The sequence below is a fragment of the Vitis vinifera genome, chromosome 8, assembly GCF_030704535.1.
Source record: "Vitis vinifera cultivar Pinot Noir 40024 chromosome 8, ASM3070453v1".
In the NCBI taxonomy this organism is placed as follows: Eukaryota; Viridiplantae; Streptophyta; class Magnoliopsida; order Vitales; family Vitaceae; genus Vitis; species Vitis vinifera.
In genome coordinates, this window is record NC_081812.1 from 207,501 (window position 1) to 260,900 (window position 53,400).

The following is a 53,400-nucleotide window of genomic DNA, read 5'->3' on the forward strand; positions in this document are numbered from 1 at the left end:
ACATTGCCCATAATCCTGTGCAGCATGACAGAACCAAACATGTTGAGATTGACAGACACTTCATAAAAGAGAAATTGGAGGCTAGTATTATTTGTATGCCGTTTATTCCAACGACACAACAAATAGCTGACATTCTTACAAAAGGATTGTTCAGATCAAGCTTTGAGTTTCTCATCAGCAAGTTGGGCATGATAGATATCTATGCTCCAACTTGAGGGGGAGTGTTGAAGATTAGGATAATTAGTTTTTGTTTCTAATAAATTCAAATTAAGATTTGAATTAGTTTGTTAAGGGAGTCAGTCTATTAGTTGTTCCTATTTTTTTGCATTTGATATTTTTATGTAATCTGGTGGCTTAGGATAGACTTTTACCATAACCACTTTGGATATAAATACCTATTGTAACTTCTATTAATTTTAAATGAAAAGAAAGATAAGTTTTTCTTCTTCTCAAAAACTTTCACTGTTTTTATAACATAGTTAAGTTTCTATGTAGTCTTCTCTTTGTGCTGTTTGCTTAAGAAATGAATACCTGTGATGCTCTTACCTATTATTGTGTTGCCTTGCCTATTGTAATGCTGTAGATGAGTAAACCCAGAGACAGACATAGAGAAATTAAAAGCAAGATGATATGGTAATTGTAAAAGGAAAGAAGAAAAGGACAAGGACAACAACAAGAACAAGAAAAGGATGATGATGATGATGATGATGAAGAGGATAACACAAAGCATGACAGTGATGTGGCAGAAGGGATTAAAGAAGAGCATGCCATCAACATCGAGAGCTGTAAATACTTTGAAGCATAACCATTGCTATCAAATTAGAAAGTCTCCTCCTCTTGTCTCCCTTGACTTCCCTGACATCTGGACCCCTAATTCCCTGGACTATGATTGTTCTCCAATCCAGAAAGGCTGTAAGTAATTGTATCACCATTCCCCTTTTTTTATAGCTTAATTATGTTTGTTTTTAAATCAATTAATTCAAACTGGAAGCAGCTTTGGTCTTTTGGCCTTGGTGGGTATTTTAGTTATTAGTCTCTCTCAATTCTGTCCTAACATAAGTTATTTTCTTTTTATAGATATTAAGGGGAAATAGCTTGTGGGCCTGCATACTAATCACTTACCCTAACTTCATCCAATTAAATTTCTTCACCTGTTTATCATTTTAAACAATCAGAAGCAATTGGACATACATCTGGAAACCTCTTCAATGTGATGGTTTCTCCATCTATAAGCTTTTGATTTAGGGAGGTGCTCTTAATGCACATTGTGCCTCTCTTGTCTGATATGGTTATCCATGTGAGTTGTACTATTATCTTTGTAAGCAAAAACTGTGTTTAATTCTCTTCTAAAACCAACATGCATGGATAGTGCTTTATAAGGTGAAAAGATTCTTATTTTACTTTAAGAGGGAAGAAAATAATTTTAGAGTGAATGTCATTAAAATTCTCATTTTTCAGTTTGCTTGTAGTTGGCTAATTTGTCTTCTAAACTTAACCAACTCTTAAATTTTGCATTGAATTTAGATTGACTCATTTAAACTGTTCTATGAAGTTCTGTCCTAAAGAATTAGGAATTTAGAATTGATGAAAAGCTTTTATATAAGATATGGCTTTGAACCGTTTCCAATTCTAGGATCAGTAAAAGAGTATCTTCATATTGCTGAATTTTGATTATTTTCTTTCCCTGATTTTAATTGTGTTCACCCTGAGTTCTTTACCTTTTCTGTTTGCTTAGTGTGGTTGATATTTGACGTTCACCACAGCCAATGAGCAGACCGCTGCTGTAATTGATGGGAAGTCAATTTCTGAGGAAATCATATCAGGAATAGCTAGTGAAGTGAGCAGGATGAAGGAGTCTATTGGAAAGGTTCCTGGCTTGGCTGTGATCTTGGTTGGTCAAAGAAGGGACTCTCAAACTTATGTCCGGAACAAAATAAAAGCTTGCGAAGAAGCCGGAATCAAGTCTCTGATGGCTGAACTGCCTGAGGATTGTACAGAAGATGAAATTCTCAGTGCTTTGTCAAGCTTTAATGAGAATCCATCAATTCATGGTATTCTTGTGCAGCTTCCTCTTCCAAAAGTAATTTCTAAGAACTGTGCTACAGCTCCCGTTACTTTTATTACTATCTGCTGATCTGGAAGTACTGAATGTGAATATTTTGAATCCATGCAATTTATCAACTAGATTGAGTCAAAACTTTCTGAAATTTAGTTTCATAGAATTCCATACTGCAGTTCTGCTTTTTCTTCCTGGCCAACCAATCTGAAGTAGGTCATACCCATAAAGATATGATAGTTATAATTATCCAATTCTCCTTGAAGATTTGTATACATCTTCCAATCTTTTTAAGAAATCTAATCAGATATATAAGACACACATCCTAGCCTGATGAAATAATTATATTTGGTAGATCCACTTGTTTATGCCTACTTTCTGGTGAATTGTGAAACCTCTTAGTTGCACATGTGGATTAGTTTGAGGTTTTGATGCAAGAAAATGAAACATGTTTCTGACATATCACATGGATGACTTTGCTAAAAATATGGGAACAGCATTTAGATGAGGAAAAGATTTTGAACATGGTGAGCCTAGAAAAAGATGTGGATGGCTTCAATCCACTGAATATGGGAAATCTTGCCATGCGCGGAAGGGAGCCACTGTTCATCCCCTGCACTGCAAAGGGTTGCATTGAGTTATTGCTCAGGTCTGGTGTGGAAATCATGGGGAAGAAAGCTGTGGTGATTGGAAGAAGCAACATTGCCGGATTGCCCACATCATTGCTGTTGCAGGTAACTGTTTTATTTATTTATTGCTTAATTTTTTTTCATTTAGCATCTTTTACTGCAGCAGATTCTTCTTTATTAGAAAAACATGTCAAACTTTGTTTGTATCGTTTCGCAGAGGCACCATGCAACAGTCAGCATCCTACACGCATTGTCAAAGAACCCAGATCAGATCACCCGCCAAGCTGACATTGTGGTTACAGCTGTGGGAGTGCCTAATCTTGTCCGTGGCCATTGGCTAAAGCCTGGTGCAGTTGTCATTGATGTGGGAACATACCCGGTTGAGGTAAATATTAGGCTCATTGTTTTGGATATGGCAAAGTGAAACTGCATTTAAGACTACTAGAATTTTAAGTTACAATTTGACTGGTATGCACGTTATCATGGTATGTGGGCATGCAACTGAATATTGGTTGGTGAGGCATTTTTCTCTGATTATAGATTAAATTAATGGATCCACAGGACCCCAGCTCCGAGTTTGGTTATCACCTCGTTGGAGATGTGTGCTATGAGGAAGCACTAGGGGTAGCATCTGCCGTTACACCTGTACCAGGAGGTGTTGGACCCATGACAATCGCCATGCTCCTCTCCAACACTCTGGACTCTGCCAAGCGTGCTTATGACATTACTTGATCGGCCTTCAATTTATTATGACTTGGCTATTTGATGTTACATCCATTCAGACTTTCTTTGCATGAATACACCTGTACATTCCATTTTTTTGCTGCAACTACATGTAATAATTATTTACTTTAATGGGTGAGATTGATTAGAGGCTGGTCTTCTTTGGCTGTCACAAATGAGTTCTAATTAGTGTGCTCCGGTATGTGTCCTCAATGGTTTCTTTCCATTACCCAATTTGAGAATGTAGAGTGCATTTCTTCCACAATCTTGTGAGGCATCGGTACCTAGATCTAGTAAACACCACTCCCTCTGTTGATATGCAATTCTGTCTTTTAGAATTCAATGATAAGAAATGGAAAGCGATTTCAAGTCTTTCTTCTATTCGTATTTTCTGGAATTATTAGAGGCCGGAGAAAATATGGTTGAAATATTTTTAAGGCATGTTAAACCTGATTGTAAAAGGACGATATTACACTTGACAGTAGAAATGTTAGTAGGAAACTTTAGCATAATTGTAGGGTAAGCTGGTTTTGACGTTTTTTGGTATTCAATTTAATTATAAAAAGAAAAAGTGATTGATCGGGCAAATTTGTCATTGAAAACTCTTGGTTTCAATCCCAAATAATTCCTTCTTTGAAATTAAAAGAAACATAAAGACTAGTATGGTTGTTAGGTCAACTTCACAGGGATTTCCATCAGATTATGAATGATAATTGAATGAGGTTAAATAGGGATTATTTAAGATACCATGCAAACAAATTGATCAATTATGACAACTGCATATGGAACAATGATATTATACACCTCATTTTAGCTACAGATCACTTGCTCTCTTCAAGGTTATGCTCTTCGACGACTATACAAGTGTCTTTGGGTGATTTCTCAATGAAAATCCTCAGTTTGCGCCTCATATCCATAGCCCCAGTTGTCGTTTCTCCTTCTCACCTTCATTTTCCTCTTACCACGATGACTATCTGCTTTCCCTATGGCATGTTAATGAGTGTCTTTCTCAATGAAAAGCCATATTCGACACCCAGAGCTTTGCTACGGCTAAGGAGTACTAGTGGTATCACCATATCTTCTCCACCCGAAAGGTGGTTCTAGGTAGAGATATAGATCTTGTGCAGCTAAGGTACTTCCATTTTAAGAAGCTGCTTACCTAGATGGGTTGCCTATCAGCTATGACATGTTCGGAGCTTGTATGCTCGACCTTAGTCCACAATTTTCTACTCTAATATGTGATATGAGTTGGGAAGCTCGATCACTTCGGTTGTGAGAAGAGTTACTATTGAGCTTCACGGACATGACATTTGTCGCATATTAGACATTACTTCCAGTGGATTGTGTCTCTTCGAGACCAAAGGTTAGTCAAGTATTGATGATTTCAAAATTGGGCAGGCTATCTAGAGACCATGTGGTTTGCTCAGTGACACTATGACCACCAAGTCGTCTACCCATGGTCTTACTGTTATCAGTCGGGTCCTCCACCACATGATTAGCCATATCTTGATTCCTCGAAGAGGACATGGGGATCAAGTCTCGTATGATGAGGCTTTTTTTATTGATTCCATTCTAACTGGTAGGAGAACCAACTAGGTTTCATCATTTTGCAACACATGATGGCTTGTTGTGAGAGCAAGTCCAAGGTTCTACCATATGGCCATTTCCTTACGAGGATTTTTAAGAAATTTGGAGTTGCTTTGATGGGAGAGAAGGATATTCAAATGGTCTATGATACGTATAATTCCAAGTCTATGGATATGATGCATTTTGATAGGCTTCCAGATGGATTGTGGGTACAGAAGAGGATTGGTCAAGTGCCTCCACCTAAGGTTGAGGAAGAAGATGAGATTTGAGAGATAGAGGAAGGAGATATTCCTTAGGGTCATGAGACTATAAGACAATGCAAATAAAGGAGTTCCTCCGCACTGAATATCCTAACATACCATTCTCGACCTCTCAGCCTCAGCAAACCATCCTGCCTAAAGGCACTTTCTTCTCTAAGCCCACTGTTACTGAGGTTTCTCCACCTCCGACTATAGAGTTCACTACTCCCCATGACCCACATAGAGTAGAGTGTCAACATTGAATGGACCTATCTACACAAATTAGTTTGCTTAAGACTTGAATTAAGGAGCTTTCACTGGTTACTGACCGTCATTATTATCTGATTGAGAATTGCATAGATTAGTATTAAATCAGCTTCACTACTCAGTATGAGAGCCTTGTCTCCAAACTCAATTAGTATCAAGCTACTTACATTGCCTAGTGTGAGGAAACGATGGCATATCTTCGTTTAGTATTTCTACCTCCTCCCAGCCTTAAGCACAGTACTTTTGATGTTGCCAAAGGGGGAGATACATTTATAGACATATCTAGGGAGTTAGGAGCATTTTGGACATGCATTTTGAATATTTTGGGTATGGTTATCTTTGATATAGGATATTTTGTGATATTTTTTTAGATGGTTATCCTTGGGATGCTATTTTGCTAGCTTGCTATGTAATTTTGATGGAGATACATATATATATATATACTTTATCTTACCATGGATTTTATGGATATCATGATCAAATTATAGTTGTTCATATCCTTGGTACTTACTTTTATTTGATTAGATAATTTTTGAATGGATGATGTTGAGCACTTAGTATGTTAACTTGTTCTTTTCAATAATCTTCTATCTATCCTTACTTGTTGAGCTTTACTCCACTTGAATTTTGTTTTATGCATATGTTAAGGGGGATTATCTTCCCTAGATAACCTAGTTTTGTCATCATCAAATGGGGGAAGATTATTAGCCTAAGGGTCCTAATCAAGTTTTGATGATTAGAAAATAAGGCTAAGTTCACTAATGATTTTAAATCAAGTGTCCAAGCCTGAATAAAAAATTAAAAAAAAAAAAACTCAAACAACCTTGAAAGGAAATCAAAGGACATGAAGATGTGGATCCCTTGAAGACTTTAAGTGTCTAGGAAATCTGTTTGATGGTATTCTTTGGTGCACTGAGGTCTAAAATCTTTTTCATACACTTCAAAGTTGTTTTCTTCATTCTTACTCAAGCTTAAAAATGAAATTTTATTATGAAAGTGGATGAATATGCGTTTTAATTCAAAACCTTAAGTCTAATTCTTTCTAAACTGACTTAAAAAGGCTTTTAAAGAAGCTACACAAGTTACTAGAAGCTTAGAACCAAAATCCAAAAGCTTTTCTACCCTTTTAGGTGCAACTAGCTTAAGGTGTCCTAAACCAATCAAACTAGTTAGAAAAGTAACTCAATCGCTTGGGCTCACCCAATTAAGGACCAATTAAGGGTGCACAATTTTTTTCTACTTTCTTCCAATAACTGGTATGTTGTTGGTTGAGGTTTTTGCTCACCCACTCAATGGTTCGTTGAACCTAAAAAACAGTAACAATTATTTGTAATGCATTAAATGTACCAACAGTTAGTTAATCAGTAGAACCAAAGGTTAACCAATCGAGACCACTTTTTGTGGTTTCTGGTGTCTGAGGCTATTTTCTATAACTTGAAGAGCCCTACTTTCTCATTTATTAAGAGGATAACACCTACATTGAATTGAAAAACTTCTACTTTCTCACTTTAAAGATTTTCATTAAAGTGCATTGAATTCCAATTTGCTTATTACTTTAGTGCATCACAAAATCCATGCTAGTTTATCCTATATTGCGAGCCAAATTCCTTTTAGGATTGGTAGCATTGAATTCTTCTCTCATCTATTCTTGAAGTGTGTGTAAACTTAAAGATAGTGTGAAGGTCCATTAGAACCTAGGAATCCAAGTGTAAGAAGGTTAAAGACTCCAGTCTTAAAGTCTTGGAGATAAGGTAACCTTCACTTAATTAAGAGCTTGAGGAGAGTAAACATAGGCAGATTACCGAACTACTATAAAAGATTTTGTATCTTCTATCTCTCTCCCTCTCTCTTAATTTTTCCATTATCTTACTTAACTCTACTTGTTTCTTTCTTTTTTCTTAAACATATTTGAAAATTTTAAACACCTAGTTTAACCTCCTCCCCTCCCTTGGGTGATTTACCTAATTTAATTAGCTATCTTTCACAAAGTTTAACTCATTCCTTTAAAGAACCTTATATATGGGTTTTATCAAAGTGTAAATAGTTTTCTCATACGAGTCCATCTGTGTAAGTTAACTCATTTTTTAATGTCCTTCTTTAGTTAGATTCTAGAGATTATTGCAATATTTATCTTTTTTCTTGTCACAATAGGAACCATATATGGGATATCTTTCTCTAAGATGGCTAGTATTTGTAGGAAAGGAATGGATACCACTTTACCCTTTATTATGAAGTCTAACGAAGCACTATCTAGTTGTCATACCTACGAACAATGATCATATTAACCTTCTTACTCCATTATTCGATGTGTAACTCTACCCTTCAAACTATAAGGGTGTTTTTCCTCTTAGTTAACAACCTTGAGCCATCTAGTTTTCTATTCATCTTTAGCCTTAATTGTTTTGCCCTTCTATTGAAACCAAGTTGTGAGTAGAATGTTCATTATGGCACCCATGGCTTATCATTGATGACCGTCCCCTCAAACATCAACCTTTTGTTCTAAGGTATCTTAGGAACTCCTTTCACCTTACGAAGTTCAAATGGTTAAAGATATTCTACTTGTACTTCCTATTTTTTTACACTATTAAGGTAGGACCTTTCTTTTAGGACATTCCCTACCCTAATAAGGACCATCACATGGTCAGTGTTTATCCTTGTGCATGGACTTTACATTTTTGTCTCTACCTTTGCCCTACTTGTTCATAAGGATTTTATTAGTGCCTTCTTTGGGGTTTTAAGGCTTTTTTTCTTATTTCTTCGTTCTCTCTTCCCTTACCTATATCACAACCATCATTATCTTTAACTTTGGAGATTCACCTCTCTTATAGTTTACTAAGAATTCAACCGCCATGTTATCACAACTCTTACTTTGCAAGTTATCCATGAAGTCAAAGTAAAGTTCTTTCTTTGTCGTATTTAGGCTCTCTAATATGAAGATGGAAAACTCTTTCACATAACCATGAACATACCTAGTATGCTTCAATCTTTACATGCATTTTGAGCTAAATAGTTCGACCCCATTCTCTAGATAGAATTACTTCTTGATTTGTCTTTTGAAATCATCTAAAGTGTCTATGATGCACATACCTCTATGCCACCATATAGTAATTTTTTTATTCTTGGGAAAATTCATTCAATCCCCATATCTCAAATAGGTGCTTGCATCTAATATCAAAGGCACAATAAGAACTAATGTGTCTTTTAAAACTTATTCTAAAGTGAGAAACACATAAAAATCATACCTCAAATTTGGATATTCTTAAATGTTTTTCCCAGTCAATGAATAACAATCTTGAAAACCTAGAGATCTTCAACCTGATAGTTATTCCTTATATCTTAGCAATAGAGAAAGGTGGATTTCTCTCCAGAGAGATGAAGGTTAGAGTTTTCTCTATGTGTGTGTGGAAAACAATAGTGAGTCATAGTGACTAACCGTAATCCATAAGAGGGTTTTATAAACCTCCTTATGGGCTCAAGTGACTAGAGCTCATCTTCTGCTTAGGTCACTTAATTTAGTCCATTAGATTCTAATTAATTAATTAACCTTATTGGGCTCCAACTAATTAATTAGTTCAATCCAAAAAGACAATTCATAAGTTCTTATGTAATTTTGCATTTTAATCAAACACTTTTATGCACACATGTGAATAAAACCCAAATATCCCTTAAAATAACATACCACCAAGGAGAGTAAGCTCTAGTAAGTACTACTAAGACCTATAGGAAATACTAGCCCTCTTAGAATATAATTATGAAGTTTACTCATTATCTCACTACAAAGAGTCAACTATATTCTAGCATCTTATGAAATTAAATTGAGAAATGAATTGATTAAATTCAATAAATTTCTTAAGTTTGTGACCTATCAACCATTGCATGCAAAATCTTCATGAACTAGTGTTTGTAATCTAACAAGATGGAATTTATTAACCTCTTAAGATCAATGTTTTAAAAACCGGACCAGTCATTGAACTGGAAAAGTTACCAGTTCACAGTTCACTGGTCGAACCGATGGTAGAACCGGTTGAACCGGTGACGTCATAAATATATATTTTTATATATTATTAAAATTTTAAAAAAAAAGTTATAATATTATTTTTTATATTTTTATTAATCAATTAAATATAATTTAAAATAAAATAATTAAAATTAGATTTTTTTTTTAATGATGAACCTTAACAAATTCAAAGAGTATCATAGTCTAAGGTAGCATACATTCAACTCAAGCCACGGTTTTGATTTAATAAAAATTATGATGAATTATTAATAATTAATCATTATTTATATGGAGGAATTCTCTCGCTCGAGGCATCAAGAAGCCCTTTTCTATTTTCTGAAGTTGCTCTCCCCTCCAGGCGACACAATCCCTAAAAGGTAAAAAAGCCCTACTTTCCTCTGCCACTCTCAATCCTCGCGGTTACTAATCTAATCATGTTTTTGTTTTTTTTCTTTGCAACCCCTGTTTGATTCCCAAGAAAATCCATCCCCCATTTGATTTCCGGAAAATTCATCCTCGTTTGATTTCCAAGAAAATCCATGCAAAACCCCCAAGGAAAACTAACAAAATTGCTTTTTTTTTTTGCTCCCTATGTTTTCTGGATCTGTTCTAGGGGTCTCTTTGCTTTTATGCGAATGGATTTCAATTTCACAAACCCTAACTCCACGATTTTTGAGAAATATCGCCAAAATTTTTCGATATTTCAAACACTGCCGACAACAATGGGAACAACCGCGGGGGATGGAGGGTTGAGTGATCGGCGACGGGGCTTTGCAGCATTTTGGGGAAGGGCTTTCCAACGCGTGGGGGCTGCTACTAGCGGGATGACACTCCAGTGACCAGCGACAATGGGAACAGCTGCGCAGATGCTGGGAGGAAAAAAAAAAAAAAGAAAAAAAAAATTTGAGCTGGACGGTTCAGCGGTTCGATCACCGGTTCGTCCGGTTTGATTCCGGCTCAACCTCTTTACGGGCCAAATGGTCGAACCGAATCGGAATGGTGACCGGCCGGTCTGGTCCAATTTTTAAAACTTTGCTTAAGATTAACTCTATTATCTATGAGTCTCAAATGCTCTTATTATGTGACCAATTGACCTACTCTTATTCATTAAGAGTATAAGTCAAATTTCACTAAAGAAATTACTATGATATCATAGATTTCATAATTTCAAACCCTTAGGATCACCCAAGGGGACACATTATCTCAATTCCATGAGATATCATGGTGCTTATACTGATAATATTTATTGTTACTGTTAGAAAAATTAGGCTAATCTAACCTAAGGTAATCACCCTAGAAGGGGGGGTGAATATGGTAATGGTCTCTTTTTGCAAATTTAAAATATGTAAATACAAGAGACAATTATATATAAATAAATAATAAATAATATAAAAATAATTGCATATAAAGTAAGTAAGAAAGGAAGAGATGATGCAAACACAAGATTTTTATAGTGGTTCGGCGCAACCCGGCCTATGTCCACTCTCCTCTAATTTTAATCTTAAACTTGAGGTTTCACTAATTCAAGTCTTCTAACCTAAGCCTTCAAGAAATACAATTGGATTATGGTTCCAATCAACCCTCTTAGACTTTTAGCTCTAAGCACCATTTACAATCTCCAAGAGATACCTTACTCTTGAACAACCCCTCAAGTGATACCCCACACTTGAAACTCCCTAAGTGATACCTCACACTGAGATTTTTCTTCTCAAAGATTTATAAATGAAGATAGGAAATATTTTCAGAAAATCTTAGTACAAAACTTTGGGCTCAAATGTACAAGAAAAACTATGATTGAATGGTGCACTAAAGATATGTAAGTTTTAGAACAATGGTGCACTCAAAAACACTCTCCCAAGGCTAAAATATATTCAAGAAATGTTTAGAAAGGTTAAACTCGTGAAACAATGAAGATTGATACATTTTTATAGAGGAAAAATGTCAAATTAGCTATTGGGGGTTCAATCGGTTGAGCTGGGGGTTGACCGGTTGACTAGCCATTAACATTTAATACTTGATAGGTGATCGTTGGACCTCAACTGCTCCTTGACCAGACCTTAACCAATTGAGGTTCAACCTTGATTGATTGAACAAGCGTTCTACAAGACAGAGAGTTTTTGCACCATTCAACCGGTTGAGCTGAACTGGTCAACCGGTTCCTCATCCAGTTCAACCAATTGAACCGTTTTTTGCTCAACAACCATTCTTTTCAACTTAAAACCTTTTAAACAAGTTTGAAAAACATTTGACAAAAGGTTTTAGTTGAAACATGAAATCATCCAATTTTAAAGGATTCAAAACAAAATTACTTTTGGATGATTTTGGTACATAAATTAATAATGTAATGCATGAAAAACCTAGTGCACCAACAATCTTACAAAGAGATCTTATGAAGCTTAGGTCTTGAAAAACACTTTTCTTTGAGGTCTTCTTATTCTTATTAATTTCTCTTTGGCTTGATTTTGTCTTTGTGATTGTCACTTTGGAAATCGTCTTGTCTAATCACACTTGAAATACAATCATTAGCTCCAAACCTTATTTTGTTATCATCAAATCTAAGATTAACCAAACTTTGGTTTCATAATCTCTTTTTTTTTTTTTTTATGATGACAAAACTAAGGTTGCTAAAAAAACTCCCCCTCAATATATGCTCATTTGAATTTAAAAAATATTCAAGTTTAGAAACTTCAAAGAGTATATTAAGGATACTCAAAATGATATAATCAAATATAAATAACATAAAGAGCAATTTAGCAACTGGCAAGATATTATTATTAAATATGATACAAGAAATTATGACCAATAATGCACATAACATCAATATGGATAGGATTGCTAAAACAATATTAACATTTCTTCTCAAGTTAGCAACCTATCATTACTTCTCCCCCTTTTTGTCATCAATAAAAAGTTTCAATAAATTATATAAAGCGAATCACATAATATCAAAAGTTTAAAATAAACAATAAGCATAATACAATTTCTCATGGAAATGAATCTCTCCCTTTTTCATTTGAAAACATTTTCCAAATAAAAGATTGTTCAAGCTTAGAGTATTCCCCATTTAAAGCATGATTTGGAAATATATATGGAAGAACATATGCATTTAAAAGGAGATATAACATCCATTGAATAACACTATTAGAGCATATGATCATATGATTATTCGATTTTTCCTAGGTATATTTAAAAAAATCTTCTTTTTTAATCCAAACCTTGGTTTAACAAATCATAGCAGTTTTATCAATGTGATACCAAATGTTATATTATTAAAAAAAAAATTATACCAAATGTTAGCAAAATGATATTGTAAATTAAGCTTCAGAAGAGATACCATTACCAATATTATCAATGCATCATTTCCAAGGTAAACATATCTTTCTTCTTCTTGCATGGATTCTTACAAAACAAATTAAGTAACCTTTGGTACTCATATCTTTGTGGGTCTTAGAGGGTTCGTCTTTCTTTTATTTGGAATCCAAAATAATTTAGGGTTTTGAAGAACATAAGGAGATTTTCTTAAGAGACAATTATCACTAATGTGACCTCATTTTCCACAAAGATTGCAAATAGTTCAAGGTGAAAAAACTAGTGGCTTCCTTTACAAAATAATTCTTAAAATATTTTTAATTTTCAAAAGGTTTGTAAGCTAGCCCATTTTTATCAAAAATGCACTTTTGACTTACCAAAATCATATCAAGAGTTTTTTTAACCATTTGAGAACTTTTGTAGAGAGGGTATTAACCATTCAATTTTCTTTTTCAACTCCTCATTTTCCTTTTCAAAAAAAAAATATCTTCTCAATATTTTCAAATTTTTCCTTAAGCTCATTGAATTCATTTTGAAGACAAGAAATCTTTTTCTTTAAGAGAGACTTTTGAACCTAAGATTTTCAAAATCAAAATATAATTCTTGAAATGAATCTTGAAACTCATTATAGTTAGAATTGGAATTTACTTAATCTTCATGTTCCTCCAAAGCCATGAAGCACATGTTGGCATCCTCATTTGTGCATTCTTCTTCCATGGAGTCTTCATCACTTTTACTTTCACTCCATGTTTCCACCATGGCTTTCTTATTCTTTTTGGAACTTGAAGATTCTTCTCTTGAATGAGATTTTTTTTTTCCTTGATCTTCTCAAGCTTGATGGACTTTATGAATTTCTTAGTAATGAATGAGATCAAGGTCTTCATTTTCACTTTCTTCCTCTTCATCATCATTTGTTAAGGCCTTAAATGTTATACTTTTCTCATTTTATTCAACTATTTGATGATTGTTCAATTTTATCTCATGAGTCATGAGTGACCCAATGAGTTCTTCAAGAGAGAGTTTGGTGAGATCATTTGCTTCTTAAATAGTCGTCACTTTTGTTTCTCATTTATTTGGTAGAGACCTTAAGATTTTCATGACTTTCTCTACTCCGGTGTGGGTCTTTCCCAAGGCTTCAAGTTCATTCACAATCACCATGAACCTAGAAAACATCTCTACAATAGATTCAAAATCCTTCATATAAAATAATTCATAATCATGCACAAGGATGTTGATTCTAGACACTTTAACTTGGTTGGTTCTTTCATGAGTGATTTCTAATAGTCTCCAAAAAATTTTAGCCAACTTACATTGTCAAACATAATTAAATTCATTTTTATCAATAGTACAATGTAAGATATAAACGACTTTGGCATTGAATTGAACTTTCTTTTTATCAAGTTCATCTCATTCTTGCTTATGTTTTGGAACCATGACTCCATTTTCTAATTTTGAAGAAATGTGAAGACCATCTTTAATGACATCCCATAGATCAAGATTAGTATATTTTAAAAACTAAGTCATTTTTGTTTTCTAATAGGAATAATTGGTTCCCATAAAAAAATGGAGGTCTATTGGTTGCAAAACTTTCAATATGAGATGAGCTTAATGGATTAGTCATTTTCTCTTAGATGGATAAGTCTTAAAAAAGAGATCTAACTTTGATACCAATTGTTAGAAAAATTAGGTTAATCCAACCTAAGGTAATCACCCTAAAGAGAGGGGAATGGAGTGAATAGGGTGATGTTCTCTTTTTGCAAATTTAAATTTTGTGAATGCAAGAGACAATTATATGCAAATATATAATAAAACAATATAAAAATAATTGCATATAAAGTAAGAAAGTAAGGAAGAGATAATGCAAACACAAGATTTTTATAGTGGTTCGGTGCAACCCGACCTACGTCTACTCTCCTTTAGCTTCAATCCTAAACTTGAGGTTCCACTAATTAAAGTCTTCCAACCCAAGCCTTCAAGAAATACAATTGGATTATAGCTCAAATAATCTCTCTTTGACTTGTGGCTCTAAACACCCTTTATAATCTCTAAGAGATACCTCACACTTGAACAACCTCTCAAGTGATACCCCACACTTGAGACTCCCTAAGTGATACCTCACACTTAGAATATTCTTCTCAAAGATTTACAAATGAAGATATGAAATATTCTCAGAAAATCCTAGTACAAAACTTTAAGCTCAAATGTATAAGAAAAACTATGATTGAATAGCATATTAAAGATAAGTAAGTTTTAGAACAATGGTGCACTAAAAAACACTCTCTCAATGCTCAAATATATTCAAGAAACATTTAGGAAGGTTAAACTCTTGAAACAATGAAGATTGAAGCTTTTTTATAAATGAAAAATGTCAAACTAGTCGTCGGGGGTTCGATCGATTGAGCTAAGGGTTGACCGGGTGACTAACCATTAGCATTTAATACTTGGTAGGTGACCGTTGGACCTTGACTACCTCTTGACTAAACCTTGACTGGTTGAGGTTCAACCTTGACCAATTGAACAAGCATTTTGAAAGAGAAAGAAATTTGCACCTTTTGATTGGTTGAGCTTAACTAGTCGACCAGTTCCTCATCTGGTTCAACCAGTTGAGCCGTTTTTGGCTCAACAAACATCATTTTCAACTTAAAACCTTTTAAACAAGTTTGGAAAACATTGATACAAGGTTTTAGTTGAAAACATTGACACAAGGTTTTAGTTGAAAACATTAAATCATCCAATTTTAAATGATTCAAAACAAAATTACTTTTGGATGATTTGGGTGCATAAATTAATAATGTAATGCATGAAAAACCTAGTGCACCAATAACCTTACAAAGAGATCCTATGAAGCTTAGGTCTTGAAAAATACTTCTCTTTAAAGTCTTCTTCTTATTGATTTCTCTTTGACTTGATTTTGTCTTTGTGATTGCCACTTTGGAAATCATCTTGCCTAATCACGGTTGAAATATAATCATTAGTTTCAAACCTTATTTTGTTATCATCAAAACCAAGATTAACCAAACCTTGGTTTCATAGTTACTTACCTTAATTAACAATGACTTAATCCATAAGGAATATATGACATGTTGGGATAAAGCTCTTCAAATCAAAACATGATGTAACAAATGAGATTTTATTTTCCACAATAATAATCCATGTTTATACTTATTTGGACATTCAAGCTTGCATCAATTACATTGTACATAACTTTGGTGCATCAAGAGTTGCACAAAGGATTTAAGTCATGTCTTGTAAGATGATAAGTTGTTTACAACGGGTTTGTGGACTTGGGTAATCCATCTAAGGCTATGGGGCATTACCTCATAATTGGAGGGATTACTTGTCTTGGTTACTAGGATAGGTTTCTCATAGTGAATACACCAGTGTGTATGGATACATTAAAAAACACTTACAATAAATCATGACAGTGGTTATTGAGTAGTCATAATTTCACCATGCTACTATGCTACATGAACTCTTAACTTAAGAAAATATTGAGCTAGTATTGAGGTTTTCATTAGTTTTAACCTATGGGTGAGACCCTAAGATGATTATTTATTTTCTATGGATTAGGTCTCTATTAATTAAGGCGAGTGACAACATGTATTTTCAATATAGGCACCATAATATCTTTTAGGATTAAGACAGTATGTTCCCTTGGATGATCTTAAGGACTTGTGATCATGACATCTATGATGTCGTAATAATTTCTTAAATGGGATTTAATAGATGTCTTTTATGGATTAAAGTGTGTCAGTTGATAATAAAATAAGAGAATTTAAGACTTAAGGATTATAGAGGTAATCTTAGAAGGTTGATAATTTGTACCTCATTACATTACAGAGATAAGTTCATAGGGAGCCTACCTATAATGGATAATAGGTTACATATCTAAAAATTGATTAAATCGGATTTAATCAATTTTCGTCTCAATGTAATTTCATAGGGTACTAGAATTCAGTTAACTATTTTTAATGAAGTATTAAGTTAACTTTAAAATTAGGTTATAGGAGAGTCAATATTTTCCTTTGGGTCCCAATGATCCCTACTTGACCTTACAATCTTTGTTATCACAAAGATTTGAGGTAAATCGAAGATGTAATCATACACATGCATAAGGGTATGATGGTAAAAGTGCAAGGTTGCATAAGAACTTATGATTATTTATTTTAAGGTTCTATGGAAAATTAATCATTTATGTGCATAAAAGCATTTTGGTAAAAACATAAAGTTGCACAAGAATTAATGATTAATTGTTGTGGGTTTGTTATGAATTGAACTATAATTAAGACCTAGTAGGTTCATTTAAATGACTCAAGCCAAAGTCGGGGCAAAGTCATTTAAGTCCACAAGAGAAGCTATATAAACCCCATTAGGGTTTAGGATTAGTCAATTCATTCATTTCATTCTTCCGAAAAGAAAGTCTTAACCTCTATCTCTCTCCTTCCCAAGTGTGCGAGTCACTTTACACATGTGCTAAGGGTTGAAAAGCCGTTAGGTGAAAGATTTATGGGTTTTTAAGATAATTGCATCAAATTGGTTGGGATTTTGGATCAACATCCAAATCCAAAGTTACGTTTTTTGTAGCACCTAGATCTAAGGTTTTTCATAGTAAAAGCTTTTATTATGCTTAGATCATGCACCCTTGTGATCCAAGGCCTTGAATAGAGGTATGCCCTGAGTAGTTGTGAATCTCCTTGGCATCTCTTCTACCACTAAAGAAATGCGGGTTAAGTACCTCACACGTCAAAATTTGGCCTAACTTCAACAATGCTCGTTGGTCTCCAAAATAGTTCAAACAAGCCCGTCAAACACTGCTGAGTTGCTGTGAGGACATCAAGAGCCTTCAAGCCGCTTCAAGGACCTCTAAACCCGTTAAAAGTTGTTCCATGCTCCTCCAAGCACCTTAGAGTTGCTACAAGTTCCTTAAGTACCTCAGAAGTTGATCCATTCACCTCAACATTCAGGAACATTTCCGAGCTACCAAAGACCATTTTTTCCGAAGGTACATGCCCCTCTAGCCAAAAATTAGATCGTTTATTTTTTAATTTATTCTATCATGTCTGTGGCGTGTACAATAATTTTGGATGAGTTTGAGAGAGAATTCTAAAAATAAATGGAGACTGCTACGATGATGAGATTTTTACAAAGGTGAAGAGTCTTGAACGCAATTAAAAGAGATCCCGAAAACAAATAGATTTTTGCTACAATAATGGAGACTGCTGAAAACTTGCTCTTTTGCATTGTCAAGTATTCCTGCTGCTAGAATACCGAGTCCCTAAGCGAGACTATTAATAGGGCGGCCCCAAAAGGACAAAGAATATAGCATACAATTCAGAGAAAGCTTCAATTTTTAGCCTCTATTTTTCCCGAAAGGCCCAATTGCTGCGTTCAGATATCAATAGTAATGGCATTACAAGTTCCTGTTGAAAGTGGCTCCAGATTAATACAGTAAAAAATTGAAAAAAAAAAAAGTCTAAAATCCAAATCAATTAAAAGGAGAACCAGAAAAGGGGGCCAAAAAAAAAAAAAAAGAATAATAAACTTATTCTAATGGCGCATCACATCAGACGAATCCAAGGATCATTTACATCATCAGGAATGGCAATTGGACCTCCTTGAAACAAATACTCAATCAATACCTTTTCCGTGTACACAAAACATTTGCTACGGTTCCCACTGGGCTCTCATGCACTTTTTACCAAAACTAAGAAGTGAAGCAAGTGCGATTGACCTTTTCCCTCTCATTATCTTGTTTCAGATTGCATTTCAAACCCCTTTTCAAGTCCTTGACATATAGGAACTCACCCTTCCGCTTTTAGCCAGAAGGTAGACATGATTTTCTACACCCTTTTTTATTTACCAAAAAAATTATAAGTACTCGTTTGTCAAATTCATCACAGCAATCACGTACCAGCTTTTCACCACCCATTACCCTTTGGAAACCTAGCTCAAAGAAATTCTCACTCAAAAATGGACATCCTCTCATTTATGCTTCTTGAACCTTATATTTCCCAGAAATTCCTGCAGCAAACCAGGATTTGATCACCTTATCATGGATTTACATTGCATTCCGTCAAGTACTGTTCATCTAGGTTCAGAAACTTTCTCCAATAATTCCTATACTTAGGAATTCCCAACTCAAGCCAAGGTTTCATGTTCCCATTATAATGCAAAACTGCAGCCCTTTTTATGGCTTGGGTGTCAAGATGGTAGTTATGACCCAATCCTGAAAAAACCCAAGTATCATCAAGAGCATAAACTAGGTCCTGAAAGGAGAGTAAGCTTGCCCGCAATGCAACATGTCCAAGTGATTCCTCCCCCATGCTCAGCTTCTGTACATGTCAGAAAATGAATGCAAAATGTCAGAAATTTTAATTTCCTTACATCCTTCCCACTACTGTTAAAATGGAAATAGAATGAATACACTCTTGAGAACCAAAATTGATCAGTAAGGGAGAAGCACAAAATCTGAAATGAGAATGAAAACAATGCCCTACATATCTTCATCAATTATTATATTCAGCATAGCCCTATAGACAAACTGACACAGGCCCACAAATTCACCAAAAAATAAACAGGAAAAATAAAATGCCACTTACCTCTTGTACCAACCTTCTGTACAATCCTGTAACGTCTTGTTCCCTCCACCTGACCAGATCAATGATATTCAATCCAGACATCCAAGCACAAGAATGTTCATCAACACCTTTTTCACCCAGATAACTCTTCAGCTCACCCAACCTCACCCTACAGAATTCCACGGCACCATTTACTTTCCCTTCCATGTTGATGCTCCATAAGGCTGATAAGTCTTGCTGGACAACAATATCATCATCTAGAATCACAACTTTTTTCAAATTCTGGAATATTTCGGGGAGAAGATAATGTGAATGAGAAAAAATAGACAAGTATTCTGTTCGCATTGATGATGTAGGCAGATTATTAGCACTGCCATAAGAAATACGAAACTCCTGAGGCAATGACAGATCCAATAGAGTTGCCTCATCATGGTGATCCAGATTAAGATCTTCAATGTTCAACACTTGAACCATGGCTTGCCTAAATGTGTTTCTGCTGAACCATAGTTTCATGGCAAAGTAATTCTGCCCATCAGTCACAACATGAAAAACCTGATTTCCACTTTCCTGAAAAATTGTAGCAAAATTTATCAGTGTTATTACCGGAACTGATTCAAATTTAACAGTTAAAAGCATGTTCATGAGAGGATTTACAAATCGTACTTCTGTATGCATTACAGTTGAGTTGATGACCACTGTTGATGCAAGTACATTCTTTGAGAATATAACATAATGCTGCGATGCTGGATTCATATATTTCTCATCCTGCTGCACCTCCATATCAAGTGGAGGAGATTTGAAATATTCTACAGTTAGTCTCATAGACAGACAGTGATGACTCTTCGGTGTGGTATGGATGGCCAGTTGGTAGAGGAAAGCACTCTGCTTCATGTGAAAGTCAGCTTCATCCTCAGTCATATCAAGGATTTGTCTTAATTTCTTGTCAACATTATTACAATCCACAGTGATTGATTTAGCTCTGGTTATTGCAACTTCCATTCTTGTTAACTTCTTCCCAATCCTGATGGAACAGGAAAAAATTTCTCAGTGTTCTTGGGCTGATAGAAGAAGAATCTTTCATAAAAGAACCCATAGCACATTGAAACAAACAATGTGTAGTGAAAGCTTTGAGCACTCATAAAAAAAGCATGAAGCATGAAACATGAAGGACACTTCACAAGCAACAGCCTCTCCATAAATTTGCCATGCCAACTCATATTATATGCAATGGACTAAGACCAAAAAACAGCATATTGTTTTCATTAACTCTCTAAATTGGAGACAAGTATTCCATTTGGATGAGTGAAAAGGTGCCTTTGTAAATTATCATGTTTAATCAAAGGATATCATTGATGATGATGCTCACAGCAGCAGCTTGATCAAGGAAATCATTACTAAAAACCAGAATGAGCCAAAAATATACTTCTCCAATATGCCGAAAAAGGTAGTAAAACATTGACTCATTGCTAATTATAGAAAGAGAGCTAGATCAAGTTCGAGGAAGGATAGCGGTCTGAAAAAGGCTAACCTCCTTGGTGAATTATGAGGTTATAAGAGTAGAAACAGAAGAATCTCAACAAAAGGAGAATTCCTTCTCTTTTATTAAGTTTAGAATCATATCTTCGGCAAGATCAAAATTGATGGGGTGTGATTCCACAAGGAGAATGAGATCAAGGAAGGGGTAGTAGCTCAAACCTTCCACTTTGTTATCTGATCTGGGGGATTGGAGACCTAGCATCAATGGGATGTCATTCAAATCCTTATGCAATTAGAGGTTGAAGGTTTAGAGGTGCCTTTCACTAAGGAGCTGTTCAGTGCCTTCGCGGATTTGAATGGGGGATAAAGCTCCAAGCCCTTGTGGTTTCTCTTTGGCCCTCTAGCATTCTATTAGGATTTTGTGAAAGATGAAGTGTTAGGCCATTGTATGGAGTTTTATGACCAGAAGAGGTATGTAAAAAGTCAGAATGCTACATTTTGTGTTAATTCCAAAGAAAGGAGGTACCAAGGACTTGAAAGATTTTAGGCCAACAAGCCTGGTGGGTAGGCTATATAAGCTTCTAGCTCAGGTATTGGCCAATAGGCCAAGGAGACCCTCTCTCTCCTAATTTATTTGTGTTGGCAATTGATGCAATTAGCTGTCTTTTGGAGAGAGCCAAGAAGAGTTGTTTTTTCTTCAGATTCAAGTGAGGCTTCAAAAGCAAAGAACTCAGGTTTGAAAATAAACCTTGTAAAAAGTGAATTAAATCCCAATTGGTATGTAGGGTGGGGGACCTTCCATCTACTTACTTGAGTCTCCCTTTGGGAGCCCCATTCAAGAAAAAAAAATGGTGTGGAATAGGATAAAGGAGAGGTTTCAATGAAGGCCATCAACATGGAGAAGATAATATATTTTGAAAGGGGGAAGGCTTACTTTGTTCTTTCTTCAATCAGAGAAACTCTTTTAAATTGCCATAACTCCTTTGTAGGAAGAAAACTCAAAAAGGTCTAGAGAGTTGCCTCTTTATGCATTTTTTGGACAATTTGGAAGGCAGGGAGCCAAAAAACATTCGAAAATGCGAAGCAGCCAATTCGATTGTTGAAGAGCACCTTCATTAGGAGCTTGTTGTCATCCTTTAATCGATTTTCTAAATTGGGTGGGATCTAGATGAGGAAGGGAGTAGTTTTTTGTGCTTTGCCTCAAAATGAAAGGGGCAAAAGAGCATTTGAAAATGCGGAGTAGCTAGTTCAATCGTTGAAGGGCTCCTTCACTAGAAGTTTTTGTCATGGGTTAGGATATACATAACAGGAGGATCAACACCTTTTTGTACATTGTTTGGGATCTAGATGAGTAAGAGAGTAGTTTTTTGTGTTTTTCCTCCAAGCTATGCCTTTTGTTGTCCTTTGTACATAAGTTGTGCACCTTAGTGTATAGTTTTTAAAATCTTCAATATATTCTCTTTGCATATTTATCAAAAAAGAAAAATGTCATAGAACATGCAGGCCTTAATGATGGACATTAAGATGTTAATAGTTAAATCCTACGAAAGAAATGGTGGACTGATCTAGTTGACATTCCGCAAACAAAATCAGCAGCTTAACTTAGCTTTGATTAGATATATTAATGAGGGTAGGTTTGTTCATTGGACCTTCTTGAAAGCAATCAGAGATGAAAGGATAATCTTTTAGGCAAAGGGTTGCTACAGAAAATTGAATTGGCTCTGGGAGCTCTCACTATTTCTTGTCATTTTCAAAATCAGGATGGCTTTATTTCTCTGTTTTCAGGGATTATGGTTCATTTTTAAGTAGTAAAAGAGACGGCTTATGGAAGAAACTGTGAGCAGTTTAGGGTCATTGGGGAGTGATTTCAATATAATCCATTTCCCCTTGGAAAAACATAATTATGCTTGAAACTAAGCAGACACGAATAGATTCTCCAATTTGATTTTAGAGTTCGAGTTGTTGGATTTTCCATTAGGTCATGGGTAAAATTCACTTAGCTAGATAGGCAGGACAATTAATGTCTAGAATGTTGTTCTCTGGTTCTCCACTGATGGGAGAACCATTTTTTAAATGTTAACCATAGTTCTTTCGCAAACTAGTCTCTGATCATTTACTATTATCATTTGATTGTGGTGGCTTCAGTTCTTATAAGAGTAAAAGTTCAGTGTGATAATTATGCTTTATTTGGAAACCCTCCTTTCCAATTGGTAAAGAAAATAAAAGGAGAAAGAAGATCTTACAAAGGTGCAATAGGGTGGATGAAGCAAACTGAGGCTTGGGATATGGTGAAGGGCCATGTGACTGAAAGAAGGCAATCATAATAAAAGGTTTTTTCCATCTTGTAATCAATGCTCTATAGATGAGGAAATCATGCATCAGGAAAGAGGAGACAAGTGAGGATCTCTCGCTTCTACCACAGATTTTGGAGAATAATATTTCACAGTTCAAATTTTAGTTACATGGAATAATAGAAATGCAAGATTGGATGGAGAGATGAGTGGGAAAGAAGAGATCCTGTCATCCTTTAAGGATCTTTGTGGTGATAAAGAGTCGGGTCCATACCCAATTAAACATGACCTTTTGAAACAAAATTGGGAGACCATAACGAGGAATAACAGGGGTTTCTTAAATCCTTCAGTTAATCAGGTACATTTCAGACAAGAAAATTAGATGGACCACTTCAAAAGACTAGAGGGAGTGCAAAAGACTTGAGACCTTAGATGAATCACTTCAGTGGGGAGGCATGTACAAGTTGTTTGCAAAAGTTTTAGCCCCAATGTTAAAATAAATATTAAAAGTGCTGTCAAACTGGATATTCAAAAAGTTTATGATCACATGAATTCCAACCTTTTATCATACCTTCTCAACCTGATGGATTTTGGGGACATTTAGATTGGTTCACTGAGGTCTTGTCTCTCCATTGTTAGAATCTTTTTCAAAGCAGTGCAATGCAAGAGGATCCCCATTTCTTCTTATTGATCATTGTCATGGAAATTCAGAGCAGAATAGCCAATGTGGATATAGGAGGGGATCACTGAGGTCTTGTCTCCCACATTCTTTATCCTGATGATATACTGGTACTTTGTAAGATAGATCCAGATAACTGTGATATTACCATTATGTTCTCCATTGCTTTGATATCATTTCCAGTTCAACAGTGAACCTGGACAGAACTGGGTTAATTCCAGTTGGCCAGGTGGGGATTTAGATTCTCTGCTAGTGTTAGGTTGCAAAAGAGGTAAATTCCCTTCATCTTATTTGTGCCTTACATTGGGAGCTAAGTTTAAAGCCAAGGCAGTTTGGAACCTAGAATTGAGAGGCTAACAGCAGAATGGTAACCTGGAAAGAGACTGTACTAAAATGTGGTGGATTATCTATCTTGAAGAGCAGATTGTGGAGTCTTCAAGTTTTTTATATGTCCTTTTTCACCATCCCATCATCAGTCAAAGATTGGTTCAAGTAACTTCAGAAGGAACTTTTATAAGGAGACCCAGAGGGGGTTAAGGAGATGCGCTTAGTTTGTCAGGAATCAATTTGTTCCGCTATGTCAATTGTGGGAAAGGAGGGAGGTTTAGGAGCAATGATCTTATCACTGCTTTGTAAGGCCTATTAGAGAAATGATTATGAAGATTTGTAATGGAAAGGGAAAATTTATGGAAGAAAATGGCAGTAAGAAAGTATGGATTGAAGGACGGTGATTGGAGTACTAAGCATGGATTGAAAAATCGGAAAATGTCGCCGATATTTCATCGAAATATCGGTTATCGGGCGGCATGGAAACGATAAACGGCACCGATTATCGATCGACGGAAAAATCGGCCAAAAATCGACAAAATCGCCGATATATCGGCGAAATATCGGTGAAGCACCGAAAAATCGGAGAAAAATCGCGATATTTCCTACCAGTCCAGCCCGCGCAGTTGTGTTTTTCAGCCTGGCTCAAAAATCGTGGATTTAGGGTTCGTGAAATTTAAATCCAATGGCACAACAGCAAAGAGACCCCTAAAACAGATCCAGAAAACACAGGGAGCAAAAGAAAAGCAATTTTTTTGGTTTTCTTTGGGAGTTTTGAATGGATTTTCTCGGAAATCAAACGAGGATGAATTTTCCCGGAAATCGAATGGGGATGGATTTTCTTGGGAATCAAACGGGGGTTGCAAAAAAAAAAAAAATAATAACATGATTAGATTAGTACCTGCGAGGATTGAGATTTGAGAGTAGCAGAGGAAAATAGGGCTTTTTAGGGATTCTCTCGCTGGAAGACACCTTCAGAAAAGGGTTCTTGATGCCCGAGAGAGAAGTGGGTGCCTTTTTTATTTTTTTTTATTTTTAGATTTAGGGGAGATAAAAAAAAAAAAAAAACATGAGAACAATTTTCTATAAATAATTATTAATTTTCAACTTTTATTTGGATTATTAAATAAATTTATATTAATAAAAAAAGTTGTTATCACATTTTTTAATAAATTTTAAAAATTAAATCTCAAATAAAATATTTTATATAAATTAATTTAATTTATCATTTAAAATATAATAAAATATGTAAAAAAATCATGAGAACAATTTTCCACTCTCTATATAAATAATTATTAATTATCAACCTTTATTTTTATTATTAAATAAATTAATATTAATAGAAAAAGTTATTATCACATATTTTTAATAAAATTTTAAAAATTAAATCTCAAATAAGATATTTTATATAAATTAATTTAATTTTTCATTTAAAATATAATAAAATATGTTTTAATAAAAATATTTTAAAATTTTTAAAATAAATACTGTCTTCAACAAGATGAACTCCCTTCATCTAATAATATATTGAAACTACATGGATATCTTTCTTAGTATAAGGACTATTGCAATCTCATATTTCTTAACTCAATTTTAACTTTATACACTTTCAAAATTCATATATATTATTTTTAAAATTCAAATATCGAATCTACCAATATATCTCTATTTACGATATTTTTCTTCTTAATTATATATATATATCAATTACACTTACAAGATAACTTTAAAATGTGTATTCTTACTTATGTTATCATTTTTTGAAGTTTTTCAAGCATTCCTATTAATTTTAAATAATTTTCACTCCACCGATATTTATGAAAAAATATCTACCGATATTTCTCCGATATTTCCGATATATCCGTAAAATTGAAGTACCGATATATCCGTAAAAACCGATATTTCAATCCTTGGTACTAAGGAGGTGAGAAGAAGCCCATTAGGAGGGAGTCAATGGATGTTTCAAATTCATCCAATTTTCTATCTGTGATGGGAGGAGGATTAGATTTTGGCTTGATAGTTAGCATGAGGATAGCCCTTAGAAAACTTGCTTCCAAATTTATTCATCATTGTTCACGATCTTAATGCTTGAATTAGTGACCATATGAGGCTGTTGTAGCCAGGAAAGATGTTGACTTAGATAATTGGAAGCTCTCTAGAAATAGAATATTCTCAATGAAATTAATTTTTCACATATTAGATAGTAGCAAAGGAACTATATTTCCAACCTCTAAAATTTGACTCCCAATTGTCCGATCTAAACTGGCACTTTTTTGCTTGTGAGGCACTTGGGAAAGATCCTCAAATTAGACTATTCAAGGAAGAGGGCTTTGTTTTTGACAAATAGGTGCATCTTGTGTAAAAAGATTAAAGAGTCAACCAACCACATTCTCATTAATCAGACGGTGCCATATGCTTTGGTCTCCTATTTCTTTTTGGAGTGGTGTATATCCTTCCTAAGTTGGTTAAGGAAGTCCTTCTAGTTTGCATGGAAATTTATCAAAAAGACTAAACAGAAGAGTGAAAAATGGTCCCCTTTGTTTATTCTACTACCTTTGGAAGGAGTGTGGGCTTTTTGAAGGAGTAGGTGGCACAATCCTAAAGCTTAAGGGAAATCCAATCTGAATATTCCTCTAGACTGCAACGTCTATAAGTGCCCACAAGTATACTAATGTGGAGTTTATGGATGGATTGTGTTGTGTTGGCTAGGTCTATCCTCATTGGTTTTTGTTTTTTCTAGTTCTTTGTGTTTACCTGTCTTCTTTTCTTGCATTTCCTTTTGCCTCTCCTTGGGTTTCCCATGTATATTCCTTGTGTACTATATGCTTCAACCTTATGGCACTTTATAATATTATCTCCAATTTATTGAAAGAAAAAATGAATATCATGCATATAACACAGTATGTGTATCTAATTAAAAGAATCCCATATCCTATCCCAATAAGGGTAAGGCAAAGTAGGCTTGTGGTTGGTCCACTCCCATTGCCAAACCTAGTTGCATTATGTTGTATTCATATGACCCTTTTCTTTAATTAGATTGTGTAGTTAGATGATTTACAGAGTCAAGTACCTACTTATTTCAAGCATAGATACAACTGCATCATAAATCCAAAGAATTCAATAGGCGTACAACAAAAGATAAAATACCATGTGAAAAAACTTAAAAAGTGGCTAAAATTATTATAATGGAACCTTTGTTGAATAATGAGTATAAATCAAACACATTTTGATGATACTTTGCTTTATGAGGGAGATCATATAAAACCCAATTGTAGGGGCAAAAAATAAGGAAACAAATCATTTTAATAGAACAAGAAAATATATACACATGAGCAAATATAAGCATGTCTACGAAAATATCAGCATGCTCAAACGAATGTGATACTATTGTATTCCTTGGCCATACAGATGAAACAATAATTTAACCAATAATTAATTTCACTCATCTTCAGATCAATCATTTTAGTTAAACCAACAACTAATCATGTTGAACCTTAAAATTTCAATTACATATTAGAAATTGGGACAATGAATTGTCTTATTATATGCATTGTTTCAAAACTATCTCACGTAAAATAAATGGATTTTATAATATATGTTTGACTTTATTGAAACCTACATGTTGCAATCTCTTGCTAAGCACTAAAATAAAACTTAAAGGTTTGGAGCAGAGAGGGTTTTGGTAATGTGTAGTTAAGAAGGAGATGGCTCTTACTCAAATAGGCCCTTGGGAATCTAAGGAAAGGGAAGTACCTCTTTCTCTTGAGGAAGCCAAAGCTAAAAGGATAGCAAGGGAAGAGTATCGCAAGTGGGCCTCTTTGGAAGAAGTCTCTAGGAGAGATTTGGCTAAAGAAGCATCACAAAAACGCTAACTTTTTTACAATATGGCTAATGTGCATAAGAGAAGAAATTGTTTGGCCAAAATCAAAATGCATAAGGCTTAGCTATACGAGGAGTAGAAGATAGAGGAAGGGTTAGTTCAAGCCTTTCACAATTTGTTGTGTGATCCAAGAAGTGGAGACCTAGCATCAATGGGATGTCTTCTAAAGTCTTAAACACTCGAGAGGTTGAAGGATTGTAGGTGTTTTTTCACTGAGGAGGTGGTGTTTAGGGCTTTGTTGGACTTGAACGAGGATAAGGGTTAAGCCTAAATGGTTTTCCTGTGGCTTTCTGGTAATTCAATTAAGGCTTTTGGAAAGAACGAAGTGTTAGGACTCTTTAGGGACTTGAAGAGGAATCAATGAGGTATGGAACGGGGTCTTGTTCTTGGGGGAAAAGGGCTTTAGGGGCTTCTCATCTCAATTCTATTCTTTTTTATTGGACTCCGGGGGGGGAGTTTTACGATCATTCTGGGGATTTGGATGAGGAAGTACGGGCTGATAACACAATGTGGTTAACAGTGTATGAGGCTTGTAATGAAAGGATTAATGGATGTAAGGAATTGGGAGTAATCAAAAGTAGTAGTGACAAAGGCAGGGGGATGGAAGGGGTCGGTGACACATATGATGCTCAAGTTGAGAGAAGTGAGCCGGAGGGCAAATGGGAAGAGAGTGGCTTGGCGAAGTTCAGCCAGTTCCTGGGCTTCCCTACGGAGGGGCTGGAGAAGGAAATATTGAATTTTTTTACCAAAATCAGAAAAAGACGGGAGAAAATTCATAGCAAAGAGCTACTGGAAAAGTCTAAGTTTGAAAGGGAGTTAAAAAGACTGGAATGTTCCATAAATTATGAGGGGGGGATTAAACAGAAAGGCTCGGTACAAGGCAAAGGGCGCCAAATTGTGATTGTCCAATGAAGGTGAAAATTCTGAGCTGGAATGTGAGGGGAGCAAATGATAGCTCTAAAAGAAAAGTTATTAAGACGTTCATAAGGAACCAGAGGGTGGACTTAATCTGTCTTCAGGAGACAAAAATTCATTCTATGTCGGATAGCATTGCGAGAAGTTTAGGCTCCGGGAGATTCCTAGATTGGAAAGCTGCGAATGCGGAGGGGGCTTCGGGAGGTATTTTTATATGCTGGGATAGAAGGTCTTTGGACATTCTAGATTGGGAAGAGGGACAGTTTACATTATCTTGCAGATTCCGGAACGTAGAAAATGGGGCTATCTGGGTTTTTACGGGAGTGTATGGCCCTTTCTCCAAAGTGGAAAGGGATGCATTATGGGAAGAGTTTGGGGCGATTAGAGGGATGTGGGAAGACCCTTGGTGTTTAGGGGGGGATTTTAATATCACTTTGTTTCCGAGGGAAAGGAGTAGCCAAAGGAGAATTAGCTCAGCAATGAGGAAATTTGCTGAAATTGTGGATGATCTTGGGTTGGTGAATCTTCCTCTTCAGGGGGGAGAATTTACTTGGAATGGGGGCCAAAATAATCAGACTTGGGCAAGATTGGACAGGTTCGTGGTGTCTCCTAGCTGGATAGACCAATTCAGTGGGATTAATCAATGTAGGTTGCCCCGTCCGGTTTCCGATCATTTCCCAATTACGTTAGTGGGGGGTGGGATAAGACGAGGCCCGACTCCATTCAGATTTGAAAATATATGGCTTAAGGTTGAGGGATTCAAAGATCTTGTGCACAGCTGGTGGCAAGGAATTGATGTTAGGGGCAGTGCTAGTTACAAATTGGCTATTAAGATGAAGGAAATCAAACAGAAGCTGAAAGTTTGGAATAGAGAAGTCTTTGGAAAGCTGGAGTGCAACAAATCCGTAGCCTTGCAGCAGGTGGAATTCTGGGATAGGAAGGAAAACGAGAGAATTATGACTGTGGAGGAAACAGAGCTTAAGAAAGAGGCAAAAGAAAATTACAGAAAATGGGTGATTATGGAGGAAACTCACTGGAGACAGCTCTCAAGGGAAATATGGCTGAAGGAGGGGGATAGAAACACGGGTTTCTTTCATCGCATGGCAAGTGCACACCGTAGAAATAACTCTTTGGAGAGAATTAAGATCAATGGGGAATGGCTTCTAGAGGAGCAGGAAATTAGGGAAGGAATTGCTAATGCGTTTAAAAATTTGCTCTCAGAAGATACGGGGTGGAAGGCGGATATTGGGAGACTTCAGTTTGATCAGATCAGCCAACAAGAGGCTGAGAATCTGGAGAGGCCCTTTACAAAGGATGAAATCCATGTAGCTTTGATGGAGATGAATGGGGATAAAGCCCCTAGTCCGGATGGCTTTACTATGGCTTTTTGGCAAAGTTGTTGGGACTTTATTAAAGAGGAGATTCTAGAAATGTTCAAGGACTTCTACGAACATAGCTCTTTCCTCAAGAGCCTCAACAATACTTTTTTGGTTTTGATCCCCAAGAAAAGTGGGGCTAAGGACCTTGGTGACTTTAGACCTATTAGTCTCTTGGGGGGGCTTTACAAGTTATTGGCCAAAGTGCTAGCTAACAGACTGAAGAAAGTAGTTGGAAAGGTGGTCTCTACCTCTCAGAATGCCTTTGTGAGGAGAAGATAAATTCTTGACGCTTCCTTAATTGCAAATGAAGTGATAGACTCGTGGCAAAAACGAAAAGAAAAGGGCCTTATATGCAAATTGGATATAGAAAAAGCTTATGACAGTATCAATTGGAAGTTTTTGTTGAAGGTGTTGCAAAAGATGGGTTTTGGGTCGAAGTGGGTGGGGTGGATGTGGAGCTGCCTATCCTCAGCTAAATTTTCAATGTTGGTTAATGGAGTGCCTGTAGGCTTCTTCCCTAGCACTAAAGGCCTTAGACAAGGAGATCCCCTGTCTCCTTATCTCTTTGTTATGGGAATGGAAGTGCTAGATGTTCTTATTAGGAAAGCTGTGGAGGGGGGTTTTCTATCAGGGTTTAACTTAAGGGGTGGTAGTGGACCCCCTTTGAACATCTCTCATTTGTTTTTTGCTGACGATACAATTATATTCTGTGAGGCCAGAAAGGATCATCTAACTCATTTAAGTTGGATTTTATTCTGGTTTGAAGCGGCTTCAGGTCTAAGGATTAATTTAGCCAAGAGTGAAATCATTCCAGTTGGAGAAGTGGTGGAGATGGAGGAGTTGGCTGTTGAGCTAGGCTGCAGGGTGGGGTCCTTACCTTCTCAGTACTTGGGTCTTCCTTTAGGGCCCCCAATAGAGCGCCTTATATGTGGGATGGGGTGGAAGAGAGAGTCAGGAGGAGACTAGCTCTTTGGAAACAGCAATATATTTCTAAAGGGGGAAGTCACTTTAATAAAAAGTACTTTGGCTAGCATGCCAATCTACCAAATGTCTATTTTCAAAATGTCCAAGGTCGTTACTAAAAGGCTTGAGAAAGTGCAAAGGGACTTTTTGTGGGGAGGGGGAAATATGGAGGGGAAAATTCATCTGGTTAAATGGGAGGTGGTATGTACAGACAAGGATAAAGGTGGGCTAGGCCTTAGGAAGCTAGCTATGTTGAACAAAGCTTTACTTGGCAAGTGGATATGGAGGCATGCCTGTGACAAAGATAATCTTTGGAAACAAGTGATCAAGGTGAAGTATGGGCAGGAGGGCCTTGGTTGGAGGCCAAAGAAGGCTAATGGGGCGGTTGGAGTAGGGGTTTGGAAGGAGATTTGGAAAGAATCGGAGTGGTGTTGGGATAACATGATATTCCGAGTGGGGAAGGGCAACACGATCAGATTTTGGACAGATGTGTGGTGTTCAGAGTCAGTGCTGTCCCACTGTTTTCCTCACCTCTTTGGTATGGCGGTTCAAAAGAACTCAACGGTTGAGGAAATGTGGGATCAAAATTCGGGTCAAGGAAATTGGAATCTAAATTTTTTGAGGGACTTCAATGATTGGGAGTTGGAGTTGGTTGAGGATTTTCTCCATATATTGAGGGGTCACAAACCCTCCTTGGAGGAAGATTCAGTCCTGTGGAGGCAAGGAAGAAGTGGTCAGTTCAGGGTCAAGGAAGCTTATAGTTTGTTGGCGAGGTCTGATGACATAGGCTTTCCATCAAGAAGCATTTGGGTGGCAAGGGTGGCAACTAAAGTTGCTTTTTTCGCGTGGGAGGCGACGTGGGGGAAGGTGCTTACTTTGGATAGACTTCAAAGAAGAGGACTACAACTTCCAAATCGTTGTTTTTTATGTGGATGTGAGGAAGAAAGTGTAAATCATATCCTTATACATTGTACAGTGGTTAGAGCTCTATGGGATATTGTTTTTGGTTTAGTTGATGTGAAATGGGTTTTTCCAGAAACTGTAAAGGAGGTTTTAGCTAGCTGGAGGGGCTCGTTTGTGGGAAAGAAAAGGAAAAAGATCTGGGACGCCATTCCGTTGTGTATTTTTTGGACGGTGTGGAAGGAGAGGAATAGATTAGCTTTTAGGGGGGGTGTGTTGAACGTTCAGAAGTTAAAGAATTTTTTTGTTTGTAATTTGTGGAGTTGGGCCAAATTGTACGTAGGTGAGGAGGCGTTCTCCCTTATAGGCTTCCTAGAGTGGATAGCATCCACTTAAAGGGAGGTGATTTTTTTCTCTTTGTTTTTTGAGGCCTTAGCTACTTTGTATTCCCCCTGTATACTTTGTGGCGTTTTGCCGTTTTTATGCATATCCTTTACTTATCAAAAAAAAAATCATTAGGGAAAGTTTTAAAAAAAGTTGAATGTTAGATTTATGGTGTAAATTACCAAAAATTAAAAAATAAAAATAAAAATAAAGAAGAAGTGCCAATGACCTAAAAAATTTTAGACCAATCAACCTTGTGAGTGGCTTGTGAAAGCTCTTGGCTAAGGTGATGGAAAATAGGTTGAAAAAAGTGGCTAAAAAAGTAGTTTCCAAATTCCAAAATGCTTTGGTGGGGAAAGCAGATTCTTAATGTAATGCATATGATGCAATTAAGTATATGATGAAGAGTGGATCCAATAGTGTAATTTGTAAGCTTGGCATTAATAAGGCACACGACCATGTCAACTAAAGTTTTTGTTATCCATTCTTGGAAAAATAGGGTTTGGCCAAAAATTGAGATGTCTCATCTATTGTTTGCCAATGACAATCTAATGAGGATTTGGCTATTGAATTGGGATGTAGGGTTGGAGAGCTTCCAACTACATATTTGGAGCTTCCCCTAAGCACTCCATTCAAAGTAGAGTCAATTTAGGACAATGTGGAAGAAAGATTTTGTAGATCATTGTTGTGGAAAAGGCAATATATTTTGAAAGTAGGGGAGGCTTATCCAAATTCGAAGTACCTTATCTAGTTTGTCTATTTATTTTATATCCCTATTCAGAGGGCACTCTAGTGAAATGATGGATTGTTTGAAAGAAGAAAAGAAAGGGGAGTCTAAGACTCAAATGTCTTTTTTTGGATAATAAGGCTCTCTTAGTCAAAGATATGCTTCAAGAGGAGAAACCTTTTGGAAAAAAGTCATTTAGGAAAAGTATGAAAAGGATGGAAAAGGAGGTGAGGGGAGGGGTTAGGTGGTTGGCAAAGTGAGGGAAGAGTTTGGGGTTGGGCTCATGGAAAAACATTAGAAAGGGAGAAGACCCGGTTGATGATAGAGTATCTTTAAAGGTGGGAAATAGGAGGGTGAAGTTTTGGAATGATAGATAGAGCAAAAAATGAACCCTTATGTATGTTTTTCCTCTCCTTGTATGCTTGAGTGGGAAAAAAGGGAGGGGGCACTGGATTCCTTGTTTAACTAAACATTTGAGTGATTGGAAACTAGATAATTTGAGACATTTTTCTCAATGCTACAAGGAAGGTCTGTGAAGAGAAAAGAAAAGGATAAAGTGGTAAGGATGGATTCTAGGAACAGGGTCTACTCTGTCAAATCTTCATATTCCATTCTAGAGTCAGGCCATGCAATTTCTTTCCCTGTTGCCATTATTTATTTGGAATTCATCGCTCCTATCAAAAGCAAGTTTTTTTGCATAAGAAGCTAATTGGGGTAAGGTGTTGACTTTGGATTAGCTTTAGAAGAGAGGCTAGTCATTGGCGAACAGATGTCTCCTTTGCAAAAGCAAAGCATAATCAATAGATCACATTTTCCTACATTGTGCCAAGGTAAGGGCACTATGACAGCTTTCGTTCTCTTTGTTCAGCATTGCACAGATCCTTCCTCCTGCAATCAGGAAGGTTTTTTTAAGTTGGCATCACTCTTTTATGGGAAGAAAGTGCAAGAAGGTTTAGAGAGCAACTCTCTTATGTATTTTTTTTCTGATAATTTGGAAGGGAATGGATCGAAGAGTGTTCGAAAGAGAGGAGCATCAATTCAAGCACTAAAGTGCTCTTTCCTCATAAATCAAGTGTTATGGGTTATCATGTACATAGAAGAAGGCTCAACACCTTTAATTGATTTTATAGATTAGGTAGGATGCGGAGGGAGTAATTGTTTTTGTGCTCTCTCTTTCTGACAATGTCTTTTACTATCCATTATATGTCTTGTGTACCTTGGTGTATAACTTCTTTTCTTTTTTATATATTTATAATATATAATTGCTTACTTATAAAAAATAATTAAAAAATATCTCTTACTATGTTGTTGGGGGGAGGGGGAGGGGGAGGGGAAGGTGGTGCAGTGTGATTCTATTAAATAAAATAAAATAAATAAACCAAAAAGAAAAAGGAAAAGAAAAACTCCATATAGAGAAACAATACAAGTTGTAAACTTAAGAAAGAAACAAAAATGTCTAAGAGCAACCCTAAGATTTACTAATTACAATTCAAGAAGTCCAAAAATCACCCACAAAAGAAATCAGTGTTTTGCTCCCCTTTTTGCTATAAATTTGCCACTTAATTGCTAAGCTAGGAATCTAACAAAAACTTGGCCAAGCCACCCATGAAATCTCAGTGAGCCTCCTTCCTTTTTATATAGTCAAGAAATGACAATGGAATCTCCTTCTACTAGAATATTGGAAAGGCCCAGAGTTTTAGCTTGCACAATGCCCTCCTTAAACAGCTAGAATTCCTATCTCGATAACAAAAACCACTTTTATAGGTTTAGAGTATGCTTTTATTATTGTACCTGCAACGATTTTTAAGCACTCCTCCAATCCTTATTTGCTTTGGGATACATAAGCAACATCCATCAAAATTTAACTACATGTAACTTTGATGAGGAGGTAATCATGCTGGAAAAGTATTCTCGACCAATCTCCTAAACCTGCTTACAAGGTTCCAATCTAATAATAAAAAGGTTCAAAGTAGTGCTTGTGAAGGCTTCAATTGTAGAAGCTCAAAGCGAGGAATAAGAATAGAACAAGTTCCGAACTACATCTAACTTCACACACCATCAAATATCGATACACAGACAGGCATCAAAGGCACCAGATATCTTTGGAGGTATGACCTCTAACTTTTCATTTGGGAACTAAGTTGGGATGGCTTATAGTTTTATGGAATTGTTTATCCTCAATTTCATTGATAGTAAGGTTCTACTGTGGCATCTTAAGCTTATAATGTGAACAAAATTATTTAGTGCTATTTGAACTTTGAGATTATGGGTGTATTTGCATCATATAGATTCTTTCAGGATTTCAGGTGTTTCATTTACAGTTTTGCATGAATTGAAGATGATAAAAACCGTCCATAATCCATGAGAGATGGCCTTGGTGCAGGGTGTGACTGTTGCACTTCCAAATATTGAGGGTCCAGGATTTAGGCATTGTAGTCTGATTAACAGAATTGCATATCCTGCAATAAGGGTGGAGATGAGCAAGTCCCTGATTGATTCATCTGTGTTGTCATCCCTAGTTGCATTTCATTGTATTTACATGACTTAGAGAGCCAAGTTGCCATACATTTTGGGAATGGCTACAACCAGTATCATAAGCTAAAGAAACCAACACTCATATAGGAAGTGAAGCTACAATATTGTACAATAGAATATTTGTAAACAGCTGAAAGTACTGTAAAATAGAACCATTGTTGAAGAGCAAATGAAAATCAAAAACATTTTTGACAGTAGTCCATTTTATGTTACGGGAAATCATATATAAAAAAAAAAATAGTTGTAAGGGCTTGAAATAAATAAACCAATTGTTTCAATAAAACCAGAGAAGGCATGAAATATATAGGAAGTTCTTCTCTTTCTTTTTTCCCTAATAAATATGTAGAAAGAAAAATGATGAACCAAAAATTGTACTTTTTAGAAGCATGCTCACATGAATGAGATATTTCTACTCAGCAAGCAGATAGATGTAATTATCAGTATCCTTGCTGCACAGAACCAAGAATTATTATTTTATTGCTCAGCTATATGGATGAAATTTTGTGGGAATCATTCAAAAATAGTCATCACTTACTGAGGAGGGAGTTCAGCATCTGTAGAAGCCTCACTGAGAACCCGTTCCAGTTCTTGAATGTTCTGCTTTAATTCACGTGACAATTTGTCATGTGCTGGAAGTTTTGCAACGCTAGGATAGTATGCTCGAGCCACAAAAAGCCGGTCCTTCAACTTCTTGACCATCATATCCTTCATATCTTCCCTATGTTCTTGACGCCATAGGCAGTAGCTCCCAAATTTCAACTCACATGACTTTTCACTTTCATCAACAACACTTTTAATGACTTCCACAACAATTTTTGTGTGCTGTCACAGATTTCAAAGTTAATATGGAGGCCATACAAGGACTAGAAACTGAACAGCATGATGACAAAAATGCCAGCAGAGAGTAAGATGTATGCATACATTTGTACCAGAAGGCGGTTTCAACATAACAGGAGGTGGAGCAGATAAACCTATAAATGATTAGAGAGAATTTTAATTGCCATCTTTTAAGGAGGTAAGGAAGAGTAATTGGACAAAACCTGAACAAAATGAGCTCAAACAGACCTCTTTTTGGTGGACTAACTTGTGTGGCATCCTCATCAATCGTTCTGTTTCCAGCTTCCTTGCCCAAGCTTTCAGTGACATCCTGGCATACAGAATGTTTGAGAAAATATGAAAAACCCAGGTCAAATAGGAGTAGAGATGCCTGTACTAGCAGCATTGAAGAACATTGTAAAGCTAATAAATCAACCATTGACAAGAAGAATAAGCCTGAGGTCAAAGTTCAGTGTGTATGATGCATCTACATATACCTCCCTTTGGTAAGGAAAAAAAAAAAAATTGACTTAGAGCCATGGGCCTTAAGTCCCACTCACTTACGAAATTGTAAAAGAGAAAAAAAAAAAAAAACAAGTATAAAAGCATAAAAAACCACAAACTTATTGCTGTTGAATCCAAAAGAAAAAATGAGAGAAAATGTGATAGATAGGCCCTAAAAATATGTGCTTCTATCTACCTTATCTAGGACTCCAAAAAATCCTTCATGACAGGGTTGGATTAATTGAAGAGGACAAATTAGTTGCCTTGATCAAAAGGAACCTTTGTGCTTTTATCTGAGATTTTGGGCAGTGGAAAGAATTAGAACTACTGCAATTCCGGAGGGTATAGAGATGCATGGTTACAGGAAATTTGCTCAAATGATAATCAGCTTCAGTTTCCTTGTCTCTCCTAACCCTTAACTGGTTTACATTTTACTGCTACATACTGAGCATCAAACAAGAGTGTCAACCCTTCCTTCTACTGTGTGGCAGTGTTTCATGCATCAAGATGACATATCACTCTCCGAGAAATCAATTTTCGGTTTAAAATGGACCTTTGGTATGCATGACTAGGAGCTGGATGATTTTGCAGTGCGATTATATCCAGAAACAATATCTTTCATTATTAATATAGTATTGACTTTGACCCATACTCCTTAGCACAAAGAATCATCTTTTTTTTTCAAGAATATCATATCAATATAAAGAAGAGGTGAGTGTCAGCAGGACTGATGGATGCTATCCTTAACAAGTGGCAACAAGAGATGAGCAAATTTCCAGATCATATTCCTTGGTTTAGATGATAGGTTGCCATGAGAGGTATAACTTTTCATCTCCAATGGATATAATTATGACAACTGAAGAGTTTTTCAGAGGCCACCTGAACTGTGGTAGCAAAGTGACTACAGAATTCCTACAAAGGAAAGAACTACATAAAAGAAGTGAACACAGGTTGATTCCAGCCTCTAAGGATATAAAAGAAAGATTATTATTTTATCAAAATAGCAGTAGAATTTTTATTTTATTTTATTTTTTTGATAGGTAAATAAGAGCTTATATTAGAAACGCCAAGAAGCAGTGAAAACAGTACACACGAAGTATACAAACATCACCCAAGAAACTCGGCAAAAAGAAAGACAAAAAACTTTTCCCCTAACTAGACAAACAACCACGCTATAAAATCAAACATAGACAAAGTATGATCCTTTAAATACACCCTAGCCCAATTCAAAATAGTATACAAAAAAGAATGTTTTATAGTTTGGTCAGACCGTTCAACATCATTGAACACTCTTCCATTTCTTTCCTTCCATAAAGTCCACATTAAGCATAAAGGGGTGGAAAAATTGAAGAGCCAAGTTCTGGCTTCTTACTCAAACGGGTAGGACAAGTTTTGCATTTACAATGTCAAAGAACAAATGGGCTCATGAGGGACCATATTGAATGGCTAAAGGGGGTGGGATGGTGCTGATTGAAACAGGCCTAAGACAATAGTGGCTCATGATCATAGGTGTCAAAAAGGGTCAAGGTGCAACAGAGGATGTCAAAGCACAGCCCAATCCTCAATAAAAATAACACTACAAAATTTATAGAAATGCACCAACTCCAAAGGTCAAAATAATATCCATTAAGCAGCAATGGGGGGCAAAACAATGTAAAGGCAGACCATTAACATATCCTAATTTGATTCAAATATTCAATGTGACTATTGGAAACAAAAACAGAAAATTACTCATTAATCATGTATACCTAAAGCATACAGCATTGTGTAAAGTCAAAGTAAAAAACATAGAACTTCCAATGGGGAAAAACAAAAGAAAACCTTATAAAACAGAAATTTCAGTGAAAAACTCAGGGAAAAAAATTCCAAGTTAATTGAAAAAAGAATTTGCAAGGTAATTTCAAAATGAGGATTGATAAGATTTCCTGCATAAAAGCAGCTCTCATGAAATAGCCCCATCAATGGTTAAAAGAGGAACCAAAAGGTTTTAAAAGTAAGAAGTTATAATTAAAACACACACAACTTTCCTGTTCCTTGGGCTCAAAGTGGTGTGCTTTGTTGCGACTTTAACTATCTATTCGTCTTTTTTATGTGATGGACACTTTTAACAACTGAGCTTTAGTCATTTAAATTAAAAATTAATTTATCTGCCAGAAGAAATGAAGACAAAGACAAGAATTAAGATGAAAGAAATGAAGGCAGGTTAATCCCAACCTCTGTGGATGTAAAACACATAAGTGATTTATTCTTAAAAAATCAGGAATCTTCAAACCAATTATCTCAGGCAGCAGGGAGATGAATGGATCTATCATATGCTCTGGTTAAATGCAAAAATGTTTGAGATTAAAACCAGCAAGGTGAAAGGCAAATTCATAGGAAGGATCATCAAGAGAGGAAAGGGCTATGTGAGATGGATCAAAATGGGTAGGTCTTGCTTGCCTGTTGAAGTGCGTGAATTGCTACTACAGTTGAAAATCAGTGAAAACATTCATAAGTGACTTGCAAAACAATGGAAGGTGGTATTGGCTTGAAAATAAAAAATCATGTTGGGGGATCTGCTATTATGTCAAAGATGAGAGACTTGGGTGTTGAAGAGGGTTGATGCTAAGGCTTTGGGGAATTGAGGTCTAATGTTGCAGAAGTGGGTTACACAATGGAGATCTGAAAGGGCACATTATATTTAGGTAGTGAAGAAGAAGCTGGTCACAGTGGGTGATACTATTTGGGTCGAGTTGGCAACCTCTGATACCATCAAGAAGATGGAATCAATGTTGCCTAGTAGGTGGTCAGGGCAACCTTGGTGGCCTCGAATGGAATGTATAAAATGCTGGGCCATCAACAATTGGGAAGTGAAATGGATCTTGCAGTCAGAGGATCCATTGTTTCAGACCACCATTTTCAGTGGTTAGAGCCTGTCAATCAACTGTTCTCACAATCAATTCCAGGCAAATGAATGCTGAATTCAACTGGTGGGATTAACACTTCATCTATGAGATAGGTTGTTTAAAAAGGCAGAGGACGCTTGCAGGGGGTTTGTGGTGGTGCATGAAAACAGTGCCATACTCCAACAGCCCAATAGGTTAATATTTTGGTCAAGTCCAAGGATAAGCTTGTATAAGGAACTCAGCAATCACTGCAGGTACTACTTGTTTCACAGTGCCATATTGGTGGGAATTGCCCCTTGGATGCCATTGGCGCTGTTCTTGGCCCCAGATTGTGGCAGCTTTGGTGTTGTTAGGGCAAGCATAACCAGTTGAGAGGTAAAGGATAAAGCTTCTGGTTTTTTCAGCTCCTCCCCGGCAAGGACAGTTGGGAGGTGGGGTGGGGGTGGTGCAGCAAAAAGTTGGGGTCACATTGATGGAGGAAAGCCGGAGAAAGATCCTCTCATCATCCCATCATTCAAAGAGATCCAAGATTTTATGAATCCAAACATCCCATCTTTAAAGAACCACTTTTCCCTATAAGCACCAAACAGATAATAGCGACTCCATCCTCTTCCACAAGAAGGCTATTAATCTCCAGACCATCAGCCTTGAAAAGCCTTCCATGAGGGTTATAATCCCTTCCTCTATAGTTGTTCTAGAACCAACAAACTTTTGGAAAGCCTTAATCACATCACTAAATTTTAACAAGATTTAATCATACTGCCATTGATCTTTAATAATGCTTCAAATCTTCATTTGGTCCACATTCCCCAATAACCACTCATCAAAACTAAGTTTTAGATTCCCTAATGGAGGAGACTCCACACTGCCTTACCCCTAATCCCAAGTCCTATTCCCCTTTCTCTCTCCAATCAAAGCACAATCATGCTAACAGGAATGCCACCAAATTCCTAGGAAACTAGCCCTAAAGATAAATCCACAAGTACTCTGGTGCCCTTCACACAGCTTCAAAAAGTCCAACATTTCTCTCCAACCAAATAATATAGAATAGAAAGCATGGCCAACTACCAAATCACCTGACCTCTTAGACTACCCATGAAACCTTTAAAAAGCAATGAGTATCAAATGTGCAAAACTTCTAAAAGGAATCCAAGACAAGGGAACCATTGAAAAGCGTTTGTTCCACAATCCCAAAGGGATAGATAGTGCAGTGAAAAGAAAGATGATCCACCCACTCATTACAAACAGACCAGGGGCAGAGCTAAGATAGGTTCTTTTGATCTGTACTAGCTACAAACCAAGAAACAGCTCTTGCTTTGAAGGGATCTTTAGCTTTCTAAATAAAATTACCTAGAGGAAAGGCAACACAAGGATCAATCTTGAAAGGGCATGGAACCAAAAAAATATGGAGAACGGCTTGAAATAACCAAAGTTCAGATCTCCTTCATCCAACGAGAACAAATACAGGAAAAGGTCATCAATCTCTAAATTTGACAAGTTATGTGAAAGGTTGAAATTCCCCAGATAAGACAACTGCGATTGATGAATGATATGAGAGATAAATATAACATAACCCTTGAGATAAGCTAGAAATTAGGATAGAGAATAAAGAGAGGTCCATTCCCCTATCCTCCTCCAATCAGCAACCACACCCTACAAATAGCCTAACCATTCCACACCAATATACAATCCCCCAAATTCTAACAACCGCACCAATGTGATCACCCTATCACAATCCTGACACCCCATTTGTTAGATTGCATCCTCTATATATTTTTTAAAATTATACATAGCAAAGAAAAAACTTCTTATGAAATCACAAAAGCCATTTACCTAAAAGAGCTCTACTTTCTCAAGAACATCCCTTTCCAAAGCCTCAACCGATGTTCACTCTCATGCTAGCAAACCTAACACTAATTTAAAAGGCGCTCTATGTTCCTATTCTCAACCCTCAATAAGATAAATCTTCCTGAATCATCTCAATTTTGGAACCAACACAAATAGGAACCTCTAAAATAAAACACATGCAAACATGGGCCAAGTGAAACTCAACTAGGGCAATTCTCCCTCCACTTCCCACCCAAAAAATAAATCAATAAGCAAGAGGGTTCTCATCCAATCACCCAATCTATAAATTTGGATCAAGCAGAAGGTTCAAAAAAATGGAGGACCTAAGGATTCCCTCCCAAAGTAAAGCCTAGATACAACAGGGAATCAAACACTTGCCTCACAAACCATAAAGGAGAAGAATGTTAGAAAGATGTTAGAAAGATGTTAGAAAGATGTTCACAACTAATATAGATGCTTAAAGGCGCTTTATCTATACTGATCATAAGACTGAAAACTAGACCAGGAACTAAGAGAATGAGTTTGATAATATAAATGTTACAAGCAATATCATCTTTGAGGCACATTTGAAAGTAGGATTGTGGAGAGAGGAAAGGGCTATCCTCATTTGTTTAAGATAAGCATAAAGGGTTTGCATGGCTCTTGATATCTCTGGATTGTTCCTATAACTGGAAGAGGAGAAGCAACAACAATTGAAAGTTTAGTTTAGAGATGCACAAAATTAAGCTGAGACATAACAGGTTTGTTCTGTAATACCATGAGATCAGGAGGTATTTTTGTGATTTTCCCAAGGAGTTCTGATCTATTATGCCTTGGCTACTTAGCTATTGCAACCCAGAGATATTAGAGTTTCTTACACCAAAAATGTCTAAGTAGGTGTTGTGAAAAGCAACAATTTTGCAACTAGGGTGGCTTCAACAATTTTGCAACAGATTGAGAGGTCCTTTGGCAACAATTTCTAAAGGGTCCTTTAATCAATTAAGAGACAACAAAAGATGACCGGTGAGTCGATATGAGTAGCAAAAGGATACTCACAAGAAAATGGCTACTTCAAAAGTTGTCTTGTTGGTTAATAGGGAGTGAAAGAGAATATGATAAAGTGTGCTTAAATGTGGAGTGGAAAAAACCAAAGGGGCAGTGAAGGTGACTGTTCTCAGTGATTCTCTTTTCATTTTTTGAGATTTCTAGTCCATTGTTTGCTAATTGGGTCCCCAAGTAACAGATCCATTATTTTGGCAAAGAGCTTTACATTTCAATTTGAGGGTCCAACAAACCAATTGGTTGGGTCTAGAAATGCCAGAAAAAAAAAAAAAAAAAAAATATGACAGAAACCAAAAAATAAAAATAAAAGACATACAAACAAAAAAACCTTATGGGGGGAAATTCTTTAAAGTGTAAGGGGATACATGTAGCGACTTTGTTGCAATGGGCAAAGATACAGTGTAAACCCAGATTTGAGGTGGGCAAGATTACATGTCAAAAATAATAGCAAGATGGCACTAGTGCAACTTGAGATCGTGATATGAAAGCTCAGTGTGGTTCTTGTTGGTGAAGTATGCAGGGGTAATGCAGGACGGCATGCCAGTAAAGGGAGGTTTCATGGCAGTTTGGAGGAAGGAGATGACTTGGGTGGTGAGCCACACCACCATAGACCACCAACAAGTTCAAAAGTAGCAAGCAGGGTCAACATGTGGCACAGTATTTTTCTCCACAGGCTAGAGAGGTAAGGCCTGCACAACCCCAGTTGCTATGTTACCAGGGCTAAGACTTATCACTGGCTTTCAATTTCCAACAACTTTGGACTCTTTGCAAAGAGGACCATTTGGAGGTATACCATGTGCATGATTAGTTGGGCATCAAAAGGGTGGTTATGGAAGCAAGAAGGCCATGATTGCAGCAGGCTTTCTTCTGTTTTAAGCCTTCGTTTTGCAGCCCCAGAGAAGGGCTCAAGAGGGGCTGAACCTTCTCCACTGGGTTCCCAATAGGAGGCTATATTGAGTGGACTGCAGTTTAGTGATTCAAGGCTGATGTTGTGCATGGGCTGGCAGTTGTGTAACTAAGTTGTTGGGATTTATGCCAAGAAGTCCACCAAATATGGTCCTCTTGCCTATTTTAAATGAAAGGTTTGGCAACTTGCTCTGTGAAGAGGAAGAGGTTCAAGACCAGGACTCTGCTCCATGTTTAAACATAGTTGTGTTGAAATCATTGAAGGGTTGACCCCATTGATGAAGAGTTGCCATACCATCGGCATCTCCTCTAGGTGTCGATCCCATGGATGAAGAGTTGTCACTTGTGATAAGCTCTCTTCCTAGTTTTCCTATTCTTTCATTGCAAGAGCTACCTTCTCTCACTCTTCACCATCAACCTCTCTCCTCTTCTGTGTTGTTGTGGGGAGCCCATGGAATCTATGTGTGAGTGAGGGTGATAGGAGAAAGACCTCACCGGCAACAAGGCAGAACAGTGTTAAATTAGGGCAGTGAGACGTCTGCACCATAGTGAATGACCCTTCAATGATCTTAAAACAACTAAACTTTACCACTTCTGTTGTGTGTCCTATATCAGAACCACCCCTCTCTCACCCTCAAAGAACCTATTTTTAAGTATAAAAATAATAATAAAAATAATAATAAAAAAAATAATATGTAATTGGTATTCAAACAATTATGAAATATACATAGAATTCAGTAATGTAATAGGTTTAGCTATCACTAGAACCAAGTCAATATGGTACTAAGTATTCTCCACAAGTGGCAAATCTTGCAGCAAACCAATGTCAACCAACTTCTTGGAAGTCACCCAATACATGCTGAAGTTCAAGTGGATGATCATAAAAATCTACAAGGTGATCATGTTCTATATTCCCACTAATCAGTGGATACATAATCCTGATTTCGCTACTAGAAACTTTGAACTTTTGAATAGTTAAAAACAAAATAGTTTTATTGATTTTAGATGTAAAAGTAACTTCTTCCCTAAGATACTACAAGATTTACTTCTTTCCATCTCTTCGAAACAAATACTCATTGGCTTTAGCATATCGGACCATACCTCATCTCAATGTTATTGCCCATCACAATTTTGACTAAACAACAGGAAGTAATTGATACCTCATTTCCTGTTTCCAACATTTTAACAACCTTTGAGCTACAATCAAAAAATAACATTGCACACCTTACCACCAAGAGACTCATGTAGAGCTCCATTCTTCTTCAACCTTCAGCATAGTCATCACTCACCACACAATCAAGCATTCCCCTAAGAGTGGAAAAATATGAATACCTTCATTTTCATCACCACATTCATCATAGTGCAGTTAATTTTACATCCAAAGTAGCATAAACTTTCCTCCTTTTGATCAAATTTTGCTTAGCTGATTATGCAATTGGGGAAGGATTTCTCATCCTTCTTTGTCCTCACTAGTTTGACAGCAATTTTGTTTCTAATAAAAATAAATAAATAAATATATATATATATATATATATAAACACATCATATTCATTACATGTTGACCCTAGTAGCTCATCCTCTTTGTTTTTAAACAATATCTACTTCATCTTTCATTGTGAACGTCTGTTATTTTCTCCACAAGCAAAACATTGACTCATGATGTGTTATTTGGTTTTGCTTTGCATTCCAAAGTTGCCTCAGGTTACAACTACAAGGAAGGCCAATGTAAGTAATGGGCCACTCACCAAAATGACATAAATTTCTTTCCATCAAGCGCTTCCACCATGATTCTAGCTTTGGCAAGATCAATAATCCTTAAGGATCTAGATCGATTACTCCTAATCCTACTACAAATCTCTAAATTAATGGGAACATTCTTACTTCTACCTATCCTTGTCATGGGATTTGCATTTGACTACCAACTCTGAACGCTAATTCAAGCAACATTTAGTGGCTCTCATGAGTAAATACCATTTTGGCTTCATAAAGACCAAAACCCTCATCACTAAAACTATCCTTTTTTGTTAGAATAGGTAGAATTAAAAGAGTGAGCATTCCCAATTCCCATTATTATCAGAAAAAAAAAAAAAAAGTTTTAGTGCACCATACCGATGAATTTGTTGATTCTAATAAAAATGGGGAATTGGCTTCAAAATTCCCAATGCATCATTGACACAGTGCACTAATACTCTCGTTTCTATGAAGGTCAACCAAATTCCTCTACCGTCTTCTTCTTCCTAGAGCTCAAACGCCTACCCCTCAATGAATGGAACTCTATCCATGGTTCCCTCAACATTGTCTAAAGCCAACATGTTACACTATGCCTTCGTTTTTCAAACGTTGGAAAATAAATCAGGTTTATCAAAATCACTCCCTAGTGACTTTCTCTGGCATGAATGGTTCTTTAGTGTTGCATACTTATTCTCTAGAACACAAATATTCACGATTCAAAAATATTCTGCTCTAAATGAATTTTTCTGTTTTTCTAAGGAGAATTATTCAAAAAAAAAAAAAAAGGCAATGGAAAAAACTAACAGAACAAATAATGTTTTATTAAACCACTTCTACTTAAAAGCTAAAAGAAAAGGCAGGAAACGAAAACCTTGCAATTGAAACTAGTTTATCTCATTCCAATTCAATACTCCAAAGAAGCCCACATTAAGCCACAAACCAAACTGATGGTGTACTGCAATAGCTATTCTTGTTTCAGCTAGCCTAGACACCCTTCTTCAGGGTACCATTGCAAGAAAAGGTAATAGACACATCTGAATGAGAAATGATCAATGAAAGGGCATTTCTAAAAAGTAAGAACCACGATAATTTAATGATCATTCTGAAATAAAAAATAAAAAATAAATGATAATTTAATGATCATGCACAAATTCAAAGCAATAAAACAAATAGTCCCAAAGATTGCTAGCGAGTAAGGCATAGATAAACCAATCCCCCAATTATAAGGCAGCATTACCTCTGACTGATTCCATGTTCTAGTGTTGCCGTAATGATCAAAACTTCTCTGCTTGCCATTCAAAGAAGAAATATACATATTCATCAAAATCAACACAATAAAATCAAAAGCAAGTGAATGCCACTGAATTCACAAATGCCTTCAAATCCTTACTGGTACTGCATTTCGTGGTTCGGCAACATAACCTGCACAACAATTAGAAGTAAATTGCTTCAGAGATTTCACTTTCAAGATTGGGAAAAGCATTAAAATTAAAATATCAAAGATCAGGAATCTAAGTATTATCACTTCACAACAGAACCACACTCATTCTCCGAGATACGCAAGAACTTTAAAAAAAAAATTGGAAAAAGAAAAAGAAAAAAAAAAAAAAAGGTCTGGGAAACCCAAAATCCAAATGCAAATTGGAATAAACCATAATTCAGAATCTCCAGTGGTCAGAAGCAATGGCAGTGAAAAATCCAGATCTGACATAGAATCCAACGGAAATCAAGAGAATAAAAGCGAGAGTGGGAGAATTGAGAAAAGCGGATGAACAGATCTGAAGAAAGAAAAGTTAGATTGGGAAAGATACAAGTGAGAGAAATACCCGCAGAGTGAAAGCCATTGTGGAGGCCAAGCAAGAAGATGAGAGGAACGAGCATTGAAAGGATAACCAGTCCCAGCACTGCCACCACGAACCCTCTCCATCGCCTCTTCGGATGGAATGTGTAAGAAGAACCCCCACCACCTCCAACCCCACCTTTCATCTCCTCTCCCCACTCCTCCCCTGTCTTACCCTTTATTTCTTTTTTTTTTCCCTTTGGTCTTGTTCGTCACCACTCCACTCGTCTCTGCTTCTTTCTTTCTTTTCTTTTATTTGTATGCGGTTGAAAGGAAAAAGATTCCTTGAGCCTCTCTTCTTCTGTATCCCAATGATATAAGATATGAAAATCAGTAGCGACGCTGCAGTGAGCGGGTGATCTAAGTGTCAAAGTATGAACACCCCATCATTAAAAGTGCTCTCTCTCATCACCCTTTTCTTTATTTTCCTTTGTATTGTAATTTCTCTTTTTTGAAGCCTGCCTTCAATCACATTCACAGACACAGCAACCGAATGAGGATGATGACACATCCACAATTACAATAACAAACCCTCCCATGGTATTTCCATGCTACTCCCTTCCACCGCCCGACACGTGCACAACTCTTTGTTTTTTTCCCCAAAACATTTCTCCTGAAATTATATATATTTTGATAATCTCAATTCGGTAACCCATTATCTGTGAGGTGATTGTTTGGATTTGAAGTTCAAAATATTTATCTTTGATGGGTCACATCAAAATAATTTTTATTTTAAAACATCAAACGTAATTTTGTAAGTAGACATTTGACATATTTTTTATTTTTTATTTATAAAATAAAAACTTCTATATCAAATATAAAAACTTTTAATTTTGAAAATTTTTAAAATTTAAGCAACAGATAATTTTCTATTTTCTATCAAAATTTATGTATTTTTTATACAATTTTTTTATTTTAAAAATAAGAAATGAAAAATATACTCAAATACAATCCTAATAATCGAAAATTCAAAAGCATTTTACTTGTTACTTCTAATTTTAAAAATAGAAAAAAGACGGTGCATCCAAAGGATACCCACAATTCATCTATATAAGCATATGGGAATATCAAAAATAATTTTAAATTAATAACTAATAAATTTACCTTTTACTTATATTTAATAAATTAATAATTATTTTGGACAGTGTTTGAACTCTTATTAAATATGTTTTGTTAATTTATATAACTAAGCTATAATTAATTAATCTTGAATTGATTGAATATTAATTTTAAGAAATTTTCAGCATTTAAATTATTTGATAAAACCTAAAAACAGAATAAGTACAAACAATTATATAAAAAAAATGGAAAAAAAAAACTAATGAAATCTTGAAAAATGACAAATAGTGTTCTGTATTTAAAAATTGATCAGTTGTGGGAGATCCATCTTTCAATTCTTCGGATTTTTCTTAAAAATCTAATTTAAAAAGTGGAGATAATTTAATAGAAGACTTTTTAAAAAGTGGATTGATTTTTTTATTTTTTGGGTTACACCTGTAGGGAGCTTTAAAGGAGGTGAGGGCCCCCTCACTTAAATGTGGTTCCCCCTCTGTATAAATGCATGATACATCAAACTAAGAAATTTTATGGAAAATTAAAAAGCATAAAGTTGACAAATTGTCACACATAACACCCTAACAAACACCCTTTGGGAAAATAATTTTTTATAATAAATTATCTCATTAACAAAATTTATTAACATAAGCTTAAATATAGGAGAAAGAAACTTAAATAATAAAGAATCCCAAAAATATATGAGGGAAAAATGGAAATAAATAAAAATTGAAGGAAAATAAAAAAAATATATATTTAAAATCAATAAATTATTTTATATTTTTTACTTCAAATTCATTTCACTTATTTTTTTTTTAATGTAAAATTAATAATTTTAAAATATATAAATTTCTATCTAATTTTAATTATATTAAAAAAAATCTTATTTTTTCTTTTCTTAATCCTTTTCGTGAACCAAACATAACCTTCAAATTATTTTAGAAATATATAAAAGAATCTAGTAAGGCGGTTCATTCAAAAATTTCAATGGTTTTAATAATTTTGTGCTCAAAAGATCAAGTATAAATTAAAAAATAGAAAATATTTTGGAAATTTCTACCTTGTCCCCGAGTGTATGATACTTTCATGAATGATAAGTCAGATAATTTTTTAAAAAAATAAATAAATTTTATTTTTAAAAAAATAATTAAAAACCGTGTTAAGAATTATTCTTGAAAACAACTTTTTAAAAAAATGGCACTAAACAAAGCACAAATCTCCCCCATAACTTAAATGGTAGCATCTCCACCCTTGCAATGTGAGCGACTACATTATAGAAAATATCCTTTTTTTCTCTTTCTTAGAAATAGTTGGTATATGTTATCAAAGCCCCCAAGAAGAAATTCACTTGCGTAATTCCTTCTCAACCGCCTTCCACAGGCACTCATTTTTCTATCTCTGGAATTTCCCAACAGGGTTGAAGCTACCAGTAAAACCACCCAAAGTCAAGCCTTGTCATAATCAATGATGGCTCCACATTTTACAATCTAACTTCATATCATGGCCAATCAATTTCATGCTCTTCTTCCTATACCATACAAAAAAATCAAGTCTTCCATCTTTATCAACTTTCTCCAAAAGGTTTAATCTATTGGATCTGACTCATACTATATATTATGCTCTAACAATCCCTCTATCCATTAGAACTCTAATTTAATTTTTAAATTATCAACTTTTATACAAAATTAAACGTTTAAGATTTGGGTGTATGATATATTTTACACTCTAATAGATCTTAATGATCATATCTCACATAAGACAAAAAAATCAAAATCTATTTCTAAGTATATGTGAACCTTTAAATGTTTTGTAGATAAGCTTCTTATTATTGATTGCCTAATTGTTGCAAATGATCTCATCGTTCACGGTTGGCATGGCCTATAACCAATCTTCAAAAAAATAAGGATACATCAATCAATCATGTTTTAAGAATTCCATGACAAACTTATGGAGTAAGAAGGCTTTCTCAAATGTGAAGACACTAAAAAAAGATGATGATCTTATTATTACGATAAAGGCTTTAAAAATATGACTTGATGTAACAATAATTGAATTTTTAATTTCTTCCTAATCTATCTTCTTCATGTATTACACTTTCTAAGCATTTAGGTCTCACATATCTTATATTGTATATAACTTGGGTGCATTAGGAGTTGTATGAAAAATTTAACTTATGAGTTTCTTACAAGTAAATGAATTATTCATAATTAGATCATGAATTCAGACAATCCATTTAAAGTTATAATGCATTACCTTTTAATTGGAAAGATAATTTGTTTTGGTTATCATATTTGTTTTCTCATAATGAATGCACTAGTGTGTATGATTGCACATTAAATAAGACAAAGTCATGACATTAGTAGTCATCATCTAACCAAGCTACTGTATTATATGAACTCTCAATTTTAAAGGGATACTGATCAACTAGTGTTAAAGTTTTCAATGACTTTAACCTACGAGTAAGATTTTAACTTAAGGTAGTCATATATTCTCTATGGAATTAAGACACTATTGATAAAGGTTTGTGGCAATGGGTAAAATCAAAATAGGCACCATGAAATCTCATGGGTTTTAGACAACGTGTCCTCTTTTGTGATCCTAAGGATATGTGATTAAAAATCTATGATCATAGTAATTCTTTAATTAAAATTGACATATGTTCTTTGTGAGTTAGAATATGTCAATTGATCACATAATAAAAGGATATGAGATTCAAAGTTGTAGAGGTAATCTTAAGAGATTGATAGCATCCACCTCATTAAACTACGGATACCAATTTATGGGAAGTCTATATATAGTGGATAGTAGGTCATAAATTTGAATTTTTGTATCTTATTATAATATTATAGGATATTGGAATGCAACTGAATCTCTATAGTGAGATGCTAAGTCAACTTCAGAATTTGATTTTAAGGGAGCCAATATTTTCCTACGGGTTCCAATGGTCCTTATTCAGGTTCATATTCCTTGACGACACATTTATTGAGAAGTATTTGGGTTCTTTATTCGCATGTATGCATAAGGATGTTTTGGTAAACACGTAAGGTTTGCAAAAACTTATGAATGGTCTTTTTGGACTAAACTAATTAATTAATTAATTAGCACCCAAATAGGTCGAATCAAATGACCCAACCCCATAAGAAAGTTTATATAGACCCCCTTAAAGGTTAAGGTTTCAACAATTTTTCCATTCAGACTTCTAGAGAGAGAAACTCTAACCTCTACCCCTTTAGAAAAGATTCCTCCTCCTCATGTGTTAGGATCCAAAAAAGAGTCACCGAGTGGAAGACCTGCTAGTCTGTGAGATCCATATCAATTCTTTGCCAATTGAATTTAGTCTGGAAACATCCAGATCACAAGGAAAGTACCATATGTTCTATATTTAAGTTTTCAATGTATACTATGCTTCCATTTGTTAGATTTAGGGAGCTCTTAGGACGGTTTGCATGCATCATAATGATTCAAGGATGAGAATGGAGATATTTAGGTATTTCTGACACCTATCACTGTTTATTTGAGAGTTATGGAGGTTTATGTGATCAATATTTTGTCTTAAAATTTTCAGAAGGGGAAATTATTAGTGAGTTATATTAGCTAGATATAAGTTGGTAATTTTGTTCCAAATAACATTGGTTTTATGGAACCTTTCAACTTCAAGATCAAGTAGCACAAAACAACTAATTATCACGTTAGGTAAGTATGTTATAGGATGTTTTGATGAGTGAAATGATAGTGTAACATCTACAAACAGACACATAAATAAGGCTCAAGAACTATACACCAAAATATATGAGAAAATCATAAAATTACAAACACCCCAGGCACTCAAGCATCCCTAAGGAGTGCTTGAACACCCTATGCGCTCAAGCATCCCTTAAGTTAAAAAGCGCTCAAGAGCTTGATACATGGACCAATGCTCAATGTGTGGACTAGTGCTTAAAGCATAAACTAGTTTGTTTTATTTTTTAAAATCTTATAGACAAATAAGTGTGTTTCAGTTTGTTCAACTCAACCTATTAGGGTTTGTCGGCTATAAATATGCTTATTATTGTGTAAATCAATGTTGTGTATGCTATGTTGCATTTTCATTACCCTTAAATTCTTAACCAAAAAAAAAAATTCAAGAATAAAAAAGAGTTGCAGTTTATCATATCCCTTCAGTTAGAAATAGAAGTGTTCGTGAAACCAAGGTTTGGTTAATCTTGATTTTGATGATAACAAAACAAGGTTTAGAACTAATGATCATATTTCAAAGTGTGATTAGGCAAGACGATTTCCAAAGTGGCAATCACAAAGACAAATCAAGCCAAGGAAAAATCATGAAGAAGAAGACCACCTCAAAGAGAAGAGTTTTTCAAGACCAAAGCTTCATAAGATCTCTTTGTAAGGTTGTTGGTGCACTAGGACTTTCATGCATTTCATTCTTTATTTATGCACCAAAATCATCTAAGAGTAATATTGCTTTAAATATCTTAAGAATTGGATGATTTCATGTTTTCAACTAAAATCTTGTTTTAAATGATTTTCAAACTTGTGTTAAAAGGTTTTAAGTTGAAAAAGATTGGGTGTTGAGCCAAAAAATGGCTTAACCGGTCAACCGGTTGAAGGATGCCAAAATGTTTCTCTCTCTCCCAGTGGCCTTCTCTTCCCAATCAAGATTGAACCTCAACCGGTTGAAATCCGGTCAAGGTTTGGTTGAGATCCAGTCGAGGTCCGTTTGAGGTCTAGTTGAGGCCCAACGGTCACCTACCAAGCATTAAATGCTAACGGCTAGTCAACCGGTCAACTCCTAACTCGACCGGTCAAACCCCCAATGACTAGTTTGACTTTTTTCTTTTATAAAAAGACTTCAATCTTCATTGTTTCATGAGCTTAACATTTCCAAATCTTTCTTGATTATATTTGAGTCTTAGAAGAGTATTTTTTAGTGTACCA

The 53,400-nt window shown here is 35.6% G+C and overlaps 2 protein-coding genes across 7 annotated transcripts in view; one reads left to right on the forward strand and one right to left on the reverse strand.

The window, feature by feature from the left end:
• The window catches only part of LOC100250136 (bifunctional protein FolD 1, mitochondrial), a 9,013-nt gene extending 5,429 nt beyond the window's left edge, over nucleotides 1-3,584 (forward strand). For 4 of the 6 annotated variants that reach the window (XM_002264441.4, XM_059738845.1, XM_010654781.3 and 1 more), the window contains 5 exons: nucleotides 584-912; nucleotides 1,764-2,080; nucleotides 2,554-2,790; nucleotides 2,903-3,070; nucleotides 3,247-3,584. In XM_002264441.4, the coding sequence (XP_002264477.2) occupies nucleotides 690-912; nucleotides 1,764-2,080; nucleotides 2,554-2,790; nucleotides 2,903-3,070; nucleotides 3,247-3,417 (1,116 nt within the window). In that variant the 5' untranslated portion in view covers nucleotides 584-689 and the 3' untranslated portion in view covers nucleotides 3,418-3,584. Of the gene's footprint in view, nucleotides 913-1,763; nucleotides 2,081-2,553; nucleotides 2,791-2,902; nucleotides 3,071-3,246 lie in introns of those variants that run through there. The other 2 variants (XM_059738847.1, XM_059738844.1) reach the window with 2 other exon arrangements.
• Nucleotides 3,585-18,127: 14,543 nt separating this feature from the next.
• Nucleotides 18,128-47,941, reverse strand: LOC100245003 (probable galacturonosyltransferase 7). Its single transcript, XM_010654787.3, has 9 exons — nucleotides 47,399-47,941; nucleotides 46,963-46,994; nucleotides 46,810-46,857; nucleotides 36,907-36,988; nucleotides 36,763-36,812; nucleotides 36,377-36,663; nucleotides 20,049-20,406; nucleotides 19,407-19,952; nucleotides 18,128-19,139 (listed from the first exon to the last, which is right to left on the reverse strand). The coding sequence occupies exons 1-9, from the start codon at nucleotides 47,556-47,558 to the stop codon at nucleotides 18,858-18,860; spliced, it is 1,845 nt and encodes a 614-aa protein (XP_010653089.1). The 5' UTR covers nucleotides 47,559-47,941; the 3' UTR covers nucleotides 18,128-18,857.
• Between the last annotated feature and the right edge of the window lie 5,459 nt (nucleotides 47,942-53,400).

What these genes read in the sequence shown, in the direction of transcription:
- LOC100245003 (XM_010654787.3), bottom strand. Translation starts at nt 47,558, where the DNA reads ATGAAAGGTGGGGTTGGAGGTGGTGGGGGTTCTTCTTACACATTCCAT. An exon ending in GAACATGGAATCAGTCAGAG is followed by an intron (nt 36,989 to 46,809) that starts GTAATGCTGCCT and finishes TCTGTATGCCAG; the next exon opens with GATGTCACTGAAAGCTTGGG. An exon ending in ACAGAAGGTTGGTACAAGAG is followed by an intron (nt 19,140 to 19,406) that starts GTAAGTGGCATT and finishes TGACATGTACAG; the next exon opens with AAGCTGAGCATGGGGGAGGA.